We start from the raw sequence: 72089 nt of genomic DNA, 5'->3' as shown, positions 1-72089 counted from the left end.
TTTTCTTTTATTGCAAATTTTCTTTATTTACATTTCAAATGTTATCCCCTTTCCAGGTCTCCCCTCCAGAAACCCTCATCCCAGCTCCCTCCCCCCCTGCCTGAGGTTGCTCCCCCAACCACCCACCCACTCCCATCCTCCTGCCCTGGAATTCCCCTACATTGGGTAACAAACCCCCTCAGGCCCAAGGGCTGCTTCTCTCACTGATGTCCAACAAAGCCATCCTGTGCCACATGTGCAGCCGGAGCCACAGTTCTCTCCATGTGTACTCTTTGGTTGGTGGTCCAGTCCCAAGGAGCTCTGGAGGGTCTGGCCAGTTGATACTGTTACTCCCTCAATGGGACTGCAAACCCCCTCAGCTTCTTCAGTCCCTTCTCCAACTACTCTATCAGGGACCCAATGGTTGGCTGCCAACATCCACCTCTGTATTTGTCAGGCTCTGGAAGAGCCTCTCAGAAGACAGCCATATCAGGTTTCCATCAACAAGTACTTCCCAACATCCACAAGTGTCTGGGTTTGGAGACTGTATATCGGATGGATCCCTAGGTGGGGCAGTCTATGGATGTCCTTTCCTTCAGTCTTTTCTCCACACTTTGTCTCCATATTTCCTCCTGTAAGTATTTTGTTCCCACTTCTAAGAAGAAATGAAGCACCCACACTTTGGTCTTCCTTCTTCTTGAGCTTCATATGGTCTGGGAGTTGTTTCATGGGTATTCCATGCTCTTTGGCTAATATCCACTTATAAGTGAGTACATACCATGTGTGCTTTTTGTGACTGGGTTACCTAACTCAGGATAATATTTTCAAGTTCCATCCATTTGCCTGTGAATTTCATGAAGCCATTGTTTTTAATAGCTGAGTAGTACTCCATTGTGTAGATTTTCTGTATCCATTCCTCTGTTGAGGGACATCGGTATTTTTCCAGCTTCTGACTCCTGTAAATAAGGCTGCTATGAACAAAGTGGAGCATGTGTTCTTGTTATATGTTGGAGAATCTTTTGGGTATATGCCAGGAGTGGTATAGCTGGGTCCTCAGGTATTACTATGTCCAGTTTTCTGAGCAACTACCAGACTGATTTCCAGAATGGTTGTACCAGCTTGTAATCCCACAAGCAATGGAGCAATGTACCTCTTTCTCCACATCCTTGACAGCATCTGCTGTCACTTGAGTTTTTGATCTTAGCCTTTCTGACTGGAGTAAGATGGAATCTCAGGGTTGTTTTGATTTGCATTTCCCTGATGACTAAGGATGTTGAACATTTCTGTAGGTGCTTCTCAGCCATTCAATATTCCTCAGTTGAGAATTCTCTGTCTAGCTCTGTTCCCCATTTTTTAGTAGGGTTATTTGGTTCTCTGGGGTCTAACTTATTGAGTTCTTTATATATATATTGGATATTAACCCTCTATAAGATGTAGGAAAAGATCTTTCCCCAATCTGTTGGTTACATTTTGTCATATTGACAGTGTCCTTTGACTTACAGAAGCTTTGCAGTTTTATGAGGTCCCATTTATCGATTCTTGATATTAGGGCATAAGCCATTGGTGTTCTGTTCAGAAAAATTTCCCCTGTGCCCATGTGCTCCAGGCTCTTCCCCACTTTCTCTTCTATTAGTTTCAGTGCATCTGTTTTATGTAGAGGTCCTTGATCCACGTGGACTTAAGCTTTGTACAGGGAGATAAGAATGAATCAATTTGCATTCTTCTACATGCTGACTGCCAACTGAACCAGCACAATGCTGTCTTTTTTCCACTGGATGGTTTTAGCTCTTGTCAAGTGACCATAGATGTGTGGGTTCATTTCTGGGTCTTCAATTCTATTCCATTGATCTACCTGCCTGTCACTGTACCAATACCATGCAGTTTTTATCATTATTGCTCTGTAGTACAGCTTGAGGTCAGGGATGCTGATTCCTCCAGAGGTTCTTTAATTGTTTAGAATAGTTTTCACTATCCTGGATTTTTTGTTATTCCAAATGAGTTTGAGAATGACTCTTTCTATCTCTATGAAGAATTGAGTTGGAATTTTGATGGGTATTGCATTGAAGCTATAGATTACTTTCAGGAAGATGGCCATTTTTACTATATTAATCCTGCCAATCCATAAGCCTGGGAGATCTAGCTTCTGACGTCTTCTTCAATTTCTTTTTTTCAGAGACTTGAAGTTCTTGTTGTACAGATCTTTCACTTATTTGGTTAGAGTCACACCAAATTATTTCATATTGTTTGTGGCTATTGTGAAGGGTGTTCTTTCCCTAATTTGCTTCTCACCCCATTTATCCTTTGAGTATAGGAAGGCTACTGATTTGTTTAAATTAATTTTATATCCAGTCACTTTGCTGAAGTTGTTTATCAGGTTTTGTTCTCTGGTGGAATTTTTGGGATCACTTAAGTAAACTTCATTCTGCAAATAGTTAAAACTTTGACTTCCTTTCCAATTTGACCTCCATTTGTTGTCTAATTGCTCTGACTAGAACATCAAGTACTATATTGAATAGATAGGGAGAAGTCTAGTTCCCTGATTTTCACATTTTTTTAAAGATTTATTTTATATATGTGAGTACACCGTCCCTGTCTTCAGACACACAAGAAGAGGGAATCAGAACCAATTACAGATGATTGTGAGCTACCTTGTGGTTGCTGGGAATTGAACTCAAGACCTCTGAAAGAGCAGTCAGTGCTCTTAACCACTGAGCCATCTCTCCAGCCCTCATTTTTAAAGTTATAGTGTTGGTTTTCTTAACTAGTGTGTTTGGTTTTTGAGTTCTGCATTTTGGATGTCAATCTTCTGTTGTAAGTATAGCTGGGTAAGATTCTCTCCCTCTCTGTGGGCTTCCTCTATACTTGGTTGGACATTTCATTTGCTGCACAGAAACTTTTTTTATGAGGTCCCACTTGTCAATTGTTGGGCTCTATTCCTAGGCAAATGGATCATACTGAGAAGAGTCTTTTCCTATGTCTACATCTTTTACAGATGTAATTTATGCCCACTTTTACAGATTTCAATACTTTAGGTTTCAGATTAAGGTCTTTGACCCATTTGGAGTTTACTTTTGTTCAGGGTAAGACAGGTCTAACTTCACTTTTCTACATGTGGACATTTCAGTTTTCCCAGAACCATTTATTGAAAATGTTTTTTTCCAATGCATGCTTTTTGGAACTTTGGTCAAATATCAGATAAGTGAAGATATATGGACTCAAGGTTAGATGTTTTGCTTCACTGATCAGCATGTCTATTCTTGGTCCAAAACAATACTATTTTTATCACTATAACTCTGTAATATATCTTGATATCTAATGACAATACCTCTAACCTGTTCTTTTCACTCAGTGTTGCTTTGGCTACCCAGGGTCTTTTGTGGTATCCTATGAAATTTTAGGATTTTTTAAAATTTCTAATCATTGTGATTGAAACTATAAACAGCATTTGGTAGGATGATCATTTTCACAGTATTAATCCTACCAGTCCTACCAATGAGCATGCGAAGTCTTTCCCTTTTGTAGTGTCTGCCTCAGTCTCTTTCTTCAGTAACTTCAGTTTTCATAGAGGTTTTCCACCTCCTTTGTTGAGGCTATTGTGAATAGGAATGCTTTTATGGTCTCTTTCTCAACATGTTTGTTACTGTTGCCTACTGAGTTTCCCAAGCTGATTGTGTCCTGAAAGTGTTGATCATTTCTAGAAGTTGTCTGGTGGAAGTTTTGGGATCTGTGTGTGATAGTTGCAAATAAATATGGTTAGACTCCTTTTCCAACTTGCATTCTTTTAACTTTCTTCTCCTCCTATAGCTATAGCTAGTGCTCTTATAACTATAGCTAGTGCTTTAAGGCTGCAAATGGAAAATACATTTTAAAAACACATTCCCTTATAAACCAGAATTTGTCCTGTTTTCCTTGTTCATCTCTGATACTGTTCCAGTCATCTCTTTCTCTTGGCAAGTTTAACTAAAAGTCTGTTGGTATTATCTCAAGAATCACTTTTTAAGATCCAGTCTTTGTTTCCTGTGCTTCTCTCCCATTAATTACTGGTTTGATTTTTGTTGTTTCATCCTGTCTACTGGAGTTGGCTTCTTGTTGTTTGAATTGTGCCATTAAATCATTTACTTGTGCTCTAGTTTTACTTAAAAAAATACATTTTCATGCAATATTCTTTGATCATATCCTTTCCCCTTCACTAACTCCTGCTAGGGCCTCCCCACCTTCTAGCCCACACACCTTTGTTCCTAGGACTGCTTCCAATGTGTCCCATTAAGTTTTGTTGTCATTTTATTTCAAGATTTTTATTTCTTTAACTCTATCATTCACTAATGTTAATCCCCATTGACTTTGTATAATTACTAGATAATTTGTTTACTGTTAAGATTCATTACATTGTGGTCAGAACAAATGATTTTGTTTCAGTTGTTTTAAATTTGGTTAACATTTGGTTTGTGTCTCAATCTATTTTAGAGAACCGTCTATGGGTTGCTGAGTAGAATGCATATTAGTTGAAATATTCTATTGACATTGGGCCTATTTGATGTGTGTCATTCAATTCAGACTGTTTTCCAAATAGTCTCTTGGAGAAAGTAGGTTATATCATCTATTATTACTGAGTTGAGAGTTAATCTCTGTTTTTAATTCTGGAAGTACACTTTATTAAACTGGGTATGCTAGAGTTTGGTGACAGTGTTTAGAAATACAACCTCTTCTTGGTTGTTTTGTTGAATTGTTTTGTCAGATATTAGGATAGTTATACCTGCTTGTATCCTAGTCTCATGTGCTTGAAATACTATTTTCTATCCTTTCACTTAAGGTGGTAGCTATTTAATGGAGTTTCTTGTAGACAGTAGAAATATGTCCTTGTCTCTTAATTCTTGCAGTTAACCCCCATCTCTTGATTAGAGAACTGAGGCAATTAATATGAACTTTTTGGGGTGGAGTTACTTTCTGTCTATGGTCTTAGCTCTATTTCATATTTCAGTTATTATAGCTTCTATTTTTATTCCTATAGTCTCTGTTATGAATTTCCCTTCAGTCCAAAATATTGCTTCTGGTATTTTCTGAAAAGATGGTTTGATGGATCAGTAGGTTACTGAGCAGGCTCAGGCTATAGACATCCAGGAATAAGGTGCCATTGCTAGTTTTTGTACAAGGTTATCGGTTTTCCATAAACATTGGTAGTAGGACACCTAAAGAAAGCTTTGCCAGTCTCAGCCAGGCCTAAAGCATTGTACACAGGCTTTGCATTGTAGTCCTTGGTATGAACATATCATGTCAATAATATACATTCACTCAGTACTTGTCTCAAGTAGGGTTTCCTCTGCTCCCTACAGAGAGCCTCTTTCCCTTTGCTTCTTACATTTTAAAGATTTTTTATTTTATGTGCATGCGTGCTTTTCCTGGACTTACATGCACAACAGGTCATAAAGAGACACTGGATCCCCTGGAACTGGAGTTACAATTGAGCCACTAGGAACAGAGCCCAGATCCTCTAAAAGATCAGGAAGGGCTCTTGACGAACTTGAGCCCTCACTACAGCAGGAAAAACAACTAGACAGCTTGAGAACATGGCTAAGAGTGAAATCTCTTTTCCAGTTCCACTTGACTGTTCACCTAGCTCCTTTGGCAAGTCTTTATTCATAGCCTTAAGCATCTTAAATACTTTTGGTGTTGAGTTAGAGGCCTTCATATATTCCAGGCACAAACTCACCAGCAAATTACTTGTAAATATTTTATAGGTGTTTTTCTTCTGTTTTAGTGGTAGCTGCACACTGTCCTTTGTAACTTGTATTTATGGGGAAAGGTCATATACTCAATATGTGGTATTTTCCTTGTTTTCATTCCCATGAACAGAAAATCTTCCGTGCCATTTATGACTATATGGCTGCAGATGCGGATGAAGTGTCCTTTAAAGATGGAGATGCTATAGTGAATGCTCAGGCGATTGATGAAGGCTGGATGTATGGCACTGTGCAGAGGACCGGCAGGACCGGCATGCTCCCTGCCAACTATGTGGAAGCTATTTAAGCACTTCAAGCCCTCCATCAGCCTGCAGTGTCTGCAACTCTGCAGGCAACATTTCAGTGGAGAATTCAATACACCCACAGCTCTCAAGCTCTCTAATGTTTTCACCTGTATTGGTATCGTTTCATGTGTTACAATCTCTTCTATAGAAACCATGGTTATTCTCCATAGAACCCAACATTAATTTATCTCTTCAGTTCTTAAACTAGACTTACAGCTTCATTTTTTCCTTCTGGATTTACACATGGAACTAGAGACACTAAACATGTAAAAGCTTATTTTCAAAATAAGCTTTTACATTATGAACTCAGTTTTAAAGGAAGTTGAAATTTACAATACAAGTTTTAAATCCTCCTATAGTATAACCAAACCAGTCCTTCCCAATTATAAAAACATTTTTACATTATTCTGCACATCCAAATAGTAAAAGAAAAACAGAAGAGAAAACCACTTTTCTCTTATTTACTAAGTGCTAATGCTTGTGTTTCTAATTTCATTTCTGTAAGCTATAAGGATGACAGTCAATATAAACTGCTGAGAAACTAGAATCTAATAAAATCTATAGTACTGAAATAAATTGTTAATGGGCTAAACTTTAATAAAGTCTGAATTTAAAAGTTACCTAAATTTGGAGCTGGCACAGTGAGTTGGTGCTCTTGGTGTGATTCCCAGCATCCACATGGCAGCTCAAAACCATTGGAAACTGGAGTCCCAAAGGTCACATGCACATGGCACACATGTATACATAGGCCATACACCTATATGCATAAACAATAAAATAAGCCCACCTCCCATTAAGTTACCTAAATTGTTTTAATGTACTGATAAGCAGACATTTTCAACACGATCCATTTTACATATATTTTGGATTTTGTAATTCTTTCGGCTAACCTGTGTCTCTTGATTTGACAACTAAAGCAATAATCCATACTTAGTTCAGCAAACTTTCCTTAAGAGCTTTGGAGAGACCTGTGGCAAGCAATCCCTCTTAACTTGAGGGATTCCTGCCGCCTGAATGCGATGGGCAACAATATGGGCAAAACCTTGTGTGAAGGGACAGGACATTTCTACTATCTTTCTAGACAACTAGCAATAAATGCCTGAACATTTGTTTACAAACTACCCTTCTGAAATATCTAAAGACTGTCCCCATAACATGATAACTACAACAATACTGCTATCTGGAGCAGGGTTTTAGTTTTTTGTTTTTTCGTTTTTTGTTTTTTTTGGGCGGGGGCGGGGGGGGGGCAATGCTGGAGATCAAGCCAAGGGTCTTGGGCATGCTGGTGACCTCCTTTAAGTTTCTTAATACATGATTCTCTGAGGCTTAAGGGGGTTGACTACTCTAGCAAAAATCACCTATTTATAGAGAGAAATCATCTATATGTCAGGCACTGAAGTACATAATGAAAGTCATTTTAATGAGAAAGTTGGGGGTCCTCAAAGTCCCAAGTAAAGGCATATGTTGATTTTTCCATTATTACAACAAAAGCCCTAAAGTAACTTAATACTTCCAGACTCAATAGTTTTGTGAAGATTTCAGTCAATTAGTCTGGTAAGGGAACACAATGGATTCCAATCACAGTGACTATAAAGCCAAAATGAACACAAATAAGACACAAAAGCAAGGCCTTGCATGGGAATCTTTCCTATGTTCTCCCCCCAACAAAAGAAGGTTAAGAAATTAATTAGGGAACTTATTCGTTTGCTTTCTATTGTTGTGATAAAATATTCTGACCAAAATGTACTTGGGGAAGGAGAAAGGGTTATTTACCTTACATTTCTATGTCACTGAGAGAACCCAGGGCAGGGCAGAGGCCATAGACAAATGCTCCTCATGGCTTATTCCCCCTGCCAGGAGTCTCAATACCCATTTTGAGCTAGATTCTCCCACCTCAATCAAGAATTAAGAAAATGTCCCACAACTTGTTCTACAGGCAGTCTGAGGTGGGCAATCCCTCTTCCCAGGTGACTTCATCTTACTGAATCAAGAAACCAAAAGAACAAAAAACATCCTAACCAGCACAAAGGCCTATGTTTATTCTTAAAAGGCATTTTGGAGAGGGTAAATACCTGTGCATACCCACTTTGCACAATAGTTTTAGCCAAAATAAGTATTATAAAGGTGCATGAGCACAGGAGTCTGCCCCTTCAGCTGTTCTGCTTAGTCACGAACAAGTCTTTTGGCAAAGCGGAACCATCATAAGAGCATATGACAAAGGAGGCTATTTTGTCAGATAGTTGGAAATAGAAAAGACCAGGGTAACACAGTTCTTTATGGACATGGTCGCAATGACCTAAACCTCCAGTCCCATCACCTACCAAAAGCACCACAGAAACCAGGCCTTAGTAAACCTTAGAAAACATCTTAGAGCCAAACCCTAGCGATGCCTGAATCTTCCAATCCATCTCCACTGGAAAATCCAAGTTAAACTAAGCATCAATCACAATGTGCAGTGTTCCTCTAGGCGGACCATAATTTAGAGATTACCATTGGCCAGGAAGCCATGGCAATCAACTGAGGGAAACACAGCAATAGCTGGCTCTATGGGAACAGAAGCAGAGTTATTAACATTGTAGGTTAGGAGGAAGGGAAAGGTCCTAGGACCCTCCTGGGATTGCCAGAGTTGCGAGAGAGTAGGGACAATAGAGTACATAGGAGGAGGAAAGGTAACTGAAAGCAAGTCATAATGTAGTTTCCATGCGGTTGTCCTATGTGCTGGATGGTACTCTACATTGTTGCAGCTCCTCTGAGCTCCTAGACTCCTGTAACCCCTCACCAGTGCTCTAATAAACTCATCGACTCACTTACACTTAGGTACTTGTACTCCCTCACTGGCTCCTACTTGGGGTGAACAGATATTAGGAACATTCAATATGCAGCTATCATTAAATGCTGGCCATACCTAAAACATCTGCTGTACATTCAGCACAATGAGCTTAGCGAGTTTTTATATCTTGGTCATATTTATCAGCTACTAATATAAAGGAATCTCTTAATTCTAGATTTTGCTTAAAGCCTCAACAATTTGCAACATATGTACAGAAGTTGAGAATCCTCCTCTGTCAGCTATCCTCAAAAATGTTTTGCTGGCTTGCTTTCCAGTTCCACTCTTCCTGTAACTTCCCATGAATCCAGCTAGTGAGTGAGATAGATTTCACTGTAAATTCCACAAAGGACTCCTACAACTGACTACATCCTAGAAGCTGCCATCACTAATGTCCTAACTTTCACCCATCCCCTCCCCCACCCCCACCTTTGGGCCTCTCCTCCCCACATCTGCTTGCTCTATTTTTACCAGTATAGTGGGAGCAACTTGAGACTCTCCACAAGCATGACTGTCAAGCTGCAGAGGGCCTCAAGACCAGTTATTTGTAATAAAGACCTTCTAATTGTAATAGAGATAAACATTAACACTCATGCCTAGCATGGTTTGGACTGTATCACGCCCCCACGCTGCCCCTTTCATGTTTAGGTGAGACTAGCCAAATAGGTCTGCTGTCCTTTCAAGGGAAGTAAACATGGCCCAAAAGGCAGGGAGATGCTGAAGACAAAGCTTTTGAGTCATGTGCCATGAGCCTCTCCCTAAGCCCTGCTCGGCCACGACGTGAATGTCTTCAACCCAAGCTTTGGAACAGACTCCAAGCAGAGTTGCTGGTGCCGTTAGTTTGCTTTCCACTGTGAGCATGGTCATGACCTCAGCAACTTGAAGCCAAGGCAGGAACCGGAAGCAGGAAGAGGAGGTTATTAAGTCAAAGGCTATGTCCTTGACTCCCATGGTGGGTTTGACCTATTTATACATCCCAGGATTATCTGGGCTGGTCTCTCCCGTAACAATCATCAATCAAGAAAATAACTTGGGCTGGAAAGATGCCCCAGAGGTTAAGAGCAGTGACTGCTCTTCCAGAGGCCTTGAGTTCAACTCCCAGCAACCACATGGTGGCTCACAACCATCTGTAATGGGATCTGATGCCCTCTTCTGGTGGGTCTGAAGAGATTGACAGTGTACTCACATACATAAAATAAATCTTTTTTAAAAAAAGAGCATTTCTTTAAAAAGAAAACTCAAATTTGCCTATAGGCCAAACTGACAAGCATCTGCAGTCAAAACTAGTACTATGTAGAAAATGTACTCAACTGACAACTGGAGATGACTCCTTGGTGCCTTCAGGACCACAGACAGCTTCTGGTTGCTGGACACAAGGAAATACCAGATTTCACCTCAATGATGCTGGCCTTTTCTTCAGAGTTCTCAACCCCGGCTAACCACAATTCTCAGTAAAACCAAGGTTTCACTTCAATGGTGCTGGTTTCTGGAGTTCTAAAGCATTGGATTCTTCACTGATCTCTTAGCTGATCAGAAGTCAAAAAACACTACTCAAATGAGTATTTGAGGGACTCAAAACTTCCTTCTGAAACCTCACAAAAAAAGGACTTAATTACTTGCATTTCTATGGCCACTTCTATCTTCCAAGTGCCCAAAGAACACTCAATACTCAAAGTCTTTCCCATTCAATACTTCCAAACATAGCCTATGGGAAAACATGTCCAGGTCTGTCACAGCAACATTCCAAGCTTCTGTTACCAATTTATGCACTAGTCAGATTCTTTTTATTTGGTACAGGGTTTTTCTGTGTAGCTCTAGTTGTCCTCAAACTTAAGAGATCCCCCCAGCACTTGGGATTAGGTATGCATCATAGTCCCTGTCTTTGGGGGTGGGGGGTAGGATAGACATTTATTGTGATTTAGTCAGCTTTCATGAAGTGATAATTTGAATAATAGGCTTCCCATAAAGCTTGTGGGCATTTGAATACTCTATTGGCTGTGGTAAGACTTAGGCACTAGGGGTAGGCTTGTGATGCTTATATAGATCAATGTGAATTCTGAGCTGCTGCTCAGTACCATGCCTGCTTGCCAACAAGTACCCCACCCAGCATGAACACCAATCCCAACTGTAAGCTTCAATTAAGCCTTTTTAAGTTGCCTTGGTTATAGTATTTTCTCACAGCAATCGAAACATAACTAATACATACTGTTAACAGTTCATCACTGAGGAAAGCCAGAGCAGGAACTCAAGCAGAGCAGAACTTGGGAGACAGGAATGGAGCAGGGACCATGGAGAAACTCTACTTTGATAAGCCTGTCTTCCATACAATCTGGTACTACCTGTCCAAGGGTGGCACCATCCACAGTAGGCTGGTCTCTCCCTCCTCAATCATTAACCAAGAAAATGCCCCCCCCCCAGACTTGTCCACAGACCAAACTGATATATTTTTCTCAATAAAGGTTACCACTTTCCAAATGATCAGTTTCAAAGGACCCTGGTTTGTGCCCACAAAAACTGGCACATAAATAAATGCAGTATAACACTTTCTCTTGTTATTTAATAACTACAAATTTAGAAACCTAGAAAACAAAATACAACAAAGCAGAAACTTTACAGTCACCCATGTAAATTCGGGGTGAGGAGGTTGCTATTTGTTGGCATGCCGTAATGCTTGTAAATACTGGGAATGAATCATGTCATCTTTAATCCCTTCATGTCTCAATACTAATCAGATATCAAATTCAAGAAACAAAAATAAACACCAGAAATTAGTTTTATACTTTTATTTTAAATAAAAGTACATTTAAAAGTAATCAGTCTCAATTGGAAAATTATTACAGCCAACTCCAATTACTGATGAGAAATTTTACTCTGAAGCAGAGATCCTCAACAATCAAGTGCTCACACTCTAAGAGCAGGCTGCCTGTTCCCAAGACTGTTAATAATACAACCCCTTAAAGTGGTGCCCTTGTTTCTCAGCTACTAAGTGTTATTAATCTAATTAACAAATATTTCTGTTAAATTTTAATTTAAAATTAGAAAATCTCATCAAATATACTGAGTATAAACTAAACTTTCACCAAGGGCAGCAAAATATTAACAAATGGCTGGTTTAAATTTTGTTAAAGCTGTTAGGACAGTGTTTAAAATGGACTGGAAGCAACTAACTCACCAAAAATAAGTAGTTGTTTCACACTATATGTGTATTAGAACACTAGTAAAGCAATCACAACCAGGACTATCATATAAAGGCAAACTTATGACTAATAGGAAAGGAGTTCAGACCAGTAACTAAACTGACAACATACCAAACATGAACAAAATCCTCTGTTAACAAGGACTGACAAACTCTTAAATTAAGAGGCAAATAAATACTTGAGGACTGTAGGCTAATTTCAGATTACTTAACTGTCACCAAATTAGGAAAGCAGCCAAACACAGCCTAATTCTGGATACTAAGAATATAGAACTATTTCTTCACCTGCTTCAAAATACTTAGAAAAGATCCTAGTGGTTTAAAACAAGAAAAAGTGGGCCTGGAAAGATGGCTCAGTAACTCTTCTAGAGGACCCAGGTTCGATTCCTAGCAACACCCTGTAGGCACATCATAAACATGGTGCACACACACTAACACAAGCAAAACTCGAACACACATACACAAAGACATAGGAGGTAAGGCATGGTTTGCTTTGTGCTATAAGACTTCAGTTTCTATACTCAATTCCAGTCTTAGAAAATTCTTACTCTACAAAAACTAAAATGCTTTAGACATTTTTCTATTAAATTATGTACAAAATAGTTCTCCCAGCCTTGAACTCTTGCTCCTATCTCTACCCAAGGCTAGAATTAGACAAGCTGCTTACCACTCCCCTGATTAGATATTTTAAAATAATCAAATTAATTGGAAAAAAATACTGTGTTTTGCATGATAGAAAAGCATTCTGAACCAACCACTATTTTCAAACTACAGGACTGCGTGTCCTTCCACCAAATGGTTTGATCATCAAATTTTTGAAATAAGAAGAAATGCTGTGACAAAATTATAACATTGATCATCTATTCTAAGAACTCAGTGGAGTCACATAGCTAGTAAGAGCACTTTTAAAAGGAATTACAGATCTTAAAGGACATAGACTTGGCAAAGAGCAATATATAAAGTCAGGCACAATACAGACAAGTAACCATTAACTATATTATCAGACATAATTAAGATGCATATTTTTAGGCCTGGTTTAAACAGGTTCTTTTCTAAAGACCAGGTACACCACAGCACAAAGATGTCAGTCATTTGCCTCAGCCTCCAATTAAGACTTTATTGACATTCTAATGACCCTTAAATATGTGAGTTCCTGGTTACCTTAAAGTTGTACTAAAAGTCCAAGAACAATGTCATTCAACAGCTGTGCTTTTAATCTTTAAATTCTATTCAGAAAATGTATTAGGCCTATTAATTGGACCCATCATCACTATTTGAAATGCAACCTATAGTACTCAGTAGTTTACCTTGCTGAAACAGAAGAGCATCTTTAATAACAAACTCAGTTTGAGCATGAATATCAACTATATTCACAAACATGAAAAATTATACACTTTACAGTGTCTTTCTTAAAAATGATTAAGATGAGCCAGGCAGTGGTGGCGCACACCTTTAATCCCAGCACTTGGGAGGCAGAGAGAGGCAGGCGGATTTCTGAGTTGAGGCCAGCCTGGTCTACAAAGTGAGTTCCAGGACAGCCAGGGCTACACAGAGAAACCCTGTCTCGAAAAATACCAAAAACCAAAAGATTAAGATGGCTCAGCAATTAATAGCACTTGCTGTTCTTTCAGAAAACCTGAGTTTGATTCCCAAAACCCACATGGTAGCTCATTTATAACTCTGGTTTCTAGGGATTAGATGTCTTCTTCTGACAGTCATAGGCACCAGGCATGCACATGGTACACATCTATACATGCAGACAAACACTCCCGCATAGAAAATAAAAATGTTCAAGAATATAAATTACATATTTGTGTGTGCACATAAATACACACATATGTGCACCAAGTACATAGAGGTCAAAGGACCACTATCTTTCCACCATGTGGATCACGAATGGAACTCAAAGCCATAATCAGGATTGGTGGAAAGCACCATACCCACTGGGCCAGCCAGCCAGCTCTAAATTGTTTAAATAAATACAGCAATTGGAGCATCACAACTGAATGTCAATATTATGTTTTTTTTTTTAAATTAACCATTAGAAAAGATCTGAAGGGCTTCCATGTAATAGTAAAACAATTATTTGGAGTCAACTCGGAAATATTAATGCTTTTTGCTATTTGAGGAATTAACAGAGAAAAAAAATTCCAAGCCAGGAATACTGAAAATAGGTAAACTCAATCTTAAGAACAATGAAGATTCAATAAGCTGACCTATAGTAAACCATGATCTCACTGAACTATGACTTAACTTCCTGCTAAACTTTGAGCTCCCTAAGAACTTTGCTGTGCCTACAAGTGAGTAAACCAAAGTTATAAAAGAGTTTGTGCAATGAGCTGTCCATCCATCCTCATACTCCTGGCTAATCATTCCCACTCACTGGATGTTCATGCACACCTCAGTTCTTTACCTGACGATGCAAACCACCACCATTATCAATGTTTTAAATTGATAATCTTTCTCTCATTGACTTCTAAATTCTAAATGCAACAATCCCAGATTGTTTATGACCTTTTGTAGGTAAATATACTTAATTCCAAACATATCTTTAATGATTTATGATTATGAAAAGTGACACCAACTTTATTTAGGAAGGGCAGGCGGGGGGTTCTCTGCTGGAAAAAGGAGGCTTTAAACTGCACAAAGCACTAGCTTTAAATTGCAGTGTCTTTCTAAGCAGAGTTTAAGTTTGAAACTAAGATCACTCACTAGTTTTACTCAGAAAACAAGCAAAATATATCCTTGTGGAAACACAAAACACAGCCAGGCATAGTGGCAAACATGGGCAATCCCAGAATTCTGACAGCAAAGGCAGGAGGATCATAAAAGTTCAAAGCTAGCCTGAGCTACATAGAACTACTGTATATTAAGAACAAAAAACAAAACCCATGAAACAAATATGTAAAGGCAGGCACTACTAAGTACTTAGTAAAATTTACAAATGGTTTAATTATATATCCTAATTTTTTAACTCTACAAAAAAACATACATATAAAAGTGGCAGTTTCCAATTTCTTCCAAGTTTAAGTCTTCAATATATGTGAAAAACCAGGTATCTCTACAGACAGTTTATAGTACAACCTGCAATGAAAATATCCAGGGTAACTCTCCATTAAGAAGAAACATATGAGGGAGGCACATTTTCTAGTGGCTGGGATCTTCTTCCAAACCATAAGAAAAAAAAGGTAGTGGCATGTAACATTTTCTGATTCCAATAATTTTAATTATTCTGGACATTTTAGAAAATAAACGTGTTTTAACTAAATACAAAACTATCTGTTGCTTTATTTGTAGATAAAGACTCCTACAAATATCCACAGTAGGTCCAATGAAGCACTTTTACTATCCATATGGATATGTTGATATTAAATATATACAAATGTTTCTATTACACAAAACAATAGTATTCACAAACAGCTGCAGAAAAACTCATGCAGTTAATGAAGGCTGAACTTTATAAATTAAAAAAAAACATTGTCTTCTATACATAATGTACAAAGTCATGCATTTAAGGGTGAACACTATACCTCAATAAGAGCACATTTTTACAAAGGCTGCTGCACAAGTTTTTGTCAATGCAAAATGAATAGAATCTTAGTGAATTAAGCATTATTATTTTAACACCCAACAAATTGAAATTTAGTATTTCAAAGATTCTCTACAGCTGTAATCTTCAGGAAATGCTCTCATTCTTTTGCGTCTCAGTACAGGTGTTCCACCAGGCACAACAAATATAAATATTTTGAAAGAGTATAAACATCTCTATCAATAAAGTGTAAATAAAACTTTTCTTCTTCTATCTTAATTAAAATCTTTGCATGAGCTATACCAAAATATGCATGAGTTAAAGCATGAAAAAAAAAAGTATGTATATTTCTTTTGCTTTCAAGTTTCAGTAACATTTAAATTTCTTAAAAAACTATGTGTACTGGCCAAGAAAATACAGTAGGGAAGATCTAATGAACTTATAAAACTGACCTAGTAATTCATTGCCTTTCAGGATTTGATTTTATCAACTTTACAAAGTTTCCTCTTTAAATGGTGTGGATATTTCTAAAAGCCAAAAAATAAAATCTGATGGTGAAAAAAACTTTACATTTCTTAAAATACTAAGAATTTTCTTGGGCTGTTGATCTCCAGCGTGACTGTAGATTTCTTATTATAGAGTTTGCCATGGTACCAAGTTTTTCATGCATTTCAAAGAGCTGGCTTCCAGAATAACTGTAGAGATCTTCTGAATCCAGTTGAAGAGCAAGAGCACTAATTTGTGCTACAAGGTTTTTAGACAATGGGGTCTCTAGAGTCACAGGATCAATCAAATCTAGAAGAGGGGGGGGGAAACACATACATATATTAAATTCATACCACAGTTTCAAAAACTGATCTATATCTCCAATCAAAGTGAAAATGAGAGGAAATGAGCTACGGAACACTTGCTCAAAACACAATGCCAGAAAAATCTACTATGGCTTTGTTACTCTGCATAAAATAACTGAACAAAATGTCAACATCCTTATTTATACCTTGATGGACTAAACACTGACACAATTAGAGAAAACCAGTTCAACACACTTAAAACTAAATAGGTTTTCCCCTCATGTACTGGCAGGGAGGGAGGGGACATGGTGCTGTGGTCAAATGAAAAGTAACAAACTGGCCTGAGAAATGTCTCAGTACTTACAGGCCTGTCCTTCCAAAGGTCCAGGATTCATTTCTAAGCAGTCACATGGCAAATTACAACTGCTCTAATATTAGTTCCAGAGGAACTAAAGCACACAAATACATATAAGCGAAGTGTATATACTAAAAATAACCTTTTTTAAAAAACATGAAAGCATCAACAAAGTTATGTTTCCCAAGAAAGTACATTCTATGAGACTAGCATGCTTGGCAACATACCCGCGGCAAGCCTTTCCTCATCCGTGGACAGGGCCTTGCTCTCCACTCCATTCACTGCCTTCTCAGAAATGTCAAAAATTGGAATCTCTTCAAGTCCACGAGATTTCATCTTGATTATACATTTAAAACAGTAACAAATAGAAATAACAAAACATTTTTAACAGGAATGGCATGAAATACCCCATAATCCATAATCAATTCAATTAATGCTATTAATTTTTTTTTTTTTTTACTAAAACTAAACATATATAGTATCGAAGCAGTGTGGTGGAGTGACTTTGCAATCCCAGCACTCAGGAAACAAACACAGCTGGATCTGCATTCTTTAAAAAAAAAAAAAATCTAAGGACAGCCTGGGCTCTATAGTGCGTTCCAGGCCAGCCAGTGTCACTTCTGCCCAAAGTGTTTCCTCAAAGAGTTAGAAATGTATTATTTTATATAATATAATTTCTTAGAAAACATAGTATCAGTGGCTAATAAAATTTCCCAAGTTCAGGAGTAACTCTTCAGTAGAAATCAGTGGCTTTTATTTTCAAAGATACAGATACCTCACTGGTAGAACATTGCACACTATGCATAATCAAGGGCCAAAAGCATAATAAAGCTATAAGGTATCGAGGGTTCATGGACTACTGCACAAGGAAATTGCTCAAAGCTGTCACGACTCAACTATCTTATACAATGGCACAAATGAAATAAAAATATGGCCACATAAAAACTTAAAAAGAAGGATTTCTTATGAAAACCAAAGGAGAAAAGCAACCCATTAAGTCCATCAGTTAAGGGATGGATAAAGAAAATATGGTAGATCCACATTATACTATTCTGATATAAAGGATTAACAATAACCCTATATCCACCAACCAGACTTTGTGTTATTCCAATATTAAACAATGTCCAGAGTAGGTAAGCCTACAGAAAAAAAAACAAAGTAGTGGATGCCCAGGGGTGGGGAATACAAATGGAGAGTAACAGATGATGAGTTCAGATTTTCTTCATTTTGGGGAATTAAATAAATCATAGGACTGATATATATCTAATATAATTGGTTATTAACAATAGACTATATGGATGAATTTCATTTATTTGTGAACTAAATCTTATTAGAGCTATTCAGAAATCTACATATAAAAATGAAACATTTTAACTTATACATGTAAACACATATGTAAAAATTTCATAGCTACTCCTAGAGCTCATTAGTATAGTTAAGAAAATACAATGGGAAGGAAGCTGGCCACAATAGCATACACAGCTATGAACACACGAAGATGGCAGAGTCTGGAGGACCTCTGTGAGTTTCTCGACTGCCAAGGACATATACTGAGACCCTGTCTCAAAAAGTAAAACAAACAAAAACCTGAAAACAGTGGGTCTGTATGAACCGCCTCTGATAAAGATACTACCTTTAGTACTAACAGCAATTTTCCTGACTTAGTCCCATCATCTGGAATGTGTGTGCACACATGTACACATAATTAGCTTCTGTACAGAACTTGTAATGTCAAGTTTCAAAGGATGGGTTTCCACAGGGTGCTGCATGCATATGGTACATATGGGCAAACGCAAGCAAACACAAACACACACACACACACACACACACATACTCATAAAAAGGGAAAATATTTCAGAAATTCAACCTGTGATATTGAAAATTAGTAGCTTAGTTCCTGGGTTTTGTTTGATTTTATACAATTAACCTGTCAGATTTTATATATATATATCACAAATAATGCAAAAACCAAGTGATTTCAAGAGTACACACACAGTGCGCAGACACACGGTAGGCAAACGGCAAGCCTGTACCTGTTGCTCATGATATACTCTGAGGGCCTTTTTTACATTAAACACCTTTGGAGAACGAATTGGAAGAGTTTTTATTTCAGATGCTGTGAGCGTACTCAAATCGCCAATTGTTTTTATATTCTTGGCTCTGATAAGTTGTCCGAGACCTCTTGCCCTTTTGAAAAGAAGGATAAACATAATTATACTTTTACTGATAAATCTATGAGCACTTCTCCACTTAAACTCAGAGGTTCTATACAGCCCATATAGTGTGATAAGCAATATCTAATGAAGTATAATTCTCCACTAGTTTCTAACACTGTAATAACAGCCATCGACAATGTATTCTGTTGTGTTTATACAGAGATCAAAGCACGGCGCAGGAGCAATGTAACCTGTTTTCACACCAGCTTTCTGTCTGTGGATCAGGTCTGTTATCTGCTATATGCACTTTTTGTTTGCTTTTTTGAACCTATCTTATCCTAGACCCCTTCCAACCTGACTTCCTTCTAACGGCTACATGCATGTCTTACACAGTTCTCTGGAGAATAAGGAGTTTCTTAATGAGGAATTATGTCCCGATTTATCAGTCTAATAATTAAATTATTTCAGTTTCCCATTTTTCTTCTTCTGCTCTCCAGGTACGAGCCTCACATGGTATATAGACATACATGCAGGTAAAACATGTACATATAAATTTAAAATATGCAAATTACATTTCTAACAAGACTGAAACAAGATTAAATTGAAGCACAAACAAAAGACCCTCAATGAGGTTTGCCTCCATGAAACTACATGACAACCCACTTAGCTTTGCAAATTCTACAGACTAAACTTCATAGCTTTTATTTCACAATACTTCTCTTCCTAAGAGGGTCTACAGTAGGATGAAACAAAACATACACAAAATATACAAACACTACGTCTTTATTCACATCAGGATACATGCATGTTTTACTTCTGAAATAAAAATATATGAGAGGAATAAATACCAAGTAATTCTACACTAAGAAGTTTGACCATTAAGACATTTCCTCCTGAGCCCTGCCTGGCAATTCAATTCTATCATCCCAGTTTGTATGGAGGGAGAAAAGGATCCAAATTCAAGAACTCTTCGGTACACAGAACTTATGTTCTATACGTTATGTATGAGCATGCGTTCATACAGGTGAGCCTCATTGAAGTCTTTCATTTTTTGTCCCTTCACGCTGTAAGTCTTAGTAGTTTAAATCAACAATCCAGTGTGACACTGACCTCAAACTCCCCATGTGTCAGAGGATGCCCTTGAGCTGGCCCTATTAATTTACCTGTGAGATACAGCTGATTGGCCTTAGCCTTCTCCATAAAAAAGCAGTAAATCCAAAGCACTTCTGGCTTATGCAGTACCAAGGATGAAATGTATACCCTCATCAACACTAAACAAGCAGTCCACCAACTGAGCTTCAGCCCTAGTCCCAGATTACTCCCGTCATTACTATACATCTCAGGCAGGCCAAGGTGATCCTCATACCTCAGCTTCCTTAGTAGCTAAAGTCCTTCCTCAAACTGGAAAACTAGCAATACTATGTCCCAAAATAGTATCATGATGAAAAACAAACACCCCAAGCGCCTATTCTTCAGAACATGAACATAAGCTTAAATAACCGCTTACCACATGTTTGACGTAATCTGAGGTAAAATGATGTCAACTGATGCTGCACAGTTCACCAAAGCTGGGTAAACACTTTCTGTTGGGGACAGCATGGATTCTTGGGCCATTTCTGTAATCTTAAAATAAATGTCAGGAGCCATTTAGTAGAGGTTACAAGATTGAACATGAAAGTATAAAATTACATAAAAACTAAAGCACTTCTTACTAAACACTTCTTTGAGCTCTTAAATTTAGAGCTCTGTGATCCTGGGGACAGAAATCCTTTGGCTGAAGTGGTATTATGCTAGATAGAAGTAGAGAAAAAAAAACACTCAGAACCCCAGAAAACTATAATGTTACAAGTTAAACTGTACAACTAGAATCACCCTTGTAAAATTTCAGGAAATGAAAATGGAATAGGATAAACTATTAATTTACCTGTGAGATATAGCTGATTGATTGGCCTTAGCCTTCTCCATAAAAAAGCAATAAATCCAAAGCAAAGAAGACTGTTTCTTGATGTTCAAATACAAGTTTATATAAAGACATATGCATATTTTGAAGACCGTAGCTTACCTTAGAATGTGAAGTAGGTGAAGTTTTAACACTTTTTATTATGGGAGAGCTATTTGAAGAATGAGACCTAACAACAGAGCAGCGCCTATCAATGTCATCTGCCAATCCTGCTTGGTATATTGGATCTGCAAACGAGACTCGTCTAACCTGGAAGTACAGGAAAAGTTTTCATTAAGACCTGATTTGCAGGTCTGAGTTGGTGCAAAAGCGAGTATGTCCAAGCTTATTTTACTAGAACCCTCCATCTTTCAGATTCTGAGATAATACTGTATCTCATTCTAATTATATACTACACTACTTCTACAGTGATCAAAACTTTAATCAAACTCTTTAACAATGTACAATAAATATGCAGGATTTGATGGTGCACACCTTCAATCCCAGCACTCAGGAGGCAAAGGTAGGTAGATTTTTGAGGTCAGCCTGCTCTGCACAGTATAGATTTCCAAGTTCCAGATCAGTCAGGGCTACATAGTAAGACCCTGTCTAAAAAAATAGTGCAGGAGTGGCAGTGCATACCTGTGATACCATCAATCAGGAGACTGAAGCAAAGATCAAATTGAGGCCAGTCTGGAACTACATAGTGAAACCTCAGCCTCAAAGAACAAAACAAGGGCTCAAGAGACAGCTTAGGCGTAAAAAGCATCAGCTACATAATTGTGACAGCCAGAGTTCAAATTCTAGCACCAACATTAACAAGCCAGTTCTACATAAGTCTATAAGTCTAGCTCCAAGGGATTGGATATACTCTTCTGGCCTCACCAGGAAAAACTTGCTTTTGCATATACAAATACACACACCAATGAAAATTAAATCTCTTAAAAATCCTGTACAATTTGATTTTTGTTAACCAATAAACTGTATTATACAGACTATAGATGGTAGTAACTAGCTTCTGGTATATCTTATTAATCATCACTGTAAACTTGTGAATGTATGCATGTAGAAGTCAGAGGACAACTTTGAAGGGACGAAGTGATTGCTCAGGTGTTGTATAACTTAATTTTGTGAGATGATGCATCTCAATGGCCTCAAACTCCCTAAGTAAACTTACTACGCAGCAGACCCCAGAATATGGATATCTGTTTCCCCAAGATAGAGATTATTAGCACATGCCACCCTAGCCCAGGATTTTTACTTTAAATGTGGGTTCTAGAAATTGAACTCAGGTCCTCGAACTTGCCTCACAAGCACTAGACCACCTAAAGCCATTTCCAGAACCCCTGCCCTAAACTCTCTGAAGGCAGTACAAATACCGTGGCCACGGGGCAACAGTTTTTATCTATGTCAACCTCATTATGGCTAATTTGGTTTCTTCTAAAGGTCTACAAATATGTTCCCATTGAGCTATTGGCTAAATATATAACAGAGATCTCATATAACTATTAATATCACTCCATTACCTTCTAGGATTGATTCTTAAGTATCTGCTACAGAAATGTTATCCTATTTAATCTAGAACAGACATTTAATCTTCCCCAAGTATAGCCAGGACTATATAGTAAGACACTGTCTAAGGGGGTGAGGGGGAAGACGACAGTAATAATAGCTAATTAAGCTATATAAGCCTTCTGAATTCTTCAGAATTCTGTCATCTTGTTACTACCTTACGACCTTTTGCAGTCCACAACAAACCTGTTTTCTTAAAAAAAAAAAAAAAAGGGGGGGGGCGGCATATAGCTACCAATTTGTGAACACCAGGCCAGCCAGAACTGCATAATGAGGCCCTCTGTCATAAAAACAAAAGCAAAACAAACAAAATCAAGAGCAACATGTTACATCTTCCTAAGTGATTTCATCTCTGAAGTCTCAAAAGTATTTTCAATGTATCTTCCCAGATTGTAAAACTAAAGTTTGAGAGAAGACTCAAGCAGGGAAGAGTTCATACTGCAGGTGGGCAGGTACATGCCTTTAACCCTAGCATTCCTGGAGGTGGAGGTAGGAGACAGATGAGTTCCAGGCCAGCCTGATCTACAGAGCAAGTTCCACAACAGCAAGGACAAGAAACCTTGTCTCAAAAAAACAAAAACAGAGAAGAGCATACACTGTACTTCAAAGGTCCTAGCACCCACCTTAAGCAGTTTACAATTGCCCATAATTTGATGTCTCTGGTTTCTATAGGCACCTGCACTACTGTCCACATATTCTAATATACTCGTACATATAACTAAAAGTAGTAAAAATAAGTGTAAAGATAACTTGCTAACCAATGGTGATGAAACAAGACTGTAACCCTAGCTGAGGCATGAGTGACAGTTCAAGAAGAGGTTCCCATACGCAAAAAAGATTAAAAACCATATATGCTTGTTGAAGGCAAAGATCAAAGCACCAGCTTTATAGATACTATACACATTAAGTTCAAATACATATTCTACAGTATCAGATATCAATTTCAAGATTAAGTTGAAAATAATCAACATTTTTAGAACAAGTTTTTTGTCAAGCAGAAGTTAATTTTTCTCATTCAATAACCTATATAAGCAAAAGACCCAAAAGCTAAATTGTCTAGATAATCCATTTTTCCTGAAACTCTTCATGTGTATAGTTCAGTGCAGGAGAAACAGACATTAAGACCTGGGAATCTCTCAGTGACAGAGTAATGTGCCATGTGCCAAACACACTCGACACTGCACTGGATTACCCTAACCTTGAAAAGGAACAAAGACTGGATAGGGGAGAAACAATTTGGTGGCATACACCTAATTTAACCTGTCTCAAAAAACTAAGGCCTGGGCAAGGAGGTGCACTAATAAAACATATATAAATGGGCCCCTGGATTTAATCTCCACAATGGAAAATGTGGGGGAGGGGGCGGTGAGAGATAAGATTACTGAAAGCAAAAAATTAGGTAGTTGCAAATTATTTTAACTGTCTTAAGATTTTTTTTATATTAATAAGTCTAAACACATACTAAGTGCTGAGCCTTTTGATCAGCATCAATCAGTGCTGCCTGGCTTCTTCAATCTGGTTCCACCAATTGGATTATAGGAAAGGTCCTAAATGAGAGCTACCCATTATGCCCCATGTGCACACCTACATCGAGTTCTTGAGTGAGGTGTAAGACGACCTGAAAGCCTTCCTGTCCTTTCCATAGTGAGTAGCCATGATCCTAATACCCTGTACTTTACTAGATTTCACATAGAGACCATATCCAAGCAAACATTACATTTATCATAGTGTCACTCCTCCTACCTTGTTAACTGGTGAGATCTCATCTTCTTGGGATCTTTTTAGTCCTCTCTTTAAAATGCTTGTGGATGGAGAAGCCAAAGGTGACCAGACACAGCGTGCCTGCATACCACTAGGACTTTCACTTGCTGATCCAAAAGAAGGATCCAGCTCTAACTTTTCAGGAGATGCATTACCGGTTTCTACTCCAAGTTCAGAAGCCACTTCGGGTGTCAGAGACTGTGGTAATTCCTCCACTTTCTCTGTAGTAAAGCAAACTTCCTGCAGAGTATCATTTCCCACTGCAGTTTTATTGCCACTTAATTTTGCTTCATCTAATTTATTAAGTTCAATGCTCATCTCAGTTTTGCAATTAACAGTTCCTTCTCCAGAGCTCATTTCACTGCCACTAACAAAGCTCTCGGTGTTGCCATCTAGTCTTCCAACCAGTGCTTCTTCAGATTTAGAGGTGCTGACAATCATGTCCACATCCTTTACCCTGGCATTGTCAATTTCAGTGTTCATCTGGGTTTTGTAACTTTCCATTTCATTGTTCATTTCCTCACACAAGCCTGAATCAGATTCATTGCTATTCCTCTCTAGTTCCCCACTGGCTGGCTGCTCAGTCTGAACATCCTTGCTTATAGGTGTGGTAGTATCAGAAAGGCTCATACTTGAATTGAAGTCCTCAGTGGCTCCTCCTTCAGCATTCACTTCAGTTGTGACTGCTTCACATTCATCTTTATTATCCTCCTCTGTTACCACATCTACAGAAACATCCATTTGGATACTCTTCTTTTCAGAGACAGCAGCTCCACATGTGTCATTTTTTACATTTAATTCCATAGTTTCAACTCTCTCCGGAGTGGACCCAGCTGTTACTTTGCATGCCTTCCCTACATTGCTGATGTCAAACTCTCTTTTCAGAATAGCTTCTGGACATTCTACTCTGTTATCTGAAGGGGACTTCAGTGAGATATCTTTGCAATCACTGAAGCATGGGTCCTCAGCAGCACTGTATGTTTCATTACATGGCTCTTGGATTTCACAGACTGCTGCGCTACCATCTGTATCGTAAGTTTTTTCTTTCTTATTTACTATCTCAGATGGAAGGGAACTTTTACTATTTTCTTCCAATTCAGCTTCAGACTTAATTAAATTACCAGTAGTAGAATTCTCGTCTTTAAGACCCATATGAAAATTCACAATAGGCTGTTCACCTACCAACTTTGTTTCTGCATGTTCATTAGCTTTAGGCATTTCAGGTGCAGTCTCAGGTACTTGTGTATCTGTCTTTTTTGTCTCCATGCTCCTTGTGGCATAACTTTCTGTGTTCTTTAATCCAATAAATGACTTTTCCTGGGACTGTGATTTTTCCCCACAGCAGTCACAACTTTTAGATCTCCTTACTCTCCTACTTCTCTTGTGTTGGCATTCAACTACTTGGGTGCATTTTTCAGGAGACCCAGAAATGTCTGATGACCCCATACTACTATCAGCATCTCGTTTACATAATCTCTTACTGGCATTCCTAGTCCTGAGGTTTGGTTCTGGCACAGGCAGACTTACAAGTGAACTGTCTACATATTTGCTAGTCTTACTTTTATCCTCGCCTGTAAGTGGAACTTGCAGTGACTCTGCAGACCCAGAAGACTCCTGAAGGATCACCCTATTGTTATCTGTACTTTTTTCACAAACCTGAGCCACTGCATTCATATCAACATCGGGAACTGCCTGACCATCATGTGTCTGATTTGCAGTTTTCATAACTTCCTCTTCAACCATTTTTTCTTCTTGTTCTTCAATGTCAACACTGTCACTGCTTTTATTTTTCCATTTCCCTGATCGTTTCTTTCTTGAAACTTCTTCCTTTGCCTCAGAACTATCAGATTCTGAGTTTTCAACACCAGAAATCAAACCCTGAGAAGCTCTTCTTGTTTGATATCGTGTCCGCCCTCTTAAAGGTTTCTCAGATGATTTATCTATACTGTCCAGGGTACCACCTCCTTCAGAACTAACATTCTCAAGTTCTGGTTTTCTTTTATTTTGGTCAATTTCAGCATTAACACTGGATTCCCCTAAAGTTCTCTCATGCAAACTATTTCCTTTTTCAGTTAAATTTTCCTGTATAGGTGGCTCAGCAGTTAGTTTTTGCTTGGTCAATTTATCATCTTTGATATGCAACAGAGTCTTTGAAATTTTGTCTTCTTCCTTTCGTCTTTCCTTTTTTTGTTGACCACTGTCCTTGTCTTGGCTGTCAGCACCAGACTCTCCTACTTCTGGCCGCCGCCTTGAAGACCGTCGGAGTGTTTTTGGATTTGGAGCGGCAGCAGCTTGACTCTCTTCACTGACTATCCGTTCTGTTGATGCTACAATTGAGTCTGCATTTGCTTTAGATTCCGGGTTAATGCCTACACTTTTTTCTTCTGTCGTTACGTCTTCCAATGAAGCATTTTCTATTGCTGGCTTAGGAGCTCTATCTTCGTGTTCTAGGGTAGCTTCAGAAGGATGATCATGATTTTCTGACACACATTCTGTTGGACTGAGCAAATCAGGGGGGTTATTTTCGAGTGGATGTTCTTCCTGTTGAGACGTCAGTGAAGGCTTAGACTTTTTATTAACCGACTGCTCAGCTTTACTCCATCTCCGGCTTGATTTCTTACCTGCATTCGCTAATTGTTCTGAATCAGGCTTTGAGTGAGCCACTTCTCTTTTCCTTGCTTTTGGTGGCGTATCAGTTTTAGTTGTGTTATCCTGGTTATTTCTCACAGTAACAGTGGAAGACAGGTTATTCAAGGGGGATGGACTAAAAGGTCTAGTTTCTGAGCCATCAAATTTCTCCAAAGTAATAAAGGTTTGTCTCCGACTTGTAGGCTGTGGAGGAGTTCCAGAAAAAGTGGCATTAGAAACTGAACTGCTGCTGACCACCGAAGTTTCTGTACATTCAGCTGACGTTATTTTTGATGAAATTAATATTTCTTTTTTAGCATCAAAACCACTGCTCAACATTTCTGGATTGGTTTCAGCAACAGAGCCGCCACTACTTGGTAAAGAAGCCTTCTCAGGATGTTGATCTATTCCAGAGTTTTCTGGGGCACCTTGAGGGGTGAAAAGGACACTCTCCATTTGCTCTTCCTACATAAAAGCACACAGATTACATTAAAAAACAACACTTACTTGGGAAATTTAAATATAATACTGTGGTAATTAAAATTTTCTTAGGAAACATAATATACTCTGGTAAACTTTTCAAAATACTATGAATGTTCCAAAAAGAACCACTAAAGAATGATTACCATACTTTAAACTGATGATTCAGATAAAGCCTCACTGAGGCTAAGACTGGTGGAAGAGGCAGGAGATCAGGTAGCTAAGAGGAACTATAGCTCCATACCAGCTCAAAAACATCCTGGGCTACCTAAGAAGAAACTGCTTTAATGCTTCCAACTGCAAAAATGTATTTCCATTTTTAATTTCCATTTGTAAATGCATGCAGCATGCACATATACAATTCTGCTAGTGTATGGTTCAGAGTTAGGAGACTCATATACATTTTAACAATTAATGAAATAAAGATCTGTATTTATAATTTACAATCTTATATAATCTTATTAAAACCCTGAAGTTCAAACACTGCTTGTACCTTAATTATCCTGGCATCTTCTTTTGGTTTTTCAGTTAAAGTGGGGCTTTCCCTAAGATAAATAGACAAATTAGATTGTTTTTTAATTATATAATTAGAAAATTAGTCATAAAAGTTTTGCACTTACATTGATTCTTCTTGACTAAACTGAGCAGAAAATAAAGCATCTTGTGAAGCATCCAGATTATTATACAAGGCAGGAATATCACACCTAAGAAAAACATTATTTATAAAAATTCCAAAAACCTGGTAATATATATTCTTCTCACAATCAAAAATTTTTCAATAGAAGAATATTTAATCAACCATATAAAACCTTATATATATTCTTCTCACCATCAAAAATTTTTCAATAGAAGAATATTTAATCAACCATATAAAACCTTATAGATTTCCCTAAGAAACTACTTTCTCTTCCTTCCAATATTCATATATCTCACTAAAGGCAGTTTAGAAACAACCTCACTGGGAGAGGATGTGCCTAATCCTGTAGAGACTTGATGCATCAGGGTGAGGGTATGCTATGGAAGGTGGGGGGGGGGGGGGGGGGGGGGAACCTGCCCTCTCAGAAATGAAGGGGATGGGGATGAGAGGGGGTAGCATTTGGGATGTAAATAAACAATTTGAAAAAGTTAGAAAGTTTAGAAACACTGAGCATATTTGTAAATAGATTAAAATATTATGAAATTCCATCATCCACCATCTGCCTTTAAAATTTAGTATTCTCAGGCTAGGTGTAGCAGTTCAGTGGTACAGCCCTTGCCTAGCACGACCAAAGCCCTAAGTAAGATCTCTTCACCAGGCACCAAAAACAAAAATGCATGTATACATGACACCGAGCATGATCGATAAGTTAAAAAGCTCAACAAACCGTTTTGTCCTGAGGACTTCTTTCTGGTGCTCCGTTAGAACCCTTGCCTTCGTCTCTTTTCCTTCTGGAGGTATGAAGACAAAGTCAGTAGACGTTTCCTCTTCCAGAAGCTTACCACTCTTTATTTTTGAAGTTGAAGATTCTAGTTTCAGCTGTGGATTGTCAAAAAGTAAGTGTATGAGTTTGCAAATTATTTTCTCATTTTTCTATGTTTCCTAACACTAGCATTATTTTTCAATAATGATTAGAAGCATAAAATTCAATACCTTTCTCATTTGAAGACAAGGTCTCTTTATGCAGTGCAGGTTGGACTAAACTTATCATTCTCCTGTCTCACCCTACCAACTCTGTTCGCAAGCATGTAAATAAAACCAATACAATATTCACAATAAAAAATTAAATGTCCTTTGCTTTCTCCTAACTCTAATATTCAGAAGATAAACATTAAGCCTCTAAGAGGCAAAGACTATGGAGTTAGAGATTCATGTTCTACCTAGGCAGCACATCGCCCAAAATTAAGCTATATGATAAAAATCCTAACCAAAACATCTACTTTATGTCATGCACTGTACTGTGTTCTTCACAAATCCTTTCATCTCTTCTCAGGAAGGCTGCCTAGAATAACTATATTTAAGAATGACCATGAGACTAAGCGTCATACAGTTTTGCCATTACTAACAAAGAAACCACTCTGGGCTATCACAGCCAATTTTCTTTAACTGTTATCCCACCACATACTAAAATTTATTTTGACTTTCATTTCAATTTATTTCTTATTCCAACTAAGAATTTTGTATTCTTTTTTTTTTTAATTTTTTTTATTCGATATAATTTATTTACATTTCAAATGATTTCCCCTTTTCTAGTCCCCCATTCCCTGGAAGTCCCGTAAGCCCCCTTCTCTTCCCCTGTCCTCCCACCCAACCCTTCCCACTTCCCTGTTCTGGTTTTGCCAAATACTGCTTCACTGAGTCTTTCCAGAACAAGGGGCCATACCTCCTTTCTTCTTGTACCTCATTTGATGTGTGGATTATGTTAGAATTTTGTATTCTTAAGCTAGCTAATATTTAAAATTCTAGTAAATATGCTTCTGAAAACATACTTTGGCCGACAGTTTCACATTTTCTTTTTTATCCTTTGAATGTGCCAAAATGGAATCTCTTTTTCCACTTGATTTTCTTTCCATGCCACTTATCTTGACATTTAATTGTGAATTCTCTGTCTATTGACACAAAAATGAACACATTAAATACATGTCTACTATTCTGCTTCTTCTGATCAGGTTTTCCAAAGCAGTCTAATGACTATACAATTTAAATGATGTTAAATTTCTGACTATTCAAGTATACTGAAAACAAAAAGAAAGTTGCTATGCATTATGTATCTACTTGTGCAGTCAGTTTTATAACGTTTAGTTTTTTGAACTGAAAACAAAACTTATAAAGTACATCAAATTACTAGACTCAAATACTCATAGACTTGAAATTTAAGGAAAAAAATGGAAGCTTTCAACATTCCAGAATAAAGGTTAATAAACCATAGGTAGGACGAAGAACACAAATGTATCTAGCACATTTTTCTCTTACACCAGGGTGTACAATCATGACACACAAAATTATGCGGAACACACTAACAGGATGAACTGTTCTCTCTGGTGAGAATTCTTTTAGAATTCTAAAGAATTCTTTTACTATGGGGAAAAATCCCCATAGTAAACCACTGTATTTTTCTTCTGAATCAAAATATAGGTAGACACCTATTCCTGAGGGGAAAGCTTGTTTTCTAAAAGACCCCATTTCATGTGGGCTGAGATAAAGGTGGTGTTACTCAATTCCTTCCTGTTCAAATTCTGATTACTGCTGCTTACTTATATCAAACTATTCCAATTTAAGTTAAAAAAAAATACAACTTACTGCATCTGAATATGGTCCACTGGACTCGTCCATCATTTCAACATTTTCCAAACCAGGCAGCAGAAGCATAATTTTTTGTTTGGCTTGTCTTAATATCGGTCTTTAAAATAAAAAGTACATAGATATGGTTAGTTCTTAGACAAGATGCACTAGTAATGTTAAAATATTGCTTTCATTATGAAAGAGGTTCTCTGAATCTCAGGGAAATCAACCTTGTGATTTCCCTCTATGACTCTGAACTTTCTTAAGTTACACACATACAACACTGGAGAAATTAGAAAAGATTTGGATTCTCTCTGTACATAGCATTCCCAAACTTCCTTAACTTTCAAAGCAAGACACTTCTACCACTCTGAAAGATGAGCGAGATCACCATGTGTTCAAGGCTAAGCTATATTATAGGTGTGAAACTCTGTCTTAAATGACAAACTCAAAACCGATTTAAAAAGAAAAAAAGAAAAGAAAAATACATGAAGGGGGGTCGTGATGGTTTAGTGGATAGAAGCACTCCTCCAAAGTCAGGTCCACTTGCCAAGACCAACATCGTGGCTAGCAACCATGCATAAATCCAGTTCCAGAGCATCCAATACCCTCACTGGCCTCCACAAGTACCAAGCAAGTACATGGTATAAGGATATACATGTAGGTAAAATACTTGTGTATATAAAGTAACTTTGTTTAAAAACAACACATAAACATTTTTCAAATATTAGAAACTAATAAGATAGATGGCGCCAACAGAAGTCGCAGCCCACAGTCCATTACTCCTAAGTTCAAGAGAGATCCAGTGTCTTCTCTCGCCTCCTCAAGGACAAGGCACACAGGCAGTGCCCAGACCCACATATAGGCCAATGACCCACTCTTGTAAAATAATCTTTCTCAATTTGTTCTGAAGAAGTAAAACATGCTGGACATTGTGGCACATGCCATTAATCCCAGCTCTCAGGAGGCAGAGACAACTGAATCTCTGTGACTTTGAGTTCCAGGACAGCTGGTGCTATATAGTCCTTGTTTCAAAAAGAAAAAGAAAAAAGACAAACAAAACCAAAAGTTAAATATTACTGACCATGTCTCACTTGATTAATAACCTTCAATTCTCTGCCCTTGTTTTTTTCCAAGGATTTTCTATGCCATATACTGTTTCCCTAAAATCAGTAAGTCTAACAGCAAACAACCCAAGTTTAATGGCTTCCACATATTCTGATGATACAATTAAATTCTCTGTGCAGTTTATCTGTACCTAAATCCAAGTTTACATGATCATATTTGAACAAGAAGCTGTAGGAAGTTGTGATGCTAACATACTTTAATTCCTCAGGATAAACCAGAGCTGTCGCTTTAGCAAATGTAGCATTCCACAACACAGCACTCTGTTTCCGAATCTGTTTATTCTTGTGAAGAAATATTATGCACAGGAGTGGAGAAAGTTGTTCAAGAAGTTCACTGTCATAGGCTCCAAGATAGCTGAACTGTAGACAAGCAACAATTTCTCCTAATAGCTTTTCTAACTAGGAAAAAGAGTGGGGAAAACAAAAGGTACTGTAAATAACAAAGTTGTAGAATATGTTACTATTTCCATTTAAAATCTGGACCATCTTTAAGCAACATCATGGTCATCATAAATACTCCTCTTTATACATAAACTATCAGGTAAATTTACTTTAAGTACTAGTGCTGTAATTTGATTCACAGCTCTTTCTTGTTAACAGGAAAAAAGGCTTCTTATTAACTGCAATAGTAATTAATAATTTTCTACATAATTTATTAATACAATAGTAGAGCCCACAATCTCGCAAAAAAATGGATGAGATCTGAGAAAACATGAGTTAAAAATAAAGTTACTTAAGAATGCATCTATACCCCACCCATCATTTTATATTTTATGTCCATTAAAAACTAAGCAATGGGACTAGGGAGGGTATTATTAGTTCAGTTCTCAGCACCTGCACTGCCTGTGTCTATAGCTCCATGGGATCTGAGACCTTCTGCCCTCCATAGTGGAATATATTTATGTACAATTATACACATGTGCACATGCGTTTTTTTTAAAGAAAAAAATGTTTTAAGTGAAGTAAGATGACAAGGAGGAAAGGGACTGTCCACTAAGGCTGATGGCATTTCAGTGCCTGGGACCTCCATGGTAGGAGAGAACCACGCCCTGCACAAGCCCTCTGCCATCTGACACTATGGCATAGATTCATGTATGTATATGCACACATGGGAACTATGTAAAATAACATTAATAAAGCCACTTCAAAAATCAATTATGTAGACAAAAGATGATTGCCTAAGACATAGCCTCTCCTCCTTGACAGTCTGTTTTTTGGACACTGTCCACTTACCTTGCTGTTCAAACAAGTATATACTTTAGGAACCTCATCAAGCCTGGGAAGAAAGATGTAAGATAGTTTACTACTTATATTTTTTTAATGTCATCACTACACTACTTATCAAACTAAGTCTCAAAGTAAAACAATACAGCCACAAAAAATAAGGTGAAACAGTCACATATAGTAGTATAAAATGTCCCAAGAATAAGATGCCAAATATTAAGCATGAAGTAAATATAAGTAATCAACATTCAGAAAATAAACACCCAGAACAGACCCTTAATGTTTATGGTAACTACTTGCCAATCTGGTATCTTTTCTTTATTTAAGGTTCAGAGTGGATTCAAGGTCTGGTGATTTACTATCTTGCCATCCCTCCCGATAATTTTTTGATCTTTAAGTGTCATTACGTCTACATCAGGGTCCAGCAAAGGCACAGTCAGTTGCTGGTCATAGCACCGTGAGGACGTGCGTCTGCCCCCAGCACCCACTTCCTAGCATTGCAGCTGGAATTGCTGAGCTCCAAGCTACTGAGAAGCCCTATCTAAAAAAACAAGGCAGAGCCGGTTGGTGGTGGCAGCCATCTTTAATGCTGGCAGACACACAGGATGCAGAAGCAGGTGCAGAGGACTCTGAGTGTAAGGCCAGTCTGGTCTACAGATCAAGTTCCAGGACAGCCAAGGCTACAGAGAAAGACCCTGTTTTTTTTTAAAAAAAAAAAAAAAAAAAAAAAAAAAAGGTACAAAAGTAGTAAAAGAAAGCAAGCAGTCTGACCTCTACCAGTATGTGCATATATGTGAATACATTTATGGACATATACAAACATACAAAACACAGTTTAAAAAAATTAATGTGGTTAACTCAACATTAAAAAGTTGAAAATACTTACTTTGAGTTTTCATACAGTAAAGCCAGAGGTCTTGTAAAAGTTGCAAATATTTCTCGGATCATAGAGGGCAAGGAAATATGTCCAAATACGTTGGCAAGCATGCTAATGATAGAGTTACCAATTGCAAGCAATGTATCAGAGTATGTTTCCTTGAGGCTTAGAGTGTGGAAAGAATCGATGACTTTCACAATTAGCTTAAATAAAGAAGCCAATTTCCCCAGGGGCTCTTTCTTCTTTCTGGACCAATCTGAAGATCTCTGTGGTGCTAAGACATAATTGGGCTGATTAAAAACTTAAGTACTTTCAAATATCACTAGCACTTTTATACTTTGCATTTAAATGCTACATATATCAAATATACATGTTCTTGCTGTTAACTGAAACTTCATATAAACCTTCAAATGATACAGCATGAAGGAATAAATATCACTAGAGTATAAATAAGAGCTGGCAGATTTAAATTAAGAAATCAAAATAATTAAGAATTTCTGAGGAATCATAAAATACATCTTAATTTCTTCTATACATTTATCAAAATACATGACCAAAGTAACAAAGCTAAGTTATGGGTTTTCAATAACAAATGTTTTCACTAGAGACGTATATCCCTCTAGCTCACACACAGTTCATTGACCCCTGAAAACAATGAGAAAGAATTCAGAGAGAAATTCTAGTACCTCTTTTTTAGGCTGGAACATTTATCTTAAAAGTACACATTTTTTCTTAATAGTCCCCTCTTAGACAACTACTCTCTAGATTCCAAGTACAAGCCACAAGCCACATTTCTCTTACTCTGAAAGTCATTCTTATTTTAAAATTACCTGTTTCTGTAAAATAATCAAGCCTTGGGAAAGCTCAGGTTTAAGGGAAGGGAATAATCTAACCCATACCTTACTAGCCTCATGATGAACTAAAATCAAGCCGACCACCAAAAAAAATGTCAAACATCTCTCTAGAAGCAGTTTCTTCAATCTAAATATACATTAAAAGAATTTCTGCCACTCAGAAACTCTCATATTAAATGCTGAGCCTAAGGTACCAGGATATGGCTAAGGTGACAAGGGATGTCAGGAAACTATCACAAACAAAGGAAGTTGTCTGACCAGGTTTGACCTGGTTAGGTAGGTAGGCAGGCAGGCAGAAAGATTAAGAGCAACACAGTTCTCTTAACTGGGTAAGACAAATGCATGCAGGAGTGTGACTGCAACCAGAAGCTCATCCAGAAAAACAGGAACAGATAACATCCACATCCTCGGTTAAGGGACCCAGAAACAATGTACCTTAGTAGCAATGAACTGCTATGGGATTTTACACCCTAGTCTCAGACAAAAAAAGAACTGTTTCTAGGGAGATTAATTCCAGTCTGTAAAAAAAAGTACAAAATAAGGGTGAATATTCTGCAAAACTCATAAATAGTGGTAATTTTTACAAAATATTGTAAGAGATGCCATTCTATATACTAAGGTGCATTTTTAACGAATAAGGGCACTGGGGTTTTGTACCCAGTACAAAGGTAAATAGTGCCCAGACTAGCTAACCAGTGAACTAAAGGGTTACTGAAATCCTGTCTCAAAAATACAAGGCAGTAAGAAATAGTCATGGAGAAATGGTTTGGTGGTTAAGAGCACTGACTGCTCTTCCAAAGGTCCTGAGTTCAATTCTCATCAACCACATGGTGGCTCTTCTGGTGTGTCTGAGGATAGTTACAGTGTACCCATAAATACAACAAACAAATCTCATAAAAAAGAAAAAGGAAATAGTCATGGCTCTCAGCCTTCCCAAAGCTCCGACCCTTTCATACAGTTAGTTCCTCGTATGTGGATACCCCAAACATGAAATCAGTTTTAAGTGTTACCTCATTATAGCTGTTATTTTGCTGTTGTGAAAGTAATGTATTTTTGGAGGCAGAGGTTCGCCAATGGTATGTATCATAACCCACAGGTTGAAAACCACTTTAATAGAGGAAGACATCAGATATGGACCTTTCTTTGAAACCCATACCCAAATAACACAAGTAACACGCACACTCACATGAGTAAAGGTAAGAAAAAACAAACACAAGCCAATTATATGGGAAAAAAGTAAGAAAATTCATGAGTTGTCACATTGGAGCTTATTTTCTACACCTCGAGGAGAAAAAAAATCTAATTCTATTCAAGAACTATGAGATAAATTTTTAAGAATGACAATTTAAAACAAGGATTTTATGATGTAACTGGTAAGATCAACTGATTGTCAAACAGACAAATTTATTGTAATCAAATAAAAAAGTGTGATCACTTCAGAAATCAAGAGTGAGTGGGGACCATGGTGGATCTGACTAATATCACAAGGATTATCAACAAATTTTACAATTTCACAAGCTCAAGCTCCAAGCTAGGCCTAGCCTACCACGTGAGATCCCATCTCCCAAAAGATAGGGTTTTTTGTTTTGGTTTGGTTTTTTGGTGGGGGAGGCGGGGAAGCAGCAGGATTTCTCTGTGTAGCCCTGGCTGTCCTTAGAAACCCACCTGCCTCTGCCTCCCAAGTACTGGGATTAAGGGCGTGCACCACCACTGCCAGCCATCCAAAAGACAGTTTAAAAGAGCAAGTATCAGTGATTTAGGAAGCTGCATTAACAAGTGATGATAAAGTCAAGAGTCAGGCTTCCTGAGAAGAAGGTACTTGGAGCTAAGAATATATAGCTCTATTGGTCCAGTGCTTGCCTTCTATGCACAAAGCCCTGGGATGTATCCCTAGTAATACAAATAAAACCACCTACAATCCCAGCAGTCAGCAGGTAGAGACAGGCAGATTATAGAGACAGGCCACCCTTGACTATATAATTAGAAGCCAACCTACAGTAGACGCTTGTCTTACACAACACACAAAAATAAATGAATTCCTCCTCGTGGCAAGTTATGGGCCAGCCTGGGCTATTCATCTCGGGGCAAACAACAAAATACAAAAACAAAAGTGGGAGGGGGGACATTCAGTCACTTAAAGAAGCTACAATATACCATTTATTACTTAATAGTAAATGTTACAATGGAAAATTGCCACAAACCAACCAACAGTATATATTAACATCAGAAATGAATGAGGTATGAATTAAAAGCACCATTACATTAGTTCTGTGGTATTTCTATTACAAAAACTAAAAATGTGAGTCCAGCCTTAAGGAAATATGGCAAGTTCAAATGAAAGATTAAAAAACAAACAAACAAAAAGAAACAAACACACAAACACACACACAAGAAAGAAAAAAACTTATACCTTGGGGAAAAAAATACTAAACAACAAAAACAAATTAGGAATTTTGTTCTTTGGAGACTGAGTTGTGTTACGTAGCCAAGGCTGACCGGGCACTCATCCACTATGCTGCCCGCCCATCCTAGCCCTTGAACGGAGGTGAACCTCCAAGCCAACAGCCAAGCCAACAGCCAGAATTTAGGAGAGCGCCCAGCCATGACTGTCACTGGAGAATCTAACCAAAACATGTGTAGACAATCTAACAATGATTTTCTACATTAAAAATTTGCTTAATTGATATTAGCAAAATAATCTGGTAAGTTTATAATAAAGTGAACTAAGAAAAGCAAGCTGTAAGAATTTTCCCTTAAATTTCACCTATGATAGATATACTATATTAACAAAAGTAAAGAGAATACTTACATTTGATTTTTGGCTGGTATTTCATATTATATGGTGAAAAGTCGATACAATCAACCATTACAATAATAATATGAGAGATTCTGTCCAAGAAGAGCAAATCCTAAGAAGAAATTTAAGAATGATAATCAAAAACCTTTTACTACAGCCACAGTACTAAACAGTCAAGACACTGTTGATGCTACAAATCCAGGTCCTGAGTCCGAGTTGGATGAGGCAGGCAACCACGTGACCCTCACTGTGTGCCAGCTAGCCCACATGACCAGCTAGCCCACATGAAAGCTGCATGCAGCACCAGGAAGGTGCGGCTAAGAAAAGCTTAGACTAGGGTTGGCATTAAGGGAAGGAGGCACTCCGAGGAAATAAAGACTTGTACTTATCTTTTCTTATACAGAAGTTTCAATAAACTGTTAATTTTTTAATGTTATCTCGGTTTAAAAAAAAAAAAAAAGGTATACAGGGGGGAAAAACTCACTGAAAGGGCTTCATCTTCCAAGTTGCATATTATTTTAGAAGAAAGTTCTTCACAGCACAAATTCTCTTCTGCTGTTGCCACCAAAGCAGAGCAACGACTAAATGCTCTATATAATTCTGACCAAGTTTTAAGTAAGGTTTTCATGGTACCCTAATAACAAACAAACAAACAAAAAGATAAATGGACACCATACCAAATATATAACAGGATGAACACATCTCTTAAGCCTGTAAAGAGTGATACATTTCAATTGTCAGAAGGACCTGTAACAACTCTCTACTATGTCTTACATGAAGAGTACCATTACCAAAGGTCAAAAGTCAAAGGTCAAAACAAAATCCTCATTCCAGTCTTCTCTAACTCCAACTACACAAATACAAATTCAAGAAAAATCAGGGTTGGTGCTAACCATATAAAATGGCAGTATTTCCAGAAGGGCACAAAATCATTACAATCATTACATGTTCTTACCAAGGGAAATGTCTGAGCTGAAAAAATATTGTTTATTGGTAAAGTCAATGCACCATAGATGGCACTAAAATTATGTTCCAAGGCATCACCTTGATTCACTTCATTGGTCTGAAACAAAACAACAAAAAAAAAACAAAACGTGAAGTTAGAAAAATTACTAATTCTAATCCTACATGGTTAGTAGAACTCATATATACAAAGCAGTGCTCTACTAGAACATATTCTAGAGATGTTGCACTTGTAGCCCTAGATATCAGAAATGAAAATAAACACCTGTGCAGAATCAAGAAGATGTCAAACTCCAGTATGATGATCTCAAACCCAACATCTGGCATTCTGACTACCATGGGAAGACAGCTGGAAATGATGTGGACACAATTCAAGGTCATAGATTGCTGGCTACTACTATTACTTGAGTGGGAGGCTCCAAAACAGAAAAACAGACTTCTAGCCCAGCTATTATCCAAAATTATACTTCATTTATGTTACATGCTTGACTCTAGCACATAACATAAAACAATTTAAAAGAAAAACCGTAATTCTTACTGGGCACTGGTGGCACAGTACTTTAATCCCAGCATTCAGGAGAGACAAGCAGATCTCCAAATTCTGGGCCAATCTGACCTACAGATTGGGTTTCCGGACAGCCAGAGCTACAGAAAAAAAAAACCCTGTCTTGAAATACAAACAAAAACTTGTAATTAACTCTCATTTTCTAGAACTGGCTCATCTAAATTTTGTTGTTTCTCAGAAACCTTAGAGAACAAACCAAGAGAGATAAGCTCCTAAACTAGAAGTTAAAGCTTACACCAGCAGTGACAGCATTTGGAAGGCACAAGTAGGGCTGCTATGAATCAGAGGGCAACCTGGGCAACAGTGAGTGAGTTCCAGGGGAACACAGCTGTAAGGCAGGCATCTTAAAACATTAGTCACACCAGTAGACTCATAAAAGGCCTCTTGCACCATTCAAGGTCCTCAGGATTCTTCATTTTGTTTTTTTGAGAAAGGGTTTCTCTGTGTAGCCCTGGTTGCTCTGTAGCCCAGACTGGCCTCAAACTCAAGAGATTAGCATTCCTCTGCCTTCTAAGTGTCAGGATTAAAGGCGTGTGCCACCACAGCACAACTAGGGTGAGGATTCTAGGAAGGTGCTAGCTAGCTAGCTAGCTCAAGAAGGACTTAGAAAACTCATCTGTGGAGTTTTCATCTCATGAGTTACTTGGAATCAACCTAAAGAAAACACAAAGTAATTTGAACTATGCCCCAAACATAAAAGTTAATTTGTGTTTCATAACTTATTACTATTCTAAACACTTAAACATAAGAAATGCCCAACTCTTAAGGGAAGGATAAAGGAGGCACCACGGCTGGACTCTGCATGTGAGCTGATTAAAGCAGTAACAGATTGATTAGATGTGGGAAGCACACAACCTGTTGAAGCTGAAGACCAACTTTGGGAAGCACGGACATGAAGTCAGCTTGTCTACAGAAGCCACCTTGGCTTTGTTTCAAGAGGAAACCAAAACAAAGACCATGTTATTTACGTTGAATTGTACCAGATAGGGAACATCAAAAGTATTCAAATGATCCAAATACTGGAAGGATTAACAAGAAAAATCACAGGAAATGGGAGGTCAGTGTAGGCTGCACAGTAAGATACTGACAAACCATTATCATATAAAGGTAGGTATTAGCACTATTAAAGGTTAAGGAACTGTTTGGTCTATACTACTTCCTATCATGGAAAATAGAATAAAATACACTAATCAATCACTAAATAGATATGAAAAAATAGTACCTCTACTTTTATTTAAACACATAGTTATGCTATTTCCAAAATAGGGGGAAAATGGACACTAGAACTATCATGGTAGCACAAGCCTATTACCTATTTCCTAGCACTGAATTAGTAGAGGCAGGACTGTGGCAAGCAGAAGACCAGTCTGAACTATATGCACAGCATCCTTTATAAATGAGTATTAGTCCAGACTCGGGTGAGGGAGTCATAGCAGATGTGTCCTACCTGATGAATCACATCAGTGAGTGGAGTGACTATCATACTCCACATTCGCCAGAGATGCTCCTTGTTTGCCAACTGCTTTGCATTTTGACTAATCATGGTTAGTACAGAATCACTGAAAGCCAGAGGTGATGTCGGACCAGAAAGCGCACAGCCTACAAGTGTTTCTAGATTGAGAAAAAACCTAAAAAATATGAACAATGTGTATCAGAATGGTCATTTCATCCTTATGATACATTAATAAACCTCTAAAATTAATGGATGAACACAGGTAATGATGAACTTTTAAGTCAGTTTTATTATTTAACCCCCCCAGCCTGTAACACCACATGACCTACTTATAACTCAAAGGTTAAGAATACTTGTTCTTCCAGAGAATCTGGGTTCAGTTCCCAGGTCCTACATTGTCACCAACCATGATTCACAGATCCAAAGGATTTGATACCCTCTTCTGGCCTCCAAGCATACACATGGTACAGACATACAGAGCAAAACACTTACACACATAAAATCTTTTTTAAAAAGTATTATGTGCAGGCTGGAGAGATAGTTAGGAGTGGTTAAGAGCTCTGACTGCTCTTCCAGAGGGCCTGAGTTCAGAGGCCAGCAACTACATGGTGCCCCACAACCATCTGTATGCCTTCTTCTGGTGTGTCTGAAGACAGCTACAGTGTACTTACATATAATAAATAAATAAATCTTTATATATATATATATACATATAATAGGTATATATATATATATATATATAATTTGTATATATTAATATATATAAATAATTTAAAAATATATAAATTATATATAAAAATAATGTGGCACAAGACCTGGTAGCAAGCATCTATAAATCCAGCACCTGGGACTCTGACATAAAGTTCTAGAGTGAGACTGGCCTGAACTTCAATGTCCAATTGAACACTTTCTCTGTAATCTAGCACTCTGAAGGTAAAGACCAAACTGCCACAAGTTTAAGGCTAGCCTAGGTTGTACATAGTGAAAACAACTCTAAACAGGAAAAAAATTATTAATCTTAAAATCAAACTTGTGAAATAAAATAAAAAGAATCTCATTCACCAGGCAATGAATGGTGTTACATGCCTCTAATCCCAGCACTCACAAGGCAGAAGCAGCAGGTAAATCTCTGAGTTAGAGGTCAGCCTGGTCTAAAGTGAGTTCCAGGACAGCCAAAGCTACAGAAAAAGCCTATCTTCAGGGGGAAAGAGAAAAATAATCTCATTGGGTACAATCATTGTTCATGAAAAAGCAAAACACAACACACAATCAGGAATGGGACTGGGATTAGTGACACAAGCTTTAATCCCAGGAGAGGTGGGCAGATCTCTGTTCAGGGATAGGCATGGCTGTACACCAGGCTGGTTTACACAGCCAGGCTTGGCCGGGGTACAGACAGGTCCAAATAAAAACACCAAAAACCAAACAAAATGGGCATAGTTACACACATCTGTTACGCTAGAAGTTAGAAAGTGGAGAGAAGAGAATAAATTCTTAGTTCCTTTACAGAGCATCCCAGTCCATCTGAGACTTCAGAAACCATGACTGGATTTAAAATAAAACAAGGTACAGACTTACTTTTCATCTTCTACACCACTTTCTAAAAGATTGTTGTTGAAAATTAACTGGATTAAGAACAATGCTGGAGTTCCCTGCAAAGGGAAGGAAACAAAGTTACAATCCCCCAACTTTGTTTTCTGCAGTCACTCAACATGACTTATTTTAGCATGAATAATTTATCTTTTTTACCATTATTTAGAGTATGATGACAAGTTTATTTCTAAAAACCTTACACAATGCCAGGCACAGTGGCACACTTGTAATCAAAATACCCAGTAGTTGAGGTAGCAATCGTCTTGATTTCAAGGCCAGTGAGGGACATTGAGACCCTACCTTTAAAACAAAACAAGCACACTATGACAGCACATAGGAGGCAGGCAGGGAGGTGTGTGAGCGAGATTTTAAGGAGCCAGCCTGGCCTATGGCACAGAGGCGGGCCAACTACAGACTATCTTAAATTTTTCTTTTATAAAAAGCTAAATAGATGGTCCAGTGCCTAAGAGTGGTCTGTTCTCATAAAGGACCAGGCTTCAGTCCTCAGACCCAAATCAAGTGACTCACAAACTGCTTAACTCTAGCTCCAGGAGAATATGAAGCTGCCTCCTACACTCACACACAATTAAAAGTAAAAGGAATAGTAAATAAACATATTTTAAATAATATTTAATATTTCTCTATGCTCTGGATCACAGGCCTTCTGTGAGAAATCACAAATGGTAAGGCTTCAGCTGTTACATAACTAAAAAACTCACCTAGAATTTGTCACAGTATCAAACTAATATTATTAGTAAGCTTTCAACAGTAGCCAGTAATATTATTCCATACAAACAGAAAACTTACTTTCTGGAATCTATTATTCAATGGGGGTGGGGGCAATGTGCATCTACTTACTAGCATAGCACAGCCTTTAAATATTCGCAGCAATCTATTATTTTGCATACACTTTTTTAAATTTAATCAATCACATACAGTTAAGAATTTTCTTAAGAAATCTACAAGAATGTCTTGTCTTGCCAGTCTTTATTATAGCACTACACTACATTTAAGATACTTGCATTAAGAATATCCATATTAGCAACCTGATATGCTGGTGAACCTAATACTTTCTGAGGAAGTCCTTTAACTGTAATTTCCATGAGAACCTAAGAAAGAAAGATTTTACAGTAGTTAGCCATAAAAACCTGAAAATTTGTTACATAGTAAAAATCTTACAATATCTATATTTTTGGCAATTTATGAGAAGTAACCATCACTCATGATTCACTACAATACATTTAGATTATTATGCATATATTCTCAAAGTTCAAAATATAGAAAACAATAGACTTCTACCTTATTACCAGCTTTTGTATTACCATGAGAAGAAAGCTATATGGGCATATGTCCAGAATTTACCTATACTTCTAAAAATGAACCTTCACACTTTTATTACATTGATATGAGAAATTCTGCAGTTACATATTTACTATAATAGGTCTAGAAGCAAACATTTCATTCAATAGCTTGTTAACTACAAGTTGACTCTCAGATTACAAATTCAGAGATGCTTGAGCCTCCTTAATTGCTCTCCAAATGTCTTCCTGTGCTTCCTGTCAACTACACACCATATTAAGTGTCACAATAGTTCTTAGTAAAGAACAAACCAACTGTTTTGGAAATACACTAAAGTTGACAGCATTTACTTGAGCCTTGACCAGAATGCTCTGCAAGTATATATATTCATTTAACTATTTAAACCAAGTGCAAATGTCTTTACAAAGCCAAGTTCAGAACTGATGAACCAAGAAAACAATCACCCAATTTCTCTTCATTGGACAGAGTCCACCTAATGTCCTCCACAGCCCTTGATACTATCTACTGTACTCTTAGGAGTGTTACTTAAATGTCAGTCTGAAAAGGCAAGTAAGACTCAGAATTTAAGAATGTTATTTGTTCAATATATTATAAAAATTACAATTTATTTTTTCCATTTCTGTTACTTAAGTTTAAAGCACATTTAATAGTCAATGACAATGTGCTATTGTTAACTTGCACTCCAGACATTAGAATATGTTCAGCTCAAGTTGCATGTCCTTCATTCTACTTTTTAGTCAAAGTCTTTAACCACACTGCAGTGCCTGCAGTGCACTGCTACTGCTGCTACAACTGTTTAATATGTAGATTTCAAATAACATTTGAATGGAATTTATAATAAACTGTTAAGTCAAAAGGCCTGTGTCAAATCTCATCTGAACAAGTATCAATATAAACTGAGCTTCAAAGTTAGATTTTGAAGTAATTTACAAACATATTTACCAGTGTTTTTGATACAGGAAATACTTCTGACTTCACTATGTTTTCCAAAGATTTTAGCAGGAGGGTCAAAACTTCAGAACCTGATCTTTCTTTTCTGTTTCCTATCGAAGAATAAAAGGAAGGATATGATTCTAAACATGTTTTTAGGTGAGTATTATCTACTAGAGAGTTATAAAAATCCCTGTTAAGTAAACTCTCTGTTTAAAAAGTCTAATTCTGCCGGGGGGTGGGGGGGGGTGGGGGGGGTGGGGGGGGGGTGGCGCACGCCTATAATCCCAGCCCTCTGGGAGGCAGAGGCAGTCGGATTTCTGAGTTCGAGGCCATCCTGGTCTACAGAGTGAGTTCCAGGACTGCCAGGGCTATACATAGAAACCCTGTCTCAAAAAACCAACTCCAAAACATCAAAAAAAAAAAAAAATTTAAAAAGTCTAATTCTGATACCAGTATCACAACAAAGCAAGGATAGGACTGGCTAACAAAGCACTGAACTTGTGCTGTGTGAAGGTCATGGAGCACTGTGACACTGCTTACCTGATTCAGTAACTGATTTCACCAGGCTAATTAGCTCCTTCCAGATAGCACTGAGTACTGCATCTGTCAAGGAAATAGACAGGGTTCAGTTCCTAGTATCTGCTCTGTAACTCCAGAGCCAAGGAACATGATGCCATCTGATGACCTCCCTGAGTACACATATATACATGCAGACAATAACCATGCACACAACTCTTAAAAATGAAAACTTTGCTATAGTTCCTCATAATAAAAAAATAGCAAACTGAAAGCTAATTTGAATAGTATTTCCTAATACTATTTATAAAAAAAAAACACCATTTCAATGTTTCTTTAAAGAAATTAAACTTTTTAAGAAAGACTACAACATGCTAACACAGGACAACCATATAGCAACGAAAAAATGTTTATACTTTTCCTACTTTTCTCTTTTTCCTTCTGTAGGATTTTTTTAACCTTTTAATGTTGTATACTCACCACTTTTGCAGAAAGGACACAAAGACACCTTAGCCATGTTTGGTGCTATCTGTAATCCCTGCTCTAAGAGGCAAGGAAAAGAGGACTCCAAGACATTCCAGGCCAACAAAGCTACACAGACCAAGATGCTTTCTCCAAAGGGTGCAAGGTTCCCAAGGCTAGCCTCCACGGCTCCCCTTCCCACACCTGCCCTTTTATTTATTACAAAGCAAATAAAAAGAAAGAACCAAGGAAATGGCCCCTCAGGCACTCACTGCCAGGTCTGAGCAGCAGAGTTCAACCCTGAGACACTCCGCTCCCCCGCCCCCCGACACACACACACATAGTAGAGAGAGCCAAGTCCTAAAAGTTGTCCTCTGCCCTCCACGTGTGACATGGCGATGCACGAATGTACACATATATGTGTAATGGTATAAAATATGATTCATTTTCCAAGAAGCTAAGGAGCTTTATCTACTTATGTTTGGGTAACAAGCTCTAAGTTTGGCAATCAGGTCAGCCTCAGATCAATAACCCTTGCCTCAGCTTCTGCAGTGCTGGGATGGCTTGCTACCTTGCTCACATCTTTTTTGAAAACAAGGTCCCGTTCTGCTGTCTGGGATTGCCTCAATCCTCCTACCTTACAAAGGTAAGCCACTAACTATAGACAGCTTTACATTTCTTTGTTGGGCTCTGAACACAAATTTAAATGCAAAGACTGAAAATGTAAAATCTAGGCTTGAGTCAGCACTCCATTAGTCATTATAAAACTTTATATATTATTTATCTCTATGTACAACTAATTTCTTTTCCTAGGTAACTTTGACACACCTAGAATGTGCTACACAGACATCAATTATCAGAGATTGGCCTGCCTCTTGCCTCCCCATGATGTCAGCCACTCCAACCTCCCCATTTCTAATTGTTTAATACAAGTCACATCAAATAGAAAACAAACAACAGTGGGAAAGTGGTGGCACACACCTTTAATCCCAGCACTTGTGAGGCAGAGGCAAGAGGATTTCTGAGGCCAGCCTGGTCTACAGAGTGAGTTCCAAGACAGCCAGGGTAACAGAGAAACCCTGTCTCGACAAAGCCAAAAAACAAAACAAAACAAAAAAGAAAAAAAAAAACAAAAAAACAAATTTCACAGTGCACAATCTCGCACAATCCACCAAACAAGCATTTGCTATTTTATCTTCCTTTAAAGCACATTTTTGGTAGTTGATAAAATGGCTTAATGGGTAAATGTACCTGTTTCCAATCCTGTAGCCTAAATTCATTCCCCAAGATGACCATGGTAGAGAACTTTAGTCCCAAAAAGTTGCCCTCTAACATCCACATATGCTGTAGCACATGTATGTCCACACACATGCACAAGCACACAAGATAAATACTTGAAAAATAAACACTTACGAATTTTAAAAATTCCCCTAAATTTACCTGAGGCCTCCCTTCCAACTGCCACAAAGCTATCATGAACAGCAGTGATGAGTGTGTGCGCATATTTAGAGAAGAAGGAAGGGCTGCTGATGAGCGGGTGCTCCAGTGGCTCTGCAAGAGAAAAGCAGATACAGTCAGGCCCAAACTAGATTTATGGAGCAAATTGCTCACTCCCCCAAAATTCTTAAATTTCTAAAAATATTTTTCTGAAAGATTGAAACTCAGCTCACGTCTTTAATCCCAGCACTTGGGAAGCAGAGGCAGGGGGATCTCAAAACAAAAAACAAACCAAAAAGAAAAAGGGAAAAGGAAAAAATATTTATGCTCATTTCAAATATAAGAATATTATTAGTAAGCTGTTGTGAAACTGTAGCCTCTCCTCCATCCAACAGTTGTTTTGGAATGTTTCATACACATGAAATTATTTCAAAATCAAATACCTAAACTCAGTACAATCTTGTGTTGCTTGGCAAAACTCAAAACTTCTGGACCCAACAAAAAATGAAGCATCATTTCCAGTCCCAAAAGCTGAATAGATGGGATTGTAGCCATTCCACCTATATTTGAACTCAGGGTCACACGAGGAGTTCCGTAAGGAGAAGCACCTTTAAGAGAGAAAGACCAAATTATTCAAGTTATGTTTCCTAACAAGATACTATATATTTAAAAACATGATGTAAAGTTCTCAAGCATTAATATAAACTTTGAAATTAATAACAAGCTTCTCTGTACTGGAACAGAACTGTAAGCTGGAAACGACTAAAATAAAGTAATGGCAAATAATTGCTTCCCAATGCAGAGTGGCAATTTCTTTCAATGTTAAACATCTTTTAAGATCTGTTTTTTCCATACAAGCACAGTAGCATGAAAGAGCTGAGCATAGTTGTACCCGTTTGCAATCCTGGCATTTGGAGGCAGGAGTCATGCTGGTTCACGATCAGTGGGTCAGCCAGTGGGTTCTAGGCAGACCAGAACTACAGAGTGAGACCATGTCTCAAAAACAAAGTTCAAATTCAAGTCTGGCCTACACAGTGAAGCACTGCCTCAAATAGGAAAAAACTAAAATTTAGCTGGGCTACATACATAGTGAGACCTACCTAATGACAAAGAAAGGTAAAAAGCAAAAAAAGAAAATTTGTTTTCCAACCACTCACATAAAAGTTATCAGTAAAAGACAATATAGATAATATTGTGGCTTCTAATCCCAATACTTAGAGGCAGAGGGTTACCACATGAAAATTAACCTCAACACAAGTTCTAACAAACGTTTAGCTTAAAGAATCTCATCTCCAGAGGCATGTGACAACTCCTTCAAAGACTTTTCCAAAGAGAAGGAAAAAAAAATCTCTCTCTCACCTTTATGTCCAGGAGTCAGTGGACTTAAGCCAGGAGAAGTAGACCCTCGAGATGAACTGCCTTGAGGTGAAGCAATACTATCAACACTTATTGTACTCTGAATCAGTGGCACACAAACCTAACATGAAAAGACAAAGCAGCAATAATTTCATTTACAAGCCATGTATTGTCCAGACACAGAGCAAAGCAACTTAAAAATTTAAGGCCAGATAAGTTTTCTTTTAAGTAATTTAATTTGGATGTCCCCTAGAACTAGAGTTGCAGACAGTTATGAGCTGCCACATGGGTGCTAGTAATTAAACCCAGGTCCTCTGGAAAAGCAGCCTATGTTCCAACCACTGAGCAATTCCCCCACGCCTAAGATCTGCTTAAAGGTTTTTTTATCCTTATGGAAAAGGTAGCAAAATAAAATTACCTTGTATAATTCTATATGTAAGACAAATTTTATGGTTAAACTTTAGTCCTATTCCTTATATCCAAATATCCCAAGATCTTGAGATAGAAAGATCTCAGAACTTAGGAACATTTGTTATTCTTGCAGTTCAGTTCCCCAACCTACATGATAGCTCACAACCATTTATTTTCCAGAAGACTCAATGCCCTGTTCTGAACTCCATGAGCACCAGGTAAGTGCATGGTATATAATATTCAGGTAAAACCCTTATACTTAATTAAATCTAAGAAATTCTTTTGAAGAAAGACCTAGAAAATATGAAACATTTATAGTCATAAGTATTTTATTCAACAAGTATTTATTCAACCTGTACTAAATTTTTATTGGTTATTCCATGCATTAAAAACTAAAATAGAAGCCTAGTAAGGGCAGGCATATGCCTTAAACCCTAACATTGAGGAGGCAGAGGTAGGTAGATCTCTTCAAGTTCCTAGCCAGCCAAGACTACACAGCAAGACTAGGTCTCAAAACAGAACAAAATCAAAAAGCAAGCAAAAAAAAAAAAGAAAAAAAAAATCACAAAAGTAAACAAACTAAAATGCAGGACCTATATTTGCCTATATTTGAGTTGTTATCTGTGTTTTGCTTAGTTCTAAATCTCAGGCAAAACTGCATACATTAATAGCTTTGGCAAATAAATTCTGAGTTAGAATTTGCTATTCCTGTATTTACTGCATTTTTTCCCCAATAGGGTTTTCTGAAACCCAGTCTGTCCTTGAACTCAACACATAGCCAAGATGACTGAACATAATAATTACTTTTCCTCTACTTCCCCAGTACAGGTTACACTCTAGTACATTCCCAGTTTCCTAGTTCAGAAGTTTTACTGTAGGGTACCAGGCACGCTAAGCAAACATCCAGTCAATTTAGCTGAATCCCCAACCCTTCTTTTGTTTTGTTTGGGGGGAGGGGAAGGGGGGGTGTCTCTGAAGTCCTGGCTCATGGCTATCCTAAAACTCAATTTGTAGACTGGGCTGGCCTCAAACTCAAGAGACCCACCTACTAGGATTAAAGGTGTATACACCACATGCCTAGCTGATTAAATTCTTCTTTGGTATTACAGATTAAACCCACTGTGAGGAAGCAATGGCAGAGGCAGGAAATGTGAGTTCAAGGCCATCAAGGCTACAGAACCATGTCTTGAAAATCCAAACACAATACAACCCACACCTACACCAAAAAATAAACTCATGGTGGGGTACTGGTTAAACATACTTACCACCACTAAGCAACATAGCTTTTGTGAAGTCACATTAAAACATATCAAGATAGTTAAAGCTTACTTCTAAAATCATCCACCACCAGTCTCATATATTCACTATGCTGTTCCAATTAATAAATTAGACAGACTCTAAGGATCCTATTATGGCAGAATTTGTGGATTTCATTATGATTTATTTAATGTCAATCTTCAATGACATTATATAAAACTTGGAAGGCTTCTATCTAAAACTCAGGAACTGCAGTAAGGCCAGTGGGTAGGGTAGCTCCCCTAGTATACACAGGGTTGGTTCCCCCAGGACTTCCAAGCAACAATAGCATGGCTGAGGATGTAGCTCCAATGACATGTGTTTTCATCTGTGGTACTCTAAAGCTATAAACACCTATAATCCCAGCATTTAGGAGATGAAGGCAGGAGGATCAGAAGGCTATTCTTGGCTACAAAGTAAGTCCTAGCCCTGAACAACAATGAGACCTAGTCTCAAAAAAAATAAAATAAAATAAAATAAAAAATATGGTGGGGCTCATGGCTCACTCATATAATGCCAGTAACTCAAGAGAAAAAAAATGGCCTCAAGTTCATATAATGCCAGTAACTCAAGAGAAAAATGGCCTCAAGTTCAAGGCCAACCTGTCTCAAACTGTAGGAAACTGCCTTGGTGAAAGGGCACCAAAATAGGGAGCAATGACTCTAGTACAAATACACCTTCCAAAAAAGCAAGTCACTATATATATATAGTTGGTTTAATTAGAAACCAACAAATTGCCAAACAAAATAGGATTCAGATTAGTGTCAGTAAATATTCTATATTTCTTCTAACTTTATGGTATAGCACATTAATGGTAATTGACTGCTAAACACTACAGTTCATTTTATAAAGAATATCTGGGGAAGGATCACTCAGCACTCAGAGCACTGGCTACTCTCCCAAAGGACCAGGGTTTGATTCCCAATGCCACATAGAACCTCACAACCATCATTTCCATCCCAGGGCCAGTTCTGGCAGGCACAGAAGCAGTGCACAGACAGACATGCAGGCAAAACTCCCCAAAACAGATAAAGTTTTAAAGAAAGAATAAATGCTCTAAACTACTAGGTATGTTGGCATTTGATGGTTAGAGGCTTATAGATGATACCCCATTTTAGGCCACTGGAGAATATGCTAAAACACATTCAAGTTCTTATAAGACCCTATCACAAACAAAAATAAGCAAAAAGAAACATGAATGTTTAAGTTAATAGTTAATAATTATGATATTACCTGTTCAAAATTGGCAGGGAGTTGAGGTCCAAGCCTCATCAGTAAATACCACCAGACTTCTAGTTTTGTTAATGCTAAAGTTTCTGTTCTCACATGGATGGAACTCAAAGGCTGCATTAATAACTTCAGTCTTTTTGCACTACAAAGTATATCTTAAAAGAAAATATGAACACAAGTTAAAGAACTACTGTAGCAAAAAAAAGGTCAGAATAAACTCACTTTGACAAACTCCAGTACATGTGGGCCCAAAACCAGAATAGAAACTCAAGTATTAGATACAGTGTAACATTAACAGGGTTTCTATTCCATGAATGTGGACATGTGGCAGTATCTACAATATTTTAGGTTGTTACACTGAAGGGATGCTACTCCCATTTAGTGGATTCAAGCCATAGAGGCAAAGAACTATAGTGGCTCATGCCCTGCAGGCCACAGGGACAAGAGGATTGGAGGCCAACAACATAGTCAACATAAGATTTGGCCTCAAAACAAAAGAAATAGAGGCGTAATTTTACATTATAACAACAAAGGTTATTTTTTGAAATCAACTAATGGCCAGGCAGTGTTAACCCACACCTTTAATCTGAGGCAGAGGCAAGTGTATCTCTGTGAGTTTGAGACCAGGCTGGTTATAGAGTTCCAGGACAGCCAGGAATACACACAAACCCTGTCCCAAAAAACAAACATACACACACGCATAAGCAAACACCATTTCCATTAATGCCATCTAATTTTTTGGAAAGCTATACATTTAGTCAACCTTGTCCCCTACTTTAATGACTGTTAGTCTTCAATACAATGTTGTTTGTCTTGTTTTACTTGCTAATTCTTGAGATTTGCTTTCATTTTTATGTGTATGTGCATATGTCTGGGGGAGTACATACAATGTGCAGGGGCCCGTGAGCCCAACAGAGGGAGACCCCCCTGGAGCTGGAATTATGCAAGCAGCTGTAAGCCTCCCAATATTGGTGTGTCTTCTGGAATAGCAGCAAGCACTCTTAACCACTAACCCAACTCTCTCCAGCCCCTCAAAGCCAATTCTTTAAAAAATATTTTTACTAGATGTGTTCTTGACTTGGGTACAGAAAACTAAGATACAATCCTGGCTCACACATCACATCACAAGACTTCAGAAGGACTGAGACATCAGCAAAGACAGTGTTTAATGGTCTATCTCTGCTATATCAATTTCATTATCACCTCTAGATGTTATGCAACAAAGATACAAACATGCACTACCAATCAAACCATAGATCCTTGAGCTCACTATGTGGATCAGGCTGGCCTCAAACTTACAGAGATCCATCTGATTCTACCTCCTGAGAACTGGGATTAGAGGAGTGCACCACCTCTCATCTATAATGTTCAACCTATAAGACTTCACTTAGCCTGTTAATATCTATATTGATGTTTTCAGCTATTTTCTATATACATGCCAAACACTCCACCTGAGATTATTATAAGGTGAAGACAAGTCTAAAGGAATCCAGTTTGGAGCACATTTCTAGAACTAGGGGGAGTCTTGTCAACTATCGTTTGTATTGCTCCTGATAAATCAGGTTTTCTAAAGTGGTTATAAAATCAGACCTACTATATTGATTTAAGAGACACTATGATGGGGTTGGGGATTTAGCTCAGTAGCAAGCGCAAGGCCCTGGCTTTGGTCCTCAGTTCTGTTAAAGAGAGAGAGAGAGCGAGAGAGAGAGAGCGAGAGCGAGAGCGAGAGAGACACTATGACATTTAACTCAGGGTAGAAAGCCACAAACAGGTTTTCATTTTGCTCAACTTCTGAAATAACTGAGGGTAAGTCATATATTAGCAATTTTCAATATCTCTTAAATCTATTTATATATTTGTTCCTATTCCCTTAAGGTATAAAGTTAATAACAACATTCAATATAAAGCTCCCAAAAAATCAGAACAGTAAATGATTCCATGCTAAATTAAAAATGTGGTAAGTCTGGGCTACTGAGTTAGCTCGACACCAACCTCTCAGCTTCATTCCTAGAACTTGCCTCAAAAAAGCAAACCATGACCAGCAAGATGAGATGTCTCAGATGTACAATTCTGATGATGTTAAGCTTGGTTCCCAGAACCCATGCAATAATGGCAAAAGAAATGGACTCCACAAAGTATCCAATATCCTCTTACCACAGCCCATATGCCCTGTTCTTTCAAACACACACCTCACCAACACACAGACACAATTAAATTTACAAAAATAAATTGCCAAGACTTAAGACTATTTACATACCTGGGTTTAAAGCAAAATTATCTATTAAGCTTTTCCAAGCAATGAAAGCTATTTTTTTAATCATGGGTGTTCCACTACGAAAGCCCAGTTCTTCCAGCTGTAACAAAGAGTTGATAAAACTCCCACTTCGGTGCAAGGTCTAAGAAAGGAGAAAAGGCATCAGAAAGCTATTTATTCATTTACTATATGTTCTTGGACATTCAAACTCTAACCAGTACTCAAAAGCCACCATTACTTACAAACACCATTACTTACAAACAAAAACCTGTAACAGGAGTAATAAAGATATATTAAGCCAGCTGGGGGGAGGGGGGGGTCTCTCATTATTAAGGACCTAAGTTCAACCAATCCTCAGAAACTAGTTCAAAACATGAGCATGTAAGAGGCAGAGGCCGACAACTGGCCTTTTAAAGTCAGTCTGGCCTACATATAACTCTATACAGCCAGGATTACTTAGTAAGACTGTCTTAAAACAACAAACTAGGCAAAAGTGCCAGTGATATGGCTCAGGAGTATAAAAGCTTTTGTTTAGCCATACAGAAGGCCTGAAACATGGCTGAGCAGTTACTGTGTACCCCTTTAATCCCAGAACTCAGGAGGCAGAGGCAAAGACAAGCACACCTTTTTGAGTTCAAAGCCAGCCTAGTATACAGAGGTAGCTCCAAGACTGCCAGGGCTGTTACAGAGAAACTCTGTACAGAAAAATAAATTTATTTATCAAAAACCAAAAATAAACCAAAAAAGAGCCTGAAAACCTGAGTTTGATCTCCAATGGTTGTTGAACTCCAAAAAGCTGCCCTGACCTCTGACCATCTGCCCTGACCTCTGACCATCTGCCCTGACCATCTACATACCTATGTGCAAGTCAATAAACCAAATAATCAATTGTTTAAAATACACATATTTTTATGGGTGGAAACGGAGGAAAGCACTTGGGGTCTCAGTGCAAGAAAGGCAGTAACCACCGCCTACTCGAGAATACACAGGAATGTAAGAACTCTGCCTCAAAGAAGGTCAAAGCTGGGCAGACAGTGGCAGATTCTTTAATCCCAGCACAGAGACAGGTGGATCTGGCAACCTGAGTTCAATTGCTGGGAACCCCACAGTGAACAACCCTACCAGGACACCGGGCAGTCCTAATGGGTATTATATCTCACGCATAGTCACACAAATTCACACAAATAAATGTGATTAAGAAATCAAAGGGCAGATAGCACCTAATGAGCAACACCTGAGGTTGATTTCTGCCCCCCCCCCAACATGCACGTGCATATGAAAATAAAAGCATGCATACACATAAACTAGGCACAGTGGTTCACATGTACAATCCCAGGATTTGGTAGGCTGATACAAGAGGACTGATGCAAATTGCACAGCTGTGCTTGAGTTTTGTTATGTGCGGAGTGGTGAGTTCCACAGAAGCTTGTGTGGGACCCACTAAAAAATAAAAATTCCGGCATGTTCAAATTATGAAAATACAAACTTATTCACTATCCTTTCCAAGATAATTTAAGAATTCCAAGGTAATTCATTCACTTACCTTTCCAAGAAGTTTGACAAACAAAGGCCATAGTTTTAACACATAAGTCTCATTTTTATTCATAAATAGCTTTTGAAGTTCTGAGATTAATTTCTATAAACAAAAGCAAAACATTTATCAAATACTTTAAAAGGCATAACATCCACTATCCAAGTCTAAGAACTTTTCATTAATTTTTTGAGCCAATTCACCTTTTCCACAACGAGAGTATACATCCAAGAAAGCAAACACTCAAAATAAAAAAAACAGAAAGAGAGAGAGAGAGAGAGAGAGAGAGAGAGAGAGAAAGAAAGAAAGAAAGAAAGAAAGAAAGAAAGAAAGAAAGAAAGAAAGAAAGAAAGAAAGAAAACACAGCCATCTGAGAGGTTTAAAGTAAAAAGCAAGCACCTAGTTCTACCAAGTTTAATGCTCAACTGAAAATCATTCAAGGTCACACTTTTCTTACCAGCATACTTCTAAAAGATTCTTGCACATCATTAACTAGAATTCAAATGATACTGTAACAATCTTCTCATACTAGTAAAGTAAAGCACTCCTAACAGCTTCATAGTAACAGATGTCTAAAAGCTTAAGAGCCTCTGAGATGGCTCAGTAGGTGAAGCCCTTGCCCCTCAGGCCTAACAAAGCATACACAGCTCTACTGTGTATGACTCCCAGTTTGCCCTCTTACAGGGCATGGTTATGCGTGCCTTGAATCCCATCACTCAGGTAGCACAGGTATGTTGAAGGTCTGGTCTAAGTCTGGTCTACATAAGTTCCATATTAAGACTGTCTCCAAAAATAAAAGTTGTCCTCTGATCCCATATAAACAGAAGCCATGTATATCCTGGCATTCACAATCACATGAACAATAATAAATCTTAAAAGGAAATTTAAGCAACCTTTTAGTTCATCTATGCATTGGCCTATGTGGAGAAAGCACAATAATAAAAAACTGACTTATTTGAGAAAGTAGTAGGGGAGTCTTTGAAGGGCATATCTTGCCCTGGCTAATTCCAATTGCGCCTCCAGTAAACTGATTTTTAGTCGCTGAATACTTTTTAAGATGAGGTCAGCTATGGATGACCTGTTACTTATTATGAAAGACAAGCTAGCCTTCAACTCACGGAGATTCACGTATCTATGCTTCCCAAGTTCTGGGATTACATGTGTGTGCTGTCCTCTATGAGACTGCCACACAGCCCTATCAACATGGTGGTCATGACATAAAATGCATGGGGCCAAAGTGACCAAACCTAAATCCGAAAGTAATCATTTTTTTAACTGCTATTTTCTGAGTCTGTTTATTCTCTAAAGGACATCACAGCAAGAAAAACTAACATGTGGCTTACCATATAAATCACATTACCAATAAAAACTTCATGGCCAGTAAAGTGTTTGGTACGAAAGCATGAGAACTTAAATCTGATTTCCAGAACCCATGTTTAAAAAAAATAAAAAGTCTGACACAGTTGTGCATATCTGAAATCCCAAAGCTGCAAAGGTGGAGAAAAAAAAGGAACCTTGGGGTGGATCTCTCTTCCATCTAGAGCAGCTTGGTCTACAGAGTTCCAGGGCAACCAGCATTACAGAGAAACCTGGGTCTCACAGACCATAAGTTCCAGGCCAATGAAACTGTCTTTTTTGGCAGTGCTTAAAGAATACAAGATTGTCCTTTGGAATGCAATACATTAAACCAGATTTAGTGGCTTGCGCCTTTAATCTGACTCAGGAGACAGTAAAGTCTGAGTTCAAGGCCGCCAACGTAGCCTAGGCAATGAACTCTAGGCCAGAGGAGTGCTCAGTGAGATCTTACAATAGTCCTCAAGTCCTAATCCTATGTGATATTGCACTCTTTCATTCCTTTCTAGAGAACGGCTGCCCATGACACTCCCTGAAAACTAACTGGATGCACAAAGGGGCCCTTTGCAATCATGACTTTCTCACCTAAAATGAACTGGCATTATTATTATTATTATTATTATTATTATTATTATTATATGCAGCCAGTCCTTACACTGGGTTCCAATCACTGCTAAAAGGTCCTAATTTTAACATTTTCTTCATGCTATAAATGCCTCATATATAAACCTGGCAATTTACACAGTATCCAATTCACTTGAAAACAACAACAAAACCAAAAACTGTTACCTAATAAATACTGCCAAGAAAACAATTTGGTAAACTTAAGACCTGAATAGTAGCTAGGAAACTGCATTACATGAGTTTATAAGCATTTATCTGCTGAAATAATGAATTCAACATAATTCCTTTTTCAGAATATAATACCTCTTTATTCACTCATTAGAGAAGGGATAAAACATCTAAACTTTAGCAAAAATGTTTCATTTATTATGAGTAATTTGATTAAACCATTCTTTGCTACATTTGTTTCTTTTGTTTTGTGATGCCTTAAGATTGTACCCAAGGTTTTGTGCATGCTAAACTAACTAACACTCTACCACCAGCTACACTCAGCCCAAATCTTTGTTTTAATTCAAAACAAAACTCCTCAGAGATGGTATAACTATATGGATACATTTAGGTTGAATTTTAAGCTCTATTTAGGTAGAAATTCCCACATACAGAATTCAGCAAACTCTTACTGTTGGCTTAGGGGTGACTCTGCTAGGCTCCTCCCAAGGTGAGGCAGCACAAAGGTGCTCCCTCCCTAGCTCCTTTGATTCCCCCTCCCTCTTCCCCCTTTCTCTGTTCCCAGTATTCCTGGGTGGCCCTTCTCTCTCCCCCTTTCTGCCTTCCTAGCTCTTCTCCAGGTCCTCGCTCCCCTCCTTGCCCCCAAATAAACCCTCCCTTATACCACATCTGGGGTATGATTTCTCAGGACACCTTAACATGGCCAGTAAGGTACCCCCCCACCAGCTGCTGCATTATTTCATACCACATACAAAAAAAAATACTTACAGTAGTCATAAGGTGCTCTGTAATCAAGGCGATTTCTTGTTGTTTCTGAAGCAGCAGTGGCATCCCCATCTCTAGAGCAGTGGCTCCCCGAAGATGTACTTTTTGTGCTGTGTGAACAACTAATGGTATGACCAATTTGGCCCACCTCACAGACTCTTCTCCCATTTGAACTGGGGCTTGTTCAATTAGCCTACAAGGGAGAAACCAATGACTAAACTTAAAAGATGAAGTCAAGCTAAATTATCAAGAAGCAAAGTCAGGTGAGGCATATCTATAAATTTAACTGCTCAAGAGGTTGAACCACAAGGTTCAAAGGCCTACTTTACCTACAGTGACCCAAGTCCAACCTTAGGCAATTTGATGAGATTCAGTCTCCAATTTAAAAAAAAACAAAAACAAAAACAAAAAGATGTATGGTTTGCGGCACAGCTCAGTGGTAGAATATTTATTACCTACTATGCTCAAATCTCTCACACTACAAATTACCAGGAAAATGAGCATCACACAGAAATATGCATACCAGGACCCAATTATCTGAGAATGTACACATGCATGTGTAGAGAAAACAAGTCACTCATAACATCAGAACACAGTGAAGTAAACAGCTGCACAAACTGCAAGAAACCTTTGAAAACTAAAACTCAGCTAAACTGTGCTGCCAGCAAAGATGCTCCTGACGAGGCTCACTGAGAAGGACATTTTATTTTGAAAGCCTTAACCTACAATCTTTAGAACCAACTTACAGGTAGTTTTCCATCTTGTTACCTTTCTCTTGCTTAACTTGGTCTAAGGGTAATCTTCTCGTTTTTCTTTTCTTTTTATGTATATGAGTACACTGTTGCTGTCTTCAGAAGAGGGCATCGGATCCCATTATAGATGGTTGTGAGCCACCATGTGGTTGCTGGGATTTGAACTAAGGTCCTCTGGAAGAGCAGTTAGTGCTCTTAATGGCTGAGCCATCTCTCCAGCCCTCACTTCTGGGGGGTTTGTTTGTTTTGTATTTTCTATATTCTTTGCTTACATTCCAAACTTCTGGTTTTTTAAACTTTTACATGTGTGCATGTATGTGTACCAGTGTGACTGTCTACACATTCACAGTGTTTAGGTCCAAGAACTTGCAAGAACAGGGTCTCTCCTTTCACATGGGCTTTAGGAATTCAACTCAGGTTGTCAGACTTAGTAGCAAACGCCAGTCCTATTGCTTAACATCTATCTCATCATTAAATATACAAACCCCAAAGTTCCAAAACTTGATTATTTTAATTTATACAAGAACCAAGTGCATACCTTATAATAACATTTAATGCTTCAAAATCAACAACAGCAGAATGTATCTCTCCTTTACTTAGTATCACTTCCAATGAATCAATAATACTGGATACCTAAATGACAAAGAGGCATACAAATCAGATGATCCACAACTGTCTTTTGGGCATATAATTCAAATGTCCCAAAACTATACTCACCATTTTGCTAACAAGTTCAGTAGGAAATGTCTGTTTGGATATAACCCACAGTGCTCTGGTACACACATTTTTGTCTGAACTCTTAATGATACCATTCAAAGTTGAAAGCAGTTCTTGAATATTTGCCTCTGAAAAACAAGCATTTTAATTTCATTTATGTAGTATAGTCAAAATCCTTAAAATCTCATCTACAAAAGCAAAGTAAAAGTAACAAAGGCAGTTGGGGATGTTCAGAAGTGCAGATGATCACAGAACCTACAGAGATGCTGACCAATATTACTTCCTACCAAAATAAACAATACTGCCCAGAGAGGAAACACACAGTTAACAGACTGCAAACCTTTTTTTAAATCTTACACAACTCAATTAACTGTTGTCATCTTAGGATGCTAAGGAGACTTAAGCAAAAGAAAAAAAACCTGCAACTCTACTGAGGGAAGGAAAGAGTAACAACTTTATGATACTCCTCAGTTCCTCTAATTGAGTGATCTATTAAGTTTCTTTTACAATTGAAAATTACAGAACTACTTAACAGTACTTAGTAGTACTACTATACTTTGTTACCACTTCCAAATTAACACTTATTACTATTATATAAGAACTCTTCATCTCAACAAGTTCCTTAGGGGGTAGGACTGACACATCAATCGGACAGACAGACAGACATTTACTATGTTCTACTAAAAAGACTGAGGCAGTAAAGGCCCTTGTCATCTAGCCTAGTAAATTCAATCCCCAGAACCCACATGGTAGATGTGACTCCTGCACGGCAGTAAAGGTGCACATGTTCCAAATTAATGTCTTCAGGAGGAGGGGTACACTTTATCCACAGACAACAGTACTTTAACTGTACTAAACTATAAAGCCAGCAGATATTAACAGCACTAATCAATTACCTACCTGATAATCCTGAGGTAATTCTGGGATTATATAAACAAAACCCCAAAGCTTGTAGAGCGGCACTACTCAGTTCTGAGTTCTGACTGGATATGTGAGCCTACAAAACAAATACATTGACAGCAGAGAACAGTTTCTAGAGTCAGTTGCAACCCAAACTCATTGTATTTTAATCCAATCAATTGGCCAACCTTTTGGGAGTAAGTTAAAAAAAAAAAAAAAGGCAGGGAAGCTTGGCAAAGGAGGAAACTAGAAAAAGATCAACTGAAAGGGACTGGAAAGATTACTCTTGCAAAATATCTACATTTGGTTCCCAATGCACACATGGCAGCTCACAACCTGTCCACCTACAATTTTTAGGGTTCTGACTCCCTCTTCTGGCTTCTGTGGTCACTGCACACATGTGGTATACAGACATACATGCAGGTAAACACCCATACACATAAAAAATACAAAAAAAAAAAAAAAATCAACTGAAAGAACATTTTTAAGAAAAGGCAAATGACATCTCCCATATCCATGCAAAAACAAAGAAAAGGCCAACAGATAAAAAGTGTTTAAATTATTAGACAGGAAACAGAGACAACATGGTTCTTCTACAAGGAATAAGCAAAGTCTCAAATGCAAAACTGACACCCTAGCTTTAGAATGGAGTGATGCCTTTTTCCTCTAAGACTACAAAAGGGAAGCAGCTGGAATGTAGCAATTCTCAAGTATATTAGGCACTTTTTCTCAGTTTTAAAAAATGCTCAAGAAATTTGGGACTGGGGATGTACTTTGGTTGGTACAGTGCTTGTCTAGCATGCATGAAGCCCTGGGTTCAATCCCCAGCACTGCATAAATGCAAAGTGGTGGCACATGCCTGTAATCCCAGCACTTGGGAGGCAGGAGGATCAGAAGTTCAAGGTCATCCTCAGCTATATAGAAGTCCAAGGCAAGCCTGGACTAGAGACCCTGTCAAAGAAAATAGTAATAATTTCAATAAGGTTGGGATATTCAGGTCAATCTTTTCATTCTAAAATCAAGAATATTAAAAGATGTCGATGGCAGGTTATGAAGTCACTAAGTGGTCAGATGAGGCTAAGAATACAGTCAGGCTGATATTACCTATTACTACTGAACAAGGAAAGGTTAGCTGTAATTGTTCCAAACAAGTAAAATAAGCCAAAGTTAATGTAAATAAAAATAAATAACATGTACTGTGGTCTATGTCAGTGCTAACCTCAATACTTGGAAGGCAGAGGCTGGATTGACACCTAGCTAAGCAACTTGGTCCCAAGGCTTTACTGGGAAAAATAAATCCCTCTGCCCCAACACAAAAAATGTATGAATACGAATACTGTCTGTCTAGAGAGTAGACCAGGATAGTTGCCACTTTAGGACCGTCTACTAGGAACTACACTTCCAAAACACAATCAGATTTTATTGTTTTTATATAAGAGATAAGCTCTGAACTGACAACCCTGGACACTGTAAGCAAATGAACCAATTTCCTAACCTGCAAAGTGGGGCTTTAAAGAGCGATGTGGCCTGTGGATGTAAGCGTAGTGGTACCGAACAGAGGACACAGGTAAGGTGACTGAGAGCATCCAATGAACCATATGTAATCACAAATGAGATAATAGTCTCATCAACATAACTGATGATATTCTGTATTCAGGGCATTAACAACGCACTGGGTAGTGCTACATCCACAGTGAAAAATCATCTTATTAGAAAGCTAGTCAGAGTTGCTCCCGGAAGCCCAGATTTGGAAGGCTAAGGTAAGATTTCAAAGGGCTCAGTCCAGTGGGTTCAGACTGAGGCAGTATGGAGTCAAAAAAGAAACACAGACCTTTAAAACTGTGTACAGCCGAGGAAGGTTTTTCTCGATTTCTGCAATGACTTCTTTTCCTTCTTCTCCAGTCATACGACTTGAAAGGAAATAGAACATAAGTTTAGTCGAAAGCAAAAACAAAACAAAAAAATTGCTGTCATCATTGTAAGGATTACTTTCAGGGTTGGAGAGCCGATCCAATGTTAAGAACTCTGGCAGAAAACTGTTGTTCAATTCCCAGCACCCTATCAAGTGGCTCCAGTTCCAGGGCCATCCAACACTTCTGGAGCCACAGGTACCCAGACCCATGATTTTTTTGTTTTATTTTGTTTTCAAGTTTTTAAAGATTACTTTCAAACCCCTGAAAGCTAACCTCTTCCTTAAAAAAGGTTCAAGGTATATAGGAAAAAAATTGGAAGTTACACCAGTTATAAGCAGTAACTTGCCTCAAAAGCTTTTTTTTTTTTTTTTGGCATCGACAGCATATTCTTTTTTTTTTTTTTTAATTTTTAGATGAGAAAAGGAAATAGGAATCCCTTTCCCTGTCACATTTCTAGTTTTACCTGACCAAATTTAGAATTTTTTTAGTCTTTCAAATAAAGTAAAAACGGGATTCCCGGCTCTACTTTTTAAAAAGCCAGTTCTGGGGCCGATTTGCTAGCTCGCGCACCTGTAATCCCAAGCACTACAAGGCTTCGGTAGAACCACAAGTTCGAGGACAAGGGGGGGGAACACCGGAGTGAGCCCGAGTCAAAGCCCATCGCTAAACCCAATTCATCCCGGACCGCCAACTTTCCCAGCGCGTTGGAGCTTTGCAGTGCGCTTGAAGCCCTGGCTCTTCAAACTACTTTCAGCTCAAACTTTTCCTTAAAGGCTCCCGTTAGCGGGCCGGACCCAAAAAAAAAGAAAAAAAAATACCCAAAAAAACAAAAAACGCTCCTCCCCGAAAAAAAGCCCTCGGACGCCGCCGCTGCGCCCCGCAACGTCACTCCGCAGGCATGGCCCGCCGCTGCGCCCCAAGCTGCCCGCGTCCGCCGGGTCCCCCGCAGCTGCCCCGGCTCCCGCCCCGGCTCGTCCCCGGCCCGCCTCACCTGGTCAGAGTTAGGTAGGCGTCCGTCTGCTCTCCGGGAGACACCGAGGAGTCTTCCCAAGTCTCCAGAAGCGGCTCCAGGGGGCTGCGACCTGGGGCCGTCATGTCGGCCACCCTGAAGTGAGGCCGGAAGACACCAGTGACCGGTGGCACAGCCCGCGCGGCGCCCTCACCTGCACGCCGGGCCGCGCGCGCTCGCTCGCTCGCAGGCCGACCTCCCCGCCCGCCCGGCTCCCCGCAGCCGCTTCCCAGACAGCACGGCCGCGAGGGGGCAGAGGCGGCGCCGGCCGAGCCTCCCGGTCCTCACCCCACGGTCCTCACCCCACGCGGGAAGTCCGCTCCGCCGCTCTCCGCCCCGGGACCGCCGTCCGCTCCCGGCTCGCGCTTATTTACTCACGCGTGCAGCCCGCTCCTCCACGACCAAGATGGCGGCGGGGGGCGGGCCCAGCGGCGCGCGGGAGCCGGGCAGGCCTGGCGGGAGAGGCTCGAGCCAATCCAACGGGCGGTGGCGCGCCGGGCTGCTCGATGGCCTGCTGCCCGCCCCCGCCCCCCGATCACCTCGGGGGGCGTGTATTGCCTCCAGCTGGGGCTAGAAACTAGTGATGTAAATGAGTACCCAACTCCACCTGACTCAGTCTACTTGCTCTTCAGACCAACTTTGCAAACTCCCAAATCCAGCGCTCCCAAAATGAGCAAACAAAACCATTTGATTGAGAGTGGATGGCAGACTGTAGGGCTTGTTTTGTTGTGGTTGGGTTTTTGTTTTCTAGAGGTCCACTTGCTAAACCTAGCTTTCTGTCTCTAAGCCCCAGCCCAATGGGTAAGTCAGAGGCGCATCAAAAGCAAGGCATTCAAGCCTTGGTCTGTGACTTTTGCAGAATAACTTCATCTCAGTTTCTTCTGTGTGGTGAGGACTAGTAAGGGGCCAATGGCGTGCATAACAAAGGCCTGGAAATGGGCGTTATTGATGTGCAGATTTCAAAATTCCGCCTTTCAACCTTGTGATTCCTCAGACTGAAGCAACCTGGGGTACACAGGTGCCAGGAAACGACTGTAAACCCTTAAACAAGGTGCTTCTCCTTAAAATCATTGCTTGTGCCTCTCAGCACGCTCCACAGCCGGCAGAATTGTTTCAGTTTTAAGCACAGAACGTCAAGGAAACCAGACCTAGTGGCCCACGCTTTTACTCCCAACACTTAAGTTGGCAAGGCAGATAAAAGAGTTCCAGGACAATCAGAGATACAAAATGAAACCCTGTCTTTAAAAAAAAAAAAAAAAAAAAAAAAAAAAAAAAAAAAAAAAAAACCTGCTAAAATAACAACAAAGAATAATAGGGCCACCCAGAGCCAGGCTCAGTTAGAGAGTTTGCCTGGCACACACATGAAGCTCTGGGTTCCAACCTCGAGTCTGCTGCTTGTTCTGAACACCCCACTAGAACCTCTAACTTTTCCCAGTGACAATCTCTTATTTTAAATCCCCTTTTTCAATAATTGTGGGGCAGTTAAGCATGATAATACACACCTGTTTCCGGGCACTCAGAAGGCTGAGATAGGAGAGATCCCCAATTCCAACTCAAACTGACTTACAGAGCAGGACCCCACAAAAGCAAAAACAAATATTGACAAGCTTCATTTCTTTTAGTGGAATTTCAAATCCTCCAGGCCGATGGAATCTTTCCCTCTTTTACTCCAGCACCACCCACATTCCTCCCATTGAGATTTAAATTCTCCTCGGTGCACAAACCTAGAGATCCACCATCCTCCCCAGTGCAGGGATTAAAGGTGTGCACCACCACCACGCCCAGCTCTTGATCTCCTACAAAGACTGAAGTTTCTGCTGGTTGGACACTTGGCAGCAAAAGTATTACATTTATAAAATAGTTAGATCGATTTGCCATCTTGCTTGGTCAGTGAGTTCTCTGATCTTTGTTGTTTTCTATCTCATAGAAAAAGGTGAAAGGTTAGAGTCAAAACAAATCCCCTTCCCCACACAGACTACCTCCAAAATTTCTAGAAAATTTCACCAACACAAATCTGTAATCTCAACACAAGTTTGAGGCAGTAGGATTGCTGTGAGTTCCAGGCCAACCTGGGCTACATAATGAGTTAAGCCAGTTATAGCTACATAGCCAGCCAGACATTTTTTTTTTTTTTTTTTTTTGCCTTTGCAAAAGAAGCCAGATGTGGTATTTGCCTTTCAACCTAGCACTTAGAAGGCAGAAGCAGGAGCATCTCTGACACTGAGTTCAAGGCCAGCCTGATACACACAGAAGTTTCCAGATACTCAGAGCTACATAGAAAGACTCTAAAAATTAAAATACACAGGCTTGGTGGTGCACACCTTTGGTCCCAGCGCTCTGAAGGCAGAAACAGGCAGATCTGCATGAGTTCAAGGCCAGCCTGGTCTACTGAGTGAGTTCCAGGACAGCCAGGACTACACAGAGAACCCCTGTCTTGAAAAACCAATAAAAATTTTAAAATTTTTACATACACATAACATTAAATGTTAATAAAATTGAACATATATCAGGAAGAGTCAGAGTCAGGCATAGTGGAGCTACATGCCAAGAATTCAGCACTTGGGAGAAAGATCAAGAATTCATCCTCAGCTATTCAGTCAGCTGAGGCCAACCTGGTCTACAGGAGACCCCCACCTCTAAGACAAACAACAAAAGTATGGACCCAGAGAAAGACTGACTATATAGTCATGTAAGTTTTCATTACAGTTATCATTAGTCCTATTGCTCTGCTAAGTTTATAAGTTGTAGTTGCTTGCTTACAAAGTAGCACGTTTTCTGGCTTTTTCCACTTTAGTTCCGGCCGACCCTTTCTCCAGCACACTCCCTCCTCTCTACCCTCCCCCTCAGGGGCTAGATCCTCCCCTCACCCAGCCCCAGTGCTCACCCTTCTACATTCACATCATACACCTTCTACCTCCCCACACGCCCCAAGCCTATTTTACCCCTTCTTGTTTCTTAGCCGCTACATACACTCGCCCCTACCTACACAAATACACAGACACATTAAAAGCTAACAGGAGGCGTGTAGGTATCTGCCTTTAATCCCAGGACTCAGAAAGCTGAGGCAGATAGGTTGATGTAACTTGGGGGCCAGCCTGGTCTACATAGTGAATTTCAGGCCAGCTGGGGCTACCTAATAAGATCCTGTGTCAAGGAGGAAAAACAAACAAACAAACAAAAAAAGACTACTAAAAACACAAGCTATTATTTCTTTAGGCTTCATCCCAAAACACTAGAAATAAAAGCAAAATTAAATTTCAAACCTGGGGCCAGTGGCTGAGGTGACTATTTCTCATATTAAGTAGAACTAGACCTCCAGGTTCTCCCAGCATGCCTCAGTCCCTACCTATTCTAGAGTATGGCCAGCACACTTCACTCTCTACCCAGAGCTTTCCATCCCAGGGATGAAGCTGCCCTTCCCTATATGACGCAGATATTTTGGCCACCTCTCCACTTTTTGCACCTTTGTCCTCCGGCTGCTGTGTTTAGTCCCCATCTCTCTCTCTCCCCACCCCTCCGCTCTCCTCACAAGGTTCAGGGTTATAACTACTCTGGACTCTCCCAGATCTATCTGCCTCTGGCTCTGCCTCCCTTATATCTATAATGAATTTTCTCCTCCACCATACCTAGGAGCAGTCATGTCCTTTTCTTTCCTTTCCTTTCCTCTTTTGTTTTTGGTTTGTTTTTATTTTTATTATTATTATTATTATTGTTCAGAAAGCTCATCAACATAAAAGACAACCAGCTGGACTGTAAGGGGCAAGCCTGCACTCCCAGCTTTGAGGCAGGGGGTACCCAGTGTGTTTGGAGGGGGCAGCTCCAAGCCAGCCAGGGCCCCACACGGTTTGAGTGTGTGTCAAACCATCAAAGGAGACGGAAGAGGCTTCTGGACAGCAAAGGAGTAAAGCGACAACCTCCAGAACAGAAGAAAATGTGTGAAGCTATACATTTGACACACAACCAACAGCCAAAGCACATGAGGATCTCCTAACACTCAGCAGTCCCAAACACAAGAACTAGAAGGAAAATCCCTTTCGCCAAAGAAGATAAACAAATAATGGGCGTATTTTAAAAATGTGAGAGTAGTGGTACCTACCTTTAATCCCGATACTTGGGAGGCAGAGGCAATGGAACTGCTTTAAGTTCAGGACCAGCTTAGTCTACATACTGAGTTCCAGGACAGCTAGGGAGACATAGTTTTTCCTATCTAGTAAAAACAGCCGGGCAGTGGTGGCACACGCCTTTAATCCCAGCACTTGGGAGGCAGAGGCAGGCAGATTTCCAAGTTCAAGGCCAGCCTGGTCTGCAGAGTGAGTTCCAGGACTGCCAGAGCTATACAGAGAAACTCTGTCTTGAAAAACCAAAAGCAAAACAAACAAATAAAAAAAAAAAAAAACACCACACACACAAAGAACAATAAGAAATTAATGTTCAAAACCACTTATCACATTCCTATCCCAGTACCCTTAAACTTTCTTTTTGGTTCTTTCCAGGTATTCAGAATGTCAAAGCAGTGGCATGGTAGGTCCTCCAGAGAGAAATTCTGCATTTCCCTGTATCTTAGTTACTCATAACAAGTTATAGAAGAGAACCAAGGGTTGGCTAGACAGACTTCCGGCTGCTGATATGGGTAACACTGTGATAGTTACACACTTAAGAAAGACAAACCAGAGCTGAGTAAAAAAGGTTCATCGGGCAGTGGTAATTCAACCATAGAAGTCCTATGAAGAAAAGATGGCTGTCTTCACTTAGAAGAATTGGGGGCGGGGTGTCACACTGAAATGAAGAGTTCCACCATCTCAGGTCCAGTTGTAAAGGCATGTGCAGACTTGTGCACAGACTTGCATCCAGTGTAAGCAGCATTGCATGATTCCCCAGTGTATTTGTCAAATAGAATTTAAAAATCTTTTCCAATAGCCAGACATGGCGGCACACACCTTTAATCCCAGCAGTTGAGGGACGCAGGCAGGCAGATCTTAATGAGTTTAAGACCAGCCTGGTCTACAGAGAGAGTTCCAGAACAGCCAGGAGAGTTATACAGAGAAACCCTGTCTTAAAAAAACCCAAACAAACAAAATCTTTACCAAAAAAAAAAAAAAAAAGAAAGAAAGAAAGAAAAGAAAAGAAAAAATAAAATTAAACCACACCACACACTTGTCTGAATAGCTATGTTTGAAAAGATAAAGGTTAGTTTGGGAGAAATACTCAATGTTTAAGAGTGTGTACTGCTCTTATAGAATACTCTTGCCTATAACTGCAGCTCTAGGCAGGGATCCTAAACCCTCTTCAGTCTCTGTCAGCACTACACACACGTGGGCATACGTGCACATACAAAGACATGCATACACATAAATAAAAGTAAATCTTTAAAGGGGTGGGAATCTTGATAGCTACAATGATTGTAGAGAATAGAATAGAAATTCCTGAAAATTTTTAAGTGGAACTGCACATGACCCAGCCATCACAGTTCTGGGTACATGCCTAGAGGAAGTGAAATCAGTATGGAGAAGAGAGAGCTGCACACCTCTCCTCATTGCAGCACTATTGACAACCACCAAGCGATGGAATCAGCCTGAGTATCAGTCAATTAATGAAGGAATAAAGAAAATGTGGCAGCCCATTCTCTTGTGAAGAACTCTACACCCATAATCAAGGGTATCTTTCTGAGTTCTATTTTCATCTTAAATCTCATGCTAAGACTACATTAAAATATGTCAAAGGACTTTTTTTTTTAAAAATGTACATCTGTGTGTGTGTGTGTGTGTGTGTGTGTGTGTGTGTGTGTGTGTGTGCAGAGGCAGTTGTGAGCCACCATGTGGGTGCTGGGAATCAGACCTAGTGACCTGGAAAATAAAACTAGTACTCTTAGCCAATGAACCATTTCTCCAGTCCCTTGTGTTAAAGCTTGATTCTCAGGTGGTGATAGGCTTTAATCAAACTCCCGAGTCAAGCTCTCTTTTCTCTTCTTGTGTTCAAATAATTGTCCCTGTGCTTCTATCCTGCCCTGCTGAATCCATACATTTTAAAGTACTAAAGAAGATGTATAGGCATGGTAATGCAGGCTATCAGCTTAGGGACACTCACAGTGCTCCCTGGACTCTAGGACCTTCTAACTAACTGCCAGACCTCTGGGACACTGGGGACAAGAGCTAGTCATCTGTCTGTCTCACTTAAAATATATTTAATAAAACCTTATCTCAGCCTCATTAAAATAAAAGGCAATATTATACACATACACGATTGGATGTTAGCCAACCATAAAAATGAATAACACTTTATTTTTGGCAATCAAATTGATGGCTCCAGAGATCATCATATGACATAAATTAAACCAAGCTCAGAAAAACAAGTATCTCATTCATACTCAATACATCAAATCTAAAAGGAACCTAGAAGCAGAGAGAGGAAGGTGGTTATCAGAGACTGAGAGGTAGTGTGAAAAAGAAGATGAAGATCAAAGTCCCAGTCGCAGGTTTATCTCTGAGGAGCAGGGGGTTTTGTTGCTGCTGTTGTTGTGCTGTTGTTGTTGTTTGTTTTGTCTTTTACTTTTGAACTCTGTTGTACATTAGAAAATGAAAGAGAGGGAGGGACCTAGAGATTTACTCTAAGGTAGCATACTTGCTTACCCTTCTCCATTCACTAGATTTCTTTCACTCCTAGCATTAGAGAGGATAAAAAGCTTTAGGGGAACAACGATGTGGACATAACCTTATCATATATTTCAAATACACATGAAGTCCTGGGTTTAATCCCCCAAACTGTATAAGCCACTGCCGTGGCCCATACTTGCATTATTTCTAACTTAAGAGAGGAAAAGCAGAAGGTGAAGGTCACTCTTAGGCAGAGCTAGAAAAAGGCCAGTCTGTGCTACAGGAAAGTCTGTATTTAAAATTTAAGAAAATAAAACTATATATAAAAAAAAAGTTCTATAAGAGAACTAGGTCTAGTGGCACAGGTCTGCCTGGGCCACAGAGCAAGTTCAAAACATAGCATGGACAACTAAAAAACAGATTGTTTCAAAATATAAGAGGCAAAAGGGTCCTGGGGAAGCAACTCAATAATGGAGTACTTGCCTAGCATATTGTGCACCCTGGATTCAGAATCAGACAGTTCTGAAAGACAATTCAAACAGTATCCAACATGATAGCTATTCTACTGGCTATCTTGAAAGAAAGTCACACACTGAGGTGTTTTCTAACTTATAATTTTGTTTCTGTGTGTGTGTGGGTGTGTGTGTGTACGCATGCGGATGTGTGTGTTATGCACACAGGTTTGTGTACTTGCACACATGTATACTTGTGTGTACTTCTGTGGAGACTAGAGGAGGGTAATCATTCTTCTTCTATCCACCTCTGCTTTATTCCTTTGAATCAGGGTCTCTCCATGAACTTGGAGTTAGTATTTGTTGGATATGTAGGCAGGCATCCAGCAAAACCCAGGTATCCTCCTGCCTCTCTGACCCTGTTGTGTAACAGTTTCCTCAGATGGAAACATTCCACTCTGCAGGAAGCTCCTTAAACAAGAAGGCAAATAATTCAAAATAGCTTCAGGAAGTTCCTGAAACTGATCAGATTCTTTAGGCTCCGCTCTGGCAGAATAGAACAGTAAAGCAGAAAGTCCTTCTCCGACTACTGAGGGAAGATGCAAAGAGGACTTTCAGACAAGCCAACCTGCCCAAAAGAATCGGAGACCAGACCTGGCAGAAGCAGAAAACAGCAGCCAAGCTGCCTGGAAGAGAGGCAGACCAACGTAGGGACCTGAAAAGGAGGCTTCAACCTATTGAACTGGCTGCAGGCTGTGCATCGGACTCCAAGTTCCTAGTTTTGTGAGCTGAGAAGCACGCTGGGATGGGCTTTAATGATGTAGCTATCTTTGAGTCATTTCTTCTCCCGGAAGTAACCCCTCACCCATATTCTCAATAGTAACCTAATAAAACACATTTGTAATGAGAACTGTGGTTTCCATTAAAACCCAGTTATGTCGTATGAGTATGGTGTGAGACATGGAGCTGTTCAGTTTTCCCACAGCCATTAACTATGATTGTCTCGTGCTCTAGGAGAGGCATGAGTTTTGCCAGCTACAGATAAGTTTATTCTGGGGACTCTAGAAAGGGAATAAATATACCAGAGTCCCAAGAGGGGCCAGAGGTTCTCTGAAAAAGAAGAGAAAGAGAAGAAGAAGGAGGAAGAGAAGGAGAAGGAGGAGAAGGAGGAGGTGGTGGCAGTTGTGTGGGTGATTGCTGTTCCAAGTTGCTGTTGTGGTTTTTTAAAGTGTGAATAAATAGACAAGAAGTTGTAGACATCCTGCCAATGAAAACTGGACTGGCCCCAAAGAGCTCTGAGTCCCAAATCAACCCAAGTAGCCTAAAGCAGTCTACTGCTCCTTTCCCCTCTAACCTTCCTTCTTTCCTACCTAGTGTTGGGGGATTGGAAAGGATTAGGGTGGAATAAAGTTTGAAAGGGTTGTAGTCATAAGAACACAAAAGAACAAAATAAAGCAAAATATAAAAACCGCAAACATTCATTGGTCCACCAAGTCAGACTTTGGTGGTATCTGTACTTTGGTCTGTTGTAGACTCCCATCTGAGATGAGTAGTTGTGTATATTGTATCATCTTTCCAGGAAAAGTTTTGTCTGCACAGTGCTGGGATTACAGGCACACAAGACTATGCTTGTTATGAAAATTGACATACATTTGCCTTTTCCTGAGACAACAGCCCCCAAAGCATCTCAGCGTCAACTCGGCTTCCTTTCTTTGGCCTCTGTTTAATTTGCTCCCACTGACGGCTCTTACTACAGGGCAAATTTCAATACAGATAACACACAGTGGTGATGCTAATGCTTCTAAAACTTTTATCTCTTTTATAAACTTAAAACTTCTTATAAGCTTTAGGAAGTCAACTTGACTGTGCCTATCACACATCCTTGGGACTCCAGATAAGTATTCCTGTCAACAGCTTAAATATCCCACTGGTCCTATCCTGAAGGTGGGATCTCTTCCTCACCACCCTATCGGCTCTTCCCTCTCCCCCCAACCCCACCTGCTCCTTCCCCCCTCCAGTCTGGGGACTGCCCTTCCCCATGAACCACCAGGTCCATGAACCTACAAATTTCAAATGTAGAGCCAGGATATGTTTCTTTCCCCTAAACTTCTTAACTTTACCTTCTGTCCCTAGTCTATCTGTCCCAACAGATT

General features: G+C 38.9%; 2 protein-coding genes across 7 annotated transcripts in view; one reads left to right on the top strand and one right to left on the bottom strand.

Annotated features, from left to right (window-relative positions):
* The window catches only part of Neb (nebulin), a 193761-nt gene extending 187593 nt beyond the window's left edge, over positions 1–6168 (top strand). For both annotated transcript variants that reach the window (XM_052182470.1, XM_052182469.1), the window contains one exon: positions 5830–6168. In XM_052182470.1, the coding sequence (XP_052038430.1) occupies positions 5830–6003 (174 nt within the window). In that variant the 3' untranslated portion in view covers positions 6004–6168. The remainder of the gene's footprint in view (positions 1–5829) is intronic.
* Positions 6169–15881: 9713 nt separating this feature from the next.
* Positions 15882–63331, bottom strand: Rif1 (replication timing regulatory factor 1). 5 transcript variants are annotated; one of them, XM_052182472.1, is made up of 36 exons: positions 63273–63331; positions 62877–62990; positions 61804–61882; positions 59973–60069; positions 59073–59200; positions 58894–58988; positions 57607–57796; positions 54706–54798; positions 53166–53304; positions 50912–51063; positions 47975–48092; positions 47059–47223; positions 46619–46729; positions 44741–44803; positions 44210–44310; positions 42970–43056; positions 41933–42006; positions 40349–40529; positions 38329–38436; positions 37858–38007; positions 37386–37485; positions 33732–33996; positions 32855–32897; positions 31818–32020; positions 30513–30612; positions 29702–29821; positions 28600–28751; positions 27856–27939; positions 27729–27780; positions 24110–27220; positions 20918–21064; positions 20568–20645; positions 20363–20478; positions 18733–18886; positions 16927–17035; positions 15882–16348 (listed from the first exon to the last, which is right to left on the bottom strand). In XM_052182472.1, the coding sequence occupies exons 2-36, from the start codon at positions 62978–62980 to the stop codon at positions 16137–16139; spliced, it is 7281 nt and encodes a 2426-aa protein (XP_052038432.1). In that variant the 5' UTR covers positions 62981–62990; positions 63273–63331; the 3' UTR covers positions 15882–16136. The 5 variants fall into 5 exon arrangements, with proteins under 5 accessions (XP_052038432.1, XP_052038431.1, XP_052038433.1 ...); XM_052182471.1 differs by having other exon boundaries at positions 63197–63319; XM_052182473.1 differs by having other exon boundaries at positions 42994–43056; positions 63197–63319.
* Positions 63332–72089: the final 8758 nt, after the last annotated feature.

The sequence above is a fragment of the Apodemus sylvaticus genome, chromosome 5, assembly GCF_947179515.1.
Source record: "Apodemus sylvaticus chromosome 5, mApoSyl1.1, whole genome shotgun sequence".
NCBI lineage: Eukaryota > Metazoa > Chordata > Mammalia > Rodentia > Muridae > Apodemus > Apodemus sylvaticus.
The sequence above is the reverse complement of the archived record's forward strand: the minus strand, read 5'-3'. Positions and strand labels throughout refer to the sequence as shown.

Bases quoted from the DNA above. Each gene is read 5' to 3' on its own strand.
- Rif1 (XM_052182472.1), bottom strand. From the start codon at position 62,980: ATGACGGCCCCAGGTCGCAGCCCCCTGGAGCCGCTTCTGGAGACTTGG. The intron at 53,305-54,705 runs GTAAGTGAATGA...CTCCTTTCTTAG, and splicing joins TTGTCAAACTTCTTGGAAAG to ACCTTGCACCGAAGTGGGAG. The intron at 20,646-20,917 runs GTAAGCTACGGT...ACTTCTATCTAG, and splicing joins CACCTACTTCACATTCTAAG to CATAATACCACTTCAGCCAA.